Here is a 72,089-nt window from a genome sequence, read left to right as displayed (position 1 = left end):
AAATAATGATATAAAATTATATAAATTTTAGATAGTTTTACATTAAATTAGTGAGATAAGGTGTAATTATTTCAATTATGTATAATAATAAAATTTATGTTGATATCAATGTGGTTCATAAAACAGTATTAATAGAAGTTAAAAAACTCTATAGAATGTTAGACTATGAAACCACATGTAATATTATGGTATTAATAAGTTATAAAAACATAAACAATATTATACCTATAATGATATTAGAACATAACATTTGATATTAATAAGAGTGAAAAAAATTGGGATTGAGCAAAATATTCACTAAACTGAACTTTTATCTACCTTAACATGTTTGAACTACATTATTTTTTAATTGAACTATATTATTTTTAATTGAACTTCATTAAATTTGAATTGAACTATAATATTTTTGAACCATTGTTTGTGAATTGTTTTTTAATTGCTTAATTAAATTACTCAACTAACATTACATTTCAATTAAAAAACTTAAAAAAATTAGTATTTATCCATTCCATTCATAATATAGGTTTCTCAAAAACCAAAAAAGAAAAAGAGAAACATAAAACAAAAGATAAGTTGCATCATAAAATACAACTTATCAACACATCTTCAATCGTCCAAATTAATAACACTTGAAAGTCTCACTTCATCTTACCAAAAAAAAAAAAGATTCATCATTTTTAAAAATTAAAGTATAAACTAAAAAATATATAAATATTTTTACATAAACTAACCTTTATCAAGCTCTTTACGATCTTCATAAAAAAGTATAGAAAAAGTTGTTCCTTTAAGCAATCTTATGTACAACACAAGTGCTTCCTCTATTTTAGGCGTTAAGCAATTACGATATAAAGACTAACTACTCTTCCTCCTATACTGAATGCACACTCTGATTTTACATAGGGCCAATGATTCTAATGAATGAAGGCCAAAGCAACAAGTATATGAGATTTGATGTTTGGATTAAATTTTAGTTGAAGTGTATTTGTAATAAAGAAGTTCAAATATTGAAACTCATTTAAGAATGTAGGCATCAGGGACATCATTTATGCAAATGTTATGCACTGTTGCTTACAAAAGATAAAAAGAGAATGAACATTTAATACTTCATATTATGAGGCACTATGAACCAATTAGTTTTTCTTTTTTCATAGTTTCACAATGTGGGACTTGTTTATCTATTACAACACATGTATGTCTCTCCTTTGGTCCTGACTGCTATCTCATACCCATGCTTCAAAAATAATTTGAGTAACCAAATTAATCCATATCCTTTTATTTATATATACTAATAGCTTAAGCACTTAGGGCCAACACAAATCATTCACGTCCCAAAGCATTTTAAATTCAAAAACTTATTCTCAATATTCTTTTCTCACACTGTTTTGTTCACATATAAATACAACAATTGGTTTTTGTTTATCAATGTTGATAGGGGGAGCTATCTTACCCTTAATATCTATGTTTTTTTATGATGAACAAAATAATGGTTTTATAGTTTCATGCACAACAAATTGCATAAATATTGTTTTATCTTCATTGTGTTTGTGCTTGATATATGAATTCATTAATTGTAAATGAATCATGCTTTAAACAGATTGAACATATAATTTCTAGTTGTATAATCTGTTAAATTTCTCCAGATATCATTGTATGCTTAACAGGGACAAACAACTCTGTAGTAATCGATTACATAAGTTGTATAATCGATTAAAACACAAAGCTATGCTAATATATGTTTAATAAGTGAGTTGATCTTTTTAAAATGGAAATTGGATTGAAAATTTGCTTAAGTACAAGATTAATCCATTAAGTCAATTTACTTTGTTCAAATCCATTTCATTTGATAGCCTGAATTATTTTAACGGTCATATGAATTTATTGTTGGCTTATAAGAATTATATAATCGATTGGATGCGTTGTATAATTTGTTAAAATCAAAATAGAAGCAAATCTGTTAAAGTAGAAGGAAAAATTTAACAAATTACATAAATTTCTTAATCGATTAAAATGCGTCGGGATTCAGAAACAATTAAATTGCAATCAATTTCATAACTAACTATTTCATTGAGTTTTGATTACAGGAGCGTCCAAGTTGTGCCTTGAAGAATCAATGATCAATTTGGGTTTCTTACACATCTATCAAGAAAGTGGGCTAGAACAGTTCTGATTCAATCTCTGTATTCTTGTAAACTCTATCATTATAGTGGAATCCCTTCAACTAAGGTTGTTGAAGGAATAATGATGTAGGCTTCATCGAACCAGTATAAATTGCGTGTGTTAATATTTCTCTTTTATTGTTGATTCATTATTGTTGTTTATTGATTTCAAGAAAACCAAAGATTTTGCAAAGCTTTTGAAAAGATCAATTTTTGAAGAAAAATCCAATTCACCCCCCCTTCTTGGATGAGATATAAGACATCTTTTTTCTAACAATTGGTAACATAGTTAGGAATTCGAAAATTACTCGAATTTTAATCGATTACCTTTTTTGTTTAATCGAAAATGTTCTTGATGGCCAATATATCTCAAACATTTGGAGAATGTGCATCCACAAATAGGTCACCACTATTTGCGGATGAAAATTATCCCTTTTGGAAAATTAGGATAAAAATTTTCTTGGAATCAATGGACAAGGGTGGATGGGATGCTATCATCAATGGACCCTTTGAACCAACGAAAATTGAGAATGGAAAGACAAAGATCAAAGACTTCTCTAAGTGAACTACAGATGAAAATAAAAGAGCTCACTACGGTGTAAGAGCCAAGAACATCATCTCCTCAACACTCAGTATTGATGAATTCTATAGGATCTTTATATGTTCAACACCAAAAGAAATGTAAGCTGTTATAGAAGTCACCCATGAAGGAACATATCAGGTTAAGAGAGCAAGTAAGAACTCTCTCATCATAGAATAAAAAATGTTGTTAACCACCTTCTTGCCCTGGGAAAGACTTTTGACAAAAAGGAAATCAATATCAAGATCTTGAAGAGTTTAAACAAAAGTAGGCAGGCAAAGGTAATTGCTATATCAAAATCAAGAGATTTGACAACCATGAACATGGCAACACTCTTTGGAAAATTGAGGGAACATGAGCTTGAGCTTGGCAGATTGAAAGAAGAAGAAGAGAAGGAACAAAAACACACCATTTCCTTCAAGACTTGAAGCAAAACAACTTCAAGAAGACACATTGAAGAGGCTGATTCAGAATCAAAAAATCCAGAGTTGGACGCAATGAACTTAATGGTAAAAAGGTTTTCAAAATTTATGAAATCAAGAAATAAATCTAGTTCTGATTTTGCAAGAAACTCTAAAGAAAACAGGAAGAAAGGAAAATCTGATGCACCCCCAACTTGGTATGAATGTGGCAAAGTTGGCCATACCAAACCTGAGTGTCTTGTCATGAAGATGAAGCAAAAGCTGGATGATAGGACCATTCAAGACATAGAAAGCACAAGGAGAAGAAGGCCTATATAGCATGGGAAGATAGTAATTCAAGTTGTCCTTCAAGCGACTCTGATGATAGCATTAAAGAGGAGAATAATTTGGGTTTGATGGTTGGCTATGTATGCTAAAAAAGAAGCGAAAGCAGCTTTGAAAATGAGTCTACAGAAGATAGGTATTATTAGTTACTTGATGCTTTTTAAGAGCTACACGGTGAGGCAATAAAAATGCAGTATCAAGTTAATAGATTGAAAAGTGAAAAGAGAGACTTAGAGAAAAAAAATTGATAATCTTGTTAATGAAAATGAATGCCTGAAAACTGATTTGGAAGTGTAATAAAATCATCTAGGCAGGCTGAAAATGAAAGTAAAACAAAGACTCAAGAATGCATAAATTGTGTCGATCACTTATGTTTATAGGGGGAGCTATACCCACCTCATATATCTATGTTTTTTATGATGAACAAAAGAATGTTTTATGGTTTCTTGCACAAAAAATGACATAACAATTGATTTATCCTTATTGTGTTTGTGCTTCAGATGCCTTGTATATGCATTCATTATTTGTAAATGAATCATAAGTTTAAACATATTTCACATTACATTTCTAGTGTTGGGATTGCTTTCAAGGTGTTTGGAGAGATGGTATTGTTCTTTGTTTTGGTAAGATTTTGAGGTTGTTCACATCTTTTTACTATAAGTGATTTTGAGTGGTGTGATAAGTATATCGACAGGGTATATCTCTGTATTCTTGTAACTCAATTATTATAGTAGAATTCCTTCAACTAAGGTTGTTGAAGGAAGACTAAATGTAGGCTTAGCCGAACTAGTATATATCATTATAATGATCTTTTTATCCTTTCTCTTTTATTGTTGATTCATCATACTTGTTTTTATTGATTTCAAGAGATAAATATAATTGAGCCTTTAAACATATTTCTCCCCCTTTTTTATCATTATAAAAAAGAGTTATGTATATAAATACTTCCCCTTAATTAAAGAACTCCCCCATAATACAAGCCATAAATAAATTAAACAACATAAGTAATACATAAAATTTATTTTGCTATAGAATAAAACATAATAAGAGAGATACAAAATGTAAATGAAAAGCATGCTGGGTAACTAAGACTCATCATTATAATTAACATCTAGAGGTTTAACTAACCCCTCTAGAGCATGGACCCTATCATCTAATCCCCTAATAAGAAAACAAATTTCATCATGCCGAGAACACATTTCCTCATGCCTCGAGGCTTGAAGAACTAACATATCAGATAACTGCATAGATAGACTCTCTAGGGAATAAGAGTAACTGACCGATGCAGAAGGTCCTGCTTCATCCTTAATATCGTCCATCTCCTGATAGTCATCTTCAACTTCTAGATTCCCCAAACCGTCACGATGGATGTAGATATTACCTTGCAACACGAATCCCCATTTGACAGAGGGTAGAATTATGAAGCTATTTGGACGACCATTGCTGGCTTCACGCCAAATGGTCACAAATTCCACTTAAGTGTACTTGGGATTAACAAAATGGCTATAGACAAGGACTGCCTGAGGAACCCTAATAAACTTAGAGACTTTACTTTGTTCAAATTTGGAGGTATGAGGAGAGATGAAAGACTATGTTCATTTGTAATTGCATTTATCTCACTGATGAAGTCACCTTGGGCTGCAGTAAGAAGAACTTAATTAAGAAACTTGATCTTCATCATATGGGCTTAAGGAAGAATGAAGATGGATGGTCATTTAAAGATGAGCATGTGCCTGTGGTTGATGAAGTTGAACCTTTGAAGGTTGACAAACCAGAATCCAAGTTTACCTTTTAACCAAAAACAGATTTTGAAAGGTATATCGTTAATCAGATGAAGAATCATTCTGCCAAACATTCTAAAATTGAAAAGTCTACTAGAATTCACAGGAAGCTAGATGAAGGGTTTGACAATGCATAAGTATTTAGGAGCACTTCAAAAGATGAAGGCATGGATGAGGATAACCAAGTAGATGAAGAATTCATTGATATCTTTGACTAGATTAAGGATTAAGATTTAAATTTGAGTATTGCTTTAGTTTTAAATGTTTTGTAATCAATTCATAAGGCTTTATCCTCTGAACAATTTACTGCTTTGTGTTTTGGATGTTTATTTGAAATTATAATATTTTGTTTTGAACAATATCCAATGCTTGATATATTAAATGCAATCTGAATGGTTGAGTTGAAATCTATATCTGCAATATTTTAGTGAATGATTGGATTACTAAAATCAAGTTTATGATTGATTGCACACATTGTATGAGTCAATGAAACTGTTCTGAATGAATGCAATATGGAATTTTACACTGTTATATGATCAATTTCTCATTTTCATTCATGAATCATGCATTGATACACAACTATTGTTCTTATCATGTTTGTTATGTTACTAGCATGTTACAATGTTGAGAAAGTTCTGTTTGCAGGTTTCAAGATGATCATAAAGGTTGAATGATCAAAATTATTGAACTGATCATATTCACAAAATTTAACAGGTTAAACAATTTCATAATCTGTTAAATAATTCAAAATGGAGTTTTCTTAATCTGTTACATAACTAATGTAATCAATTAAGTATTCGAACTTGGTTTGACACGGTTATAACTATTGTTTTAAGTTGTTAAACTAGTTTTAACTGTTCTTATATACATGTTTAGCATGTCATACAAATCATTTGTTGTATATTGCTTAAAATCATTTTGAAATTCATCATATATGCATCATTTTGAGAAGGTAATTATGTTGCAGATGTGCTGCCAAATTTATCATATATTCTGCTACATCATAAACTTATATCATACATTTAAACTACAATAATACTTTGTGTTTTATCTAAACTATATACATTATCTTGAGTATTAGGAATTGCACATGATATCATATAATATACTTATTTGAATTCAGTATAAATGCTCTAATATGTATTTGGTATATACATCAGGTATATTGTTTCAAGTTGATGAACTGAGCTTTGATATACACTCTGAGGATCAAACATATTCTGCTCACATTCTAGTATAGTGCTACATCACTTAATGATACGGGGAGCATCATAATCTTAAATGGTTTGTAAGGATTACTTTATTGATGTTTCCTTTAGCACTTTTTCCATGTTACTTGTTTTGAAATTTTTTGTTAATGCCCAAAGGGAGAGAGTAACTAGAAAACATGATTCTTGTTATGCATCATCAAAAAAGGGGGGAAATTGTTGATAGGGGGAGCTATACCCACCTCATATATCTATGTTTTTTATGATAAACAAAAAGAATGTTTTATGGTGTCTTATAACACAAATGGCATAACAATTTATTTATCCTTATTGTGTTTGTGCTTGAGATGCTTGGTATATGCATTCATTATTTATAAATGAATAATAAGTTTAAACAAATTGCACATTACATTTCTAGTAGAAATAATCGATTAGACATTGTATATAATCTGTTATATTTCTTCAGATATCATGATTTGCTTAACCAAAGCAAACAATTGTGTAGTAATCAATTACATAAGTTGTATAATCGATTAAAACACATTGTTATGCCAATATGTTTGGAATGGAAATTGATTTGAAAATTTTCTTAAGTGTTGAACATAACCGATTACATAAGTTTCCTAATCGGTTAAATATGTTTCATATGTGAAAATCAATTTCATTTAAAGCCTTAACTGTTTCTAATGGTCAAATGAATTTGTTGTTGGCTTGTACGAATTATTTAATCGATTGCATGTGCTATATAATCTATTAAATCTAAAACCGATGTAAAACTATTAAAGCAGAAGGAAAAACTTAACATATTACATTAATTGCGTAATCGATTAAAGTGTGTCAAGATTCAAAAATCCTATAAATAAATGTCTTGCGCGCTGTTTCAAAACAATCTTTTGCATATTCAATTTCATAACTAACATTTTGATTGAGTATTGATTACAGGAGCGTCTAAGAACAATCTTGAATAATCAAAGATCAAATTTCGGTTTATTCATCAAGATTCTTTCAACAAATCTAAGCTGAAGCATTCTGATAAGTTTTGCACTACTGGTGTACTGTTCTAAAGATCATATTCAACATTTTCAATCTGTGGATTGTGTTCTTGTGCAGGTTTGCTAGGAAAAGAGAACTGTGGTGTTTTTCTTGAGAGTTAGGGTTGCTTTCAAGGTGTTTGGAGAGCTGGTATTGTTCTCTATTTTGGTAAGATTGTAAGGGTGTTCATATCTTGTTACTATTAGTGATTTTGATTGGGGTGAGAAGTACATTGGGAGGGTATATCTTTGTATTCTTGTAACTCAATCATTATAGGGGAATCCCTTCAACTAAGGTTTTTAAAGGAAGACTGGATGTAGGCTTGGTTGAACGAGTATATATAGTTGTGTTGATCTTTCTCTCCTTTCTCTTTTATTGGTGATTCATCATACTTGTTTTTATTGATTTCAAGAAAAACAAAAAATTTTGCAAGCTTTTGAGAAGAACAAATTTTTAAGGCAAAATCTAATTCACCCCCTCTTGGCTTCAAATATAAGTCATCACCTTTCTAACAACCTAGAAAGAATTGAATACTTGATGAGTACACTATCAAAATTCACTCTACTTAGTTCAAACCTTGAAACTTGTTAGGTTCCCAAAGAAGAGTAATCAATAAGCAAGGAATAGGATATATTGGCAAGTAATAAAACTAATGCTATCAGGTTTTTTGATCTTATCAAACCTTCTTTTATATCCTGCTTCTATTGTAATAACATTGGTCTGATGGACGAGCGCCCGAGAAGATGATGATAGAAGCTGTGCGAGCACGATTCGGACTCCTCGAGGCTTCCTCCGACGAGTAATACGCATCGGAATGTTGAAAATGATGACGAGAACATGAAATCGAAGATTGACTCGAAGGAAAACTAAACTATGAACAGACTCCAGAAAATCCTAAGATCTAAGGTTTAAACGGTGGAAAACCTAGATTGTTCGGTGGAAAGTGGATTAAACGGTACAAAGGGGAAAACAATCGGTGAAATCGAAAGGCAAAGTCAGAATGATGAAGGAACCCTAAGTTTGGATGAAGATGTTTGGTAGAAAGGTTTGTAATGGCTGAGACGAAGCAAAGAATTGAAGGAAGAAGGAGATTCTAGGAAGAAAACTGGCTTACTATGAAGAACCCTCGAGAGGAAGAATGAGATATGGTTCTGCGAGATGGAGAAACGAGAGAGAGAATGTGGATGTGCGTGTCTGATGCGCGAGAGGTGAAATGAGAAATGAAGTGGCGTTTCTGTGCGTGAGAGGAAAAGCCAATGACGTGGAATGGAGGAGCTGACGCGTGGTTGAAGAAGGAAATGGAGAGCGCTGACGCATGCGCTAACGAGGTGGCAGCGAAGGAGAGGTAGCGTGGAGGAGAGAAGCACCGTGAAATTTGGAAAAATGAAAGTGAGAGAGGTGCTTGGAAGGTGGCTAGAGGGAGTCTTTGGACTCTCTAGCCTATGACTTTCAAGAGAGAATAGTTTCTGATTCAGAAAACTCAATTCTCATTAATCTCAAAAGTGCCAATACAAGAGAGGAGTTGGGTATTTATAGTAACCCATGCTCCTTACAAGCTAAAATATGTGCACAATAAAATGTGAAAACTACAAAAAGAGGACACTGAGAAAACACATCAGGCAGGATTCCATCATGGTCACTTATCCAAATCTTACTACTATAGGAAGGTTGGTGTTCCTAAAGGGAAATTCAAATGGATCCCAAACGAAAGACAACAGGCAACTAACAGTAAAGGCCCCAAAATGAATTAGAAACATATTGGCTGAAGTAAAGCACAAAAATGAGTCATATACTCCTTGAGATCATCAAGTGTGGTAACTAGCTTTAATTTTTGGTAAAACACGCATAATTTATATTTTGTACAATCATTTGGGTATGTGTGATGAATGTTGGTTAATTGGAATGAAAGCATTATGTGAAAATCCATGTTTGTGTTTTTTAATCGATTATGTAAATAATATAATCGATAAGACTTTTCTCAATGCTTTCTCTCTTTACCTGAATCTAGGTTCTATTATGATTTAAGTTGTGAAAATAATGTAATCGGTTAGATTTTTTTATTGTTTCCTCTCTTGTTGAAACTGTGATATGCAATGAACTTAGGTTAATCAATTATATCTGGTTATGTTTGGGCTTTTTAATTTTTCAAATGGGCTTCTCTCTAAGCTTAATCAAATAGGTTAACTCTTCAAATCAATTAATTTGTTCTTGTGTCGTTATGTATCTATAACTTGAATCCAATCCACTTTCTAAAAGGAAATCATCTTGAAAATGAAATCTCCATGGCATCCTCATCCAAACGTTGCAAGAAGTCCACCCAAAGAGTCAAGTCTGCGAGCCCTTCATGCTGGATCAATGATGAAGATGCTCAGACCAACTTTGTATATTTCTAGCGTATCAGGAAAGTCATTTCACACAAGCTTCTAGGTATATTGTTCTTTAGGAGAGAAGGGTTTGTTTTCCAAGACTAGCTGAAGTACCAAGGCTTTGCTAGGTTCGTTGAAATGTCAGGTGATTGGTACCCTGACTTGGTGAAGGTTTTCTATGCGAACCTTAAAGTTTAAAATGGTATTATTTGTTCAACAATTAAGGGGGTTGACATCAAGTTGGATGAAGCAATCTGGTCAACCATTGTTGGCTTCAGGCCAAATGGTCATAAGTCTTACTTAGGTGTACTTGAGAGAAACAAGATGGCAATATATAAGGCTTGCCTGAGAAACCTTGATGAACCCAAGGACTTCACATTGTTTAAACATGGTGGAATGAAAAGGGATGAAAGATTGTGTGCATTTGTGATTGCTTGGATTCTATTACCCAAAGGAGGTAATGATGTATAACTAACCACATAAGATGTATACCTTATTCATGCTCTAAAAGGAAGGTTACAAACTAACTAGACTACTGTTATTTGTGACCATATGGTCAAGATCTCCAAGGAGAATATGGTCAGTCTTTCATATGTTTTATTTTTTAGCAGGGTCATGTGTCATCACTTTGTTGATCTTACTGATGAAGTCACAATTGGCTGTAACAAGAAAAATCTTATTGAGAAACTTGTACTGCATTACATGGGTAAAAGGAAGACTAAGATAGGGTGGACATTTAAGGATGAGCAAGTACCTATGGCTGAAGAACAGGTTGTGCCTTTGAAGGTAGATGAGTCAGAATCCAAATTTTCTTTTCAACCAAAGACAAACTTTGAAAGATTCATGGTCAATTACATGAAGAATCATTCTGCCAGACTCAACAAGATTGAGAAATATCTTGTCAATGTCCACAGAAAGTTGGATGATGGATTTAACAATGCAGAGATATTTCGAAGTACTTCTGAAGATGAGGATATGGATGAGGATGACAAGGTAGATGAAGAATTCATAGATATTTCTTATTAAAATAGGGATTTGATTTAATATTATTTTGATTTGAAAGTTTTGTAATTAAGAAATAAGGCTTTCTCTTTGAAAAATTTGTTTATGTTTTCTTGCTGTTTAGATGCTTACTTGGTTTTGATTTGTTCTGCCATTTTTTTTCTAATGTCGAAAGAGGTAGAGTAACTAGAAAACATGTTTCTTCTTGGTCATCATAAAAAAAAGGGGCGATTGTTTATAGGGGAGTAATCCTACCCTTAATATCTATGTTTTTTATGATGAACAAAAGAATGGTCTTATAGTTTCATGCACAACAAATGACATAACAATTGCTTTATCTTTATCGTGTTTGTGCTTGATATATGAATTCATTAATTGTAAATGAATCATGCTTTAAACAGATTCAACATATCATTTCTGGTAGAAATAAACGATTTAACAAAGTCTATAATCTGTTAGATTTCTCCAGATATCATTGTATGCTTAAGAAGGGCAAACAACTCTATAGTAATCGATTACATAAGTTGTATAATCTATTAAAACACGAAGTTATGCCAATATATGTTTAATAAGTGAGTTGATCTATTTAAAATGAAAATTGGATTGAAAATTTTCTTAAGGAAAAGATTAATCGATTACATAAGTTGTACAATCGGTTAAGTTAATTTACTTTATTCAAATCCATTTCATTTGATAACCTGAACTGTTTTAACGGTCATATGAATTTATTGTTGGCTTATGAGAATTATATAATTGATTGGATGCGTTGTATATTCTGTTAAAATATAAATAGAAGCAAATATGTTAAAGCAGAAGCAAAAGCTTAACAAATTACATAAATTTTTTAATCAATTAAAATGCGTTAGGATTCAGAAAATCTTATATTTACGTAGCTTGTGCTCTATTTCAAAACAATTCAAGTGCAATTAATTTCATAACTAACTGTTTCATTAAGTTTTGATTACAAGGGTGTCCAAGAAGTGTCTTAAAGAATCAAGGATCAATTTGGGTTTCTTAGACATCAAGATTCTATCAAGAAAGTGGGCTAGAACAATTCTGATTCAATCTATATTCCCAGAGTGTGCTTAGAAGATCATATTCATCCTATACAATCTGGGTATTGTGTTCCTATGCAGGTGTGTCAGGGGAGAGAGTCGTGCGTGTTCTTTGTGAGAGCATTGATTGTTCTTAGTGTGGTAAGAGTGTGAGGGTGTTCAGCCTTGTTTTGCTATAGTGATTTTGAGTGTGGGGAGAAGTACATTGAGAGGGGATATCTCTGTATTCTTGTAAACTCTATCATTATAATGGAATCCCTTCAACTAAGGATGTTGAAGGAAGACTAGATGTAGGCTTGGCCGAACCAGTATAAATTGCTTGTGTTAATCTTTCTCTATCCTTTCTCTTTTATTGTTGATTCATCATTCTTGTTTATTGATTTCAAGAAAACCAAAGATTTTGCAAAGCTTTTTAAACGATCAATTTTTTAAATTAAAATCTAATTCACCCCCCTCTTGGTTGAGATATAAGGCATCCTTTTTCTAAAAACCAGGAATCAGATAGACAATATCTATAGTAAATCAAGCATCTTCTAAAGCAGTTGATGCACAAAAGGACTATCTTTTCATTAGTATCAAATGAAAAATAAATTCAATAGGCAAGTTTAGGTTAATAATAAGCATAAGTGAAAAGCAAAATTTTAAGAAGTTAGGGCCTCAACAAAAGACATTGATTTTTTGTGTTGATAGGGGGATCAATGTGATAGCTGAAACCAATTGATAATGGCATATTTTACCATGATTTCAGTGTCGAATTGAGAGAAAATATCAACTCTTTTTTAGCTTTTTGCCTTATAAATCCTAGTTTTCTTTTAGTTGCTTAAGTGGTTGCATCTTAAACATTAATGATTCAATTTCATCACTAATCCCCATTGTTGAGTATGTTTTGGTCATTTACATCCAAGCTTGTATGCCAAATTGAAGAACTGAAGAACCATATAAGAAAGAATGAAGGTAAAAGAGGAAGTTTTGAGAACAAAGATAAATGCTGAAGCTGGGGTGTGGCTGGCGTGTGGCTGGCGTGTAGCTGGCGTGTAGCTGGCGTGCAGCTGAGCCTAATTCGTCCAGACTTGTTGTAGTTGAGGTGCAGCTGGCGTTCAGCTGAGCGCTAGGTCTCTGGAATGTTGCTGGTAGGGTGCAGCTGACGTGCAGTTGAGCGCCAACTCTCTGGAATGCTGCCGATGGGGTGCAGATGGCGTGCAGCTGAGCGGTGGGGACGTTGATGTGCAAAATTTGGTCTATTTAGCGCTGAAACGCAAGGGGATCTACGTCTTTGGGCACCCAAACACGATTCCTCTCTATTGGAGCACTTGGTGGCAAGCTAAGAGTTGCGGGAACAACCCTTCTTCATCCTTGGGTCTTCTCCCTTCTTCCATTTCCACCATTGTTGTAAGCTCCAGCTCTCCATTCATGGAGAGCTAGTTTCATTCTTGTTGGGGGATTGATGTAGCCACTGAATTCTTATGTAATTGCAATTGTTTTGAATATATTTGATGCTTCTTTCATTGATTGCTAATATTCTTATTTCCAATCTTAAAGCTTGCATGTAATAGGAATGTTCATGACATGATTTTGGGGTTTCATGGGTTATGGGGACGTAAGATGAAACCTAGAACTGAAACAAGAGTCCTTGTGGTTCATTGATTCTAGGGATGAAAGATGATTCACATGTTGTCTTAAAATCCTTACTCTTTAATGCGGGTTTGCTTGTTAGATTGTCCAAGGGATTGGAATTTAATAGGGAAAACTTAGGCTCTTTAACCTAAGGGGTTAGGGCTAGAGTAAATTAGAAGATTGACATTAGGAAGTTAATGAAGAAGGTGTAATTTTCCATGCATAAGAGTGAAGTAAGTGAAATCATACCCCCAACAATATTATTCCATATCATTTGTAGTCTTTTCCATTTCCAAGTGTTTCAGTTACCAAAGTTCACTTTTATCATTCTTGTCTTACATTTACTTTAATTGCATAAAAATCCAAATTATGGAATCATTCTTTAGTCTAAGTTAGTTAGAAATTATACGATTGTTTGGTGACACGAGTCTCTTGAGAAACGATATCCGGTCTTACCAATTTTATTACTTGAAACGATTTGGTACACTTGCCAAAGTCTCAACACCAATCCCTATTATGTTGTTTTTTGATGATGACAACACATTAATAGCAACAACACATGAATGTTGTCATGTCAAAACAGAAAAGTGTTTCTGTGTTGTGTTAAACATATGTGGAATATGTACATGCTTACAGTGTTATATGCACATATTGTGATAAATGCATATATTGTGATAAAGGCATATGTTGGACATACTATGTTGTTTATGCATACTATTGTGATAATGATTTGATTATATCTGTGTATGCACACTATATGTTTCTGTGTATTGAAAACCACAAGCACAAAAGCATATTTGCATGACATAATCGATTACAGTGTTGTAGTAATCAATTAAGGTCATCAGACAACTTATGTTTTGAGCTATGGCAAAAAGGGTAGTTTGAATCGATTACATTAGTTGTTAAATCGATTAAAACTCGTGTATTTGCATATATCTTTTTCAAATGTGTTGTGATGAGTTTTTGAGAAGAAAAGTTTTCAAAATCTGTTTAAGTGTTAAGGTTAATCGATTACATATGTTGTGTATTCAATTAAGTATGTTATGTTTTGAAAACTGATTTCATGCTAGTCATAACTGCTTTAACGGTCATATTTTTAAATATGTTAGACCAGCATTAATTGCAAATCGATTACATTAATTTAGTATTCAATTTAGAGTTGAGGTTGTTGTAATGTTGTTACATCTGTTTTAATGTCACTAATTACATAAGTAACGTAATCGACTATTTTACGTCTGAATTGATAAAAACTATATATTGTTGCATTGCTTGCAATACAAGGACTTTTGATCAATTGTAAATTGTCATATCTGGTATTCTCGTGAGAAAAGATTTTATTGGTTGCACATACGCTCCAAGAATCAAGAACGTGAAGAATTTGAAGAATCTTGAGCCATTCTTGAGAAACATTTTCGTGGACTACATTGGTTGATCACATTATCACTATTGTAGGTGTATCTGGTTTGATCGAAAGAAGTTTCTACAATCTTTGATTTGTTGTTTCCCTGGACGTGCACGTTAGGAAGAAGAGTGAGGAGCTCTTGAACTTTGAGAGGGGATAAGTGTGAAAAAGAGTTGTTTTTACACTTATAAATGATCTCAATCTTATAATTATTCATGTCATTACTCAGTGAAAAGTTGTAATAGGTAGTAGATTGTTATGTAAAATATTGGACAAGAAAGGGTGTGTTATTTGGACTCTGTCAGCCAATTTTCGCAAAGCGAAAGCCAAAGTTCACACTGCCAGAAGAAGGAAATTCGCATAGCGCACCAGTACCTATGCGTTGAGCGAATAACATCAGTTAAAGTGCAGCAGTTAAGAAAAATCGCATAGCGCACCAGTACATGTGCGCTGAGCGAATTAATGAAGTTAAGTGGCTGTTAAACTGATTTTTGTCGCTTAAAATCAGAACAAAGTCTGGTCCCCACTAATGTAGTATAGGACAACCAGAGAATCAATCCAAAGACTCGGCTAGAATTAAATTTATAGTGTAGAATTAAATCTTGCATTTATTTAACACCTAATTAACTACTAATGCAAGGTGGGGAAATGAAATATGAACAATGAAATTAAAGAGAAAAGAATGAAGGAATCAAATCTGTATAAAAGAAAAAAAAATGAAGAAAGAAAATGTAATTTGAAATAAAAGAAAAGAAATGAGAATAAAACTCTAAACTTACCTAAACAGAAATAGAAATGAAACTACTACGAGAACTTAAATGCAACTAAAATGATCCTAAACTAATGAGCATTACTACTGCCTAATAACAGAATCTAAAGATTATCACTGCAATAGGTAAATGATGTAATAAAATAAGAAAATAAACCTAACTAAGAATGCTAAGAACAGTGGAACATATAACAAAACTTAAATGGAAGGAAAATAAAATCAATCAAAACCAAGACTATTCTAATATAAAGTCAACAGAAATACTGAAAATGAAGAAACAAACTAAAGATATTGGATAGAAAGCAAACAACAGAGGCAAATGTGCAATACACTGAATGAAAGAGTCTCAATTCCTCTTCAGAAACACATTTCGAGAAAGTTAAGCCCTCCTTGGGGTCTTTTGAGTTCGTATTTCAGAACTTCAAATGGAAATTCTCACTCAATTATTCAATCAATACACACTTCCACAAGAACAGGATTACAACACTGAGATTGCAGCATTAAAATCACACAAATCAGAATTAATAAAAGAAAACGAATAGAAACACAAAACTGATTTGAATCATCTCTGACTCGAGAAGACAACCCGAAAATGTATGCTCACTGTGGAGTCATTCAATTCCAAAAGGAACCATAGAATTGCAGAGTTATAGAATCCAAATCATTTTCTCAACACATAACAAGTACAGAAATCAAAAACAAAGAACAAAATCGAGACATAAACAAGAACAAAACAAAAACACAAAACTCAACTTTATTAACATGAAAAGGAAACTTTACACACTACCGGAAGTCACCAAGACTCTCGCGGCCTGTCACCCTCGCGATCGTCTCAACGAAATCCAAAAGTCGAGAACTCTACTTCTACGAAAGCGGAAATGAACCCTAACCTAAAGAGTGTAAAACTATAACGAAAAGTAAAGTGCATCTCAAAAGTGTATGAAGTAGTATCTCGTGTACATGGTGAAAGCCCTTTATATAGGGTCGAAGAAAGAAAACAATAGAAAAGGAAAGGGGAAACAAAAAAAATGGGAGAGGGGAACCTTGCTGTGACGCTTTGAGCTCTCTGATCAGACGACCAATCCTTCATTTCGGTTCACAGCCCTCCGATCACCTTCTTCGGTTAGGTCCGGTCAGCTCTTCTTCTCCGGTCAGCTATGGTCAGAGTGTCGCACTTCTCTTTTCACTTCGCTCTCTGCCCTAGCTCGAAGGTTCTACTCTCTTCTAAATGAATGTGCTCGAGAGAATGTTATTTTCTCAAATGAGCTGCTCTGCAATGACCCCCAAAAGCTGCCTCCATTGAAACTCACCGTTTCACTTAAGCCCATACTAGCATTGGCAGCCCAATTATCCAATCAGCAGTAGTCTTCCAATTGCAGCACCATTGTAGCAGGCCAGCGTTGCCTTCAATTTCACTTGCAGCAGCTTGATGTTAAAACAGTGGCCCAAAACAGCGGTCCAATCTTCCAATGCAATGGTTCAGTCAGTGCAGCAGCAACAACAATGGCTTAGCAGCACAATTCAACACTCTACAACAGCAACCCAATTCCTGAAATCAGATTCACCAAGCAACAAAGAAAAATTAATCAGAAATTAAAGAAAGAAAAGAAAAATTAACAAACGAAAGAAAAGAATTTTTTATCAAAAGATTTTCTAAAAAAACATATTAATTTTCTAATTATTAACAGAAACTAAAAATTATATCTAAAAACCTAATTTTAACTAAAATTTTACAATTCTAAAGAATTAAGAGAAAAACATAAAACTAGCCTAATTCTAAGAAATTAAAAACTAAAGAAATCTAAGAAATGATTTTTAACAGAGAAAAATATGTAAATCTAGAGTGTTATCACACCCCACACTTAAAGAACTGCCCTCCAGGGCAGGGACAAACTAAAAAGACAAAGGAAAAGAAAGACTCATTCTAAAAGGAAAGACTAAAGACACACAACAAGAAACTGCTAAATCCTATTTCAGCTTATTCAAACCTGCAAAATCAAACCAATTCTAGCTATTTCATCAAATCATAACTGCACCAAAAGAATTCTCAACTTAAGATTCAAACTTCAGCAATTCCAGCAAGCCTTATAACAGCTTAATCCAATCAAAATCAGCAAAGCAAACATATGGAAAAGTAGCAGCCAGTCTCAACCTCACAGGATGTAGTGTATGCACTCAAATCACTCAAGTGTTTAGGGACAATCCTGTTTCGCTCAATCATGTCATGCCAACTACCATTCACAACTTTGAAAAGACTCTAAATGACAGTGCTTGACTCAAGGCTTCTCTAAATCAATAGGTCTTTAATTGGTTTGTAATGTTCATGGAATGAAATGGAAAAACAGAAAAGAATGGGAACTGAAATGAGTAGAGAAATGTGATGAAAAAGGGATAAAACTAGAACTCAAGACATACTCTTTTTTTTCTCAAACTTTGGCCAGATGATTTTTTCTTTCTTTTCTCTGGTTCTCTTTCTATTTCATTCATTTCAGGTCTCTTTTTCAATTTCTTTTTCTGATTTTTCTCATTTCCAGACCTGTTTCTTTCTTTTTCAACCAAACCAGATTTTTTTTTTCAACACATTATTTTTTCTTTTTTTTCTTTTTCACTTCTGGCCTCACTCTTTTTCATGCACTCACCAAGTTCTAGACTTCTCCCTACATCTCACAAGTCTCTGAGGAATGATTGGTTGAGGGAAATGGCTTGAAATGGATGGAAAGCAAAGAAAAGAGGCTAAGGCTCAATATAAGGTGCAATGGTAAGGAATGAAATGGATAAGCTAAACTGGAAAAATGAAGGATGCCTAGATCATATTTAAAGTTACCAAGAGCAAGCACATCACAAAGAATCAATGCAAAATCAGAGTGACAATTAAACATGCATGTTATCACACAAGAAAGACAAAAACTGGCCCAAAATCTCTCAAGGGTTTAAAATTTGTTAAAACTGACTTGCTACTCATCCTATGCAAAAATTACTGAATTGAAATGAACTAAAGCTGCAAAAATTACTGCGAGAGCTACCTCTGCTTAAATCTAAAGCTAAGTCTACTTTTGAAAACTCTAATCTAAGGAAATAAAGCTAAAAATTGATTGAAATCAACAAAGAATGAATATAAGCATAAAACAACACCTAAATGCACCTAACAGAATTACCTAAGCTATAAACAACCTAAACAACTACAACAAAACAGTTTGCAACCTAAACAGCTCCTAATTAAAGCTTCTACGAAGGAAAGAAACAAAGACAGATAATCCTACTCTATTCCTATAACTTCCTAATCAAAGACAGATTAACCAAAGTAAGACAGATTCAGAACAAAATAAAACAAAAACTAGACCCTAATGATGAAAAGAATCCTAATTAAAGACTAAAAACAAAGCATGAAACTAAAATAGAAACTAATAAAAAAAACTAAAACAGGGCAAGAAACTAACATACGGAAGACAAAATAGAAATTAGGAAAAGAACGGGACCTAGAAGAAGTTCTAAAACATACTTGAAAGTAAAAGAAACAAAACTAAAACAACAAAACTAAAAACTGAACAAATTCCTATTTACAAACTAAAACAGATCATAAAAGGTATTTACAGATTAGAACAAGGTATAAATCAAAACAAAGCTAGACTAAAGGAAGAACAGTTCAGAAAAAAAAAATTTCCCCTATTTATTGCTAAAACTAATACTAACAGGGTTATTTACCTCAAAACAAGCATTGAATCTATACCTTCCCACCCCCACACTTAAGAGGCACATTCCCCTCAATGTGTGAATGGGTAAGGTTCCTAAACAGCAGAAACATAACAGATATGCACAAAACAGATACTAATGGATATATGCAAAAATTAAAGGCACAACTGGAATAAAGAATGTATATAGCAGAACCAAAAGAAACATATTATTCAATGTACGTGACAATAATAGAAACTGAAAATGAAAAAACAAGAAAAGAAAGCTTATTTGTTGAAGCTCTATGTGTTGCTTGGTGCTTCCTTTGGGTTCACCACTGGCTGAGCAGGAATGCCTCCAGCCTTCTGATTCACCAGTTCATTTACAGCATGAGCCAGCTGCCCAATCTGCATCTTCATATCCTGAATGGTTGCCTCCAGAGTAGGGTCCATCCTAGGCTGCATTTGTGACTGGTTCTGCCTATACTGCTGGTTCTGCCCTCCATAAAATGATGCATTCTACCTATTCTGCTGTGCATACTGATTCATGCTCTGCATCAGCCCATTTGACTGCTGTCCACTCTGCTGATTGTATGGAGGAGCTTCGTATCTTGGGTTCATCATATTCCTCCATCCTGAGTTTTGTGAGTTGGAAGCTTGGTTGTAATATTGTGGCTGATTCTGGGTTTACCATTGCTGTTGATTCTGCCTGAAGTTTCCTTGCTGATATTGGAATGCAGCTGCCACTGATTCAGCTCCAGGGGTGCCTTGAAGTTGATAACACTGGTCTGTGAAGTGTTGATCTGATGCACACAGACCACAGTGCTTTCTCACTGCATTCACTTTTGGCCTCCTAAAGCTATTTGCCTCATCAACTCAATTAGCTCCAAAATTTTGTTCCCTAGCAGCAGGTTGTTCTCAGTAAACATGTTGGTCCTTACTGAATCTGAGATTGCATTCAGTTGCATCTCATGAACTCCTTTACTACTGCCACCTCTGGTGTAGGTCTGCTGGTAATTCTCAGCCATGTTTGCAATGAGGTTTCTTGCTACAGATGGTGTCTTGTCCATGAGAGTGCCTCCACTTGCTGCATCTATCATGTTCCTTTCTTGAGGCAGCAACCCTTCATAAAAGTATTGCAGCAACAGCTGTTCATTGATCTGATGGTTGGGACAAGTGGAGCATAACCTCTTGAAGCGTTCCCAATATTCAAACAGATTCTCCCCAGGCAATTGTCTAATCCCACTTATTTCTTTTCTCACAGCTGTTGTCCTGGGGGCAGGGAAGAACCTTTCCAGAAATTTTCTCTTCATTTCTCCCCAGCTAACTATGGGTACATTCTGAGAAAACAACCACTCCTTAGCAGCATCTTGCAGTGAAAAGGGAAAGGCTTTCATCTTGACAATCTCCTCAGGCACATCCAGTGGTTTCATAGTTGAACAGACCACTGTGAACTCCATAATATGCTTGTGAGGGTCCTCCCCTGCCGACCCATGGAACCTTGGCAGAAGCTGAATGAAGCCAAACCTAAGATCAAAGTTGGGAGCCCCCTGCACATACGGCACTTGGATGCATAGGGGCTGGAATACAATTTCCTGATTAGCCAGCTCCTTTAATGTTCTCTCTCTCTGCTCAACAGTCATGTCTTCAGTCTCAGATGTATCTGATAAACACTCAAATGAAGTCGGAAATGATCCAGTAGCCTCAGATTCACGCTGGTTCCTCTCCTTTTTGATTCCTTTTCTATTCCTACGAATTTCTGGATCCAGGGTAAGCAAAGGGCTGTGATTAGCCCTGGTCATACACTTTCAACTCTCACAGCTAGATGAACACCTGTTAGTTTGCAGATTCAGAAATAAAATATTTTTCATTATACGCACTTCTAATTCAACTTAAACCTCCTCAACAGATGTATTGACTAAGCATCCAGCAACACAAACACAGTAATCACCAACAACTTTTCGAATAAAAGACCAAAACATCACAGAATCAGGATAGATGTACAAAACAGATAGCACATGAATATGTACAAGTCAGAACTACTAAAGAGCACAAAAAGTAAAAAAATAAAAATAAAAAAAATAAAAATAAAAATCATTACAAAAACAGAATATAAAATCTACAGTAGGAAAATCAACACAGTACTTAACTAAAATCAAAACAAGAGTAGAAAAGGAGAAGATAAAGTTTATTCAAGGTAGATTTTCTAGAACTGGATCATTGAATTGCAATGTACTTTTCTCATTTTCTAAAGGCTGCTTCTCCTGGAAGATTTTTAACTGATGACCATTGACCATTGATAACAGTTGAAAAACTGTTATTTTCATGCTTAAAATTCATACTAAAAGCAACCTTTACACTTAAAAACTAGCTTGAAATCATGCCTTTTATTGATATTTTCAGAAATAAGAGAGCTGGACAGGTTTATGCTTGATTTCAGTGTTTTTGTGCAGGTTTTAAGGTGAATTTGGTGAAAGAAGTGAAGAAGGAGAGAAGTGAAATCAGAAAAGACAGCAAAAAGTGCAAAAAGGAGAAGCCGAAGTCACCGCTCAGCGGCAGTTTACCGCTGAGCGGCACTCAGGTGCTTGCGGGAGGTCCGCTGAGGGGCAAAATGGCCGCTGAGGGGAGAAAACCAGTCACGCACTCACCGCTGAGCGGTATTTTACCGCTGAGCGGCACTTTAATGGGCTTGGACTTGACTTTTTGTAATTTACGAATGATATATAAGCTTTAGGATTTTCTAGGGTTAGGCATCTTTGGCAGAAACGAGGCAAACACTCTCTCTTTCACCCCTTTGAAGGAGGATCTTGGATGCTGAGGCTTCCTCTTCACCTGTTTAGGGTTTATTCTTTCATTCTTTCATTGTTATTCATCTAGATTCACCATGACTATGGTGAACTAAATCTTGTATGTTTGTTGGGGAATCAATGTAATCTTTTGAAACTCTCATATATGGAATCTGTTGTTTACATCTTTCAATTAAGACATATGCTTTCTTTCATCATTAGTTAGGGTTTTTCTTCTTTGATTAATGCTTGCATTGTTTAACTCATTCAATGCATGATCATTGGTTTTGTCGATACGGGCACGTACGGGGAAGTCTAGATCTGGGGAATTTCTCCCAATAGTATATTGGTTGCCTTAAGCTCCTGCGCAAAATAAACTAATCATTAGGAATGCTAGGAATTGTATGAACTATTTGATTAGGGAGAAGCCATCTAGAATGGTACTTTAGAGAGTGGCATTAACAATGATGATTTGAATGTTGAATTCCTAAAATGTATGAGAGTGGATGAGATGAAATTGACCCCCAACAACATATTCATTCATATATTCCATTGAAAGTGTTTATCTTTTGTCTTTGCCATTGATCAAAATTCATGCATACATGTTTATTTTCTGTCATGCATTTTAAACCCAAATATTTCGTTTGTAAGTCTTAGTTAATCAAGAAACCACATAACTAAACTAGGCCGTGAGTCCTTTGGGAAGAACGAAACTTGGTCTTACCAAGTTTTATTACTTGAACGATTCGGTCATACTTGCCGATTGTGAAACAAGTTTGTGACATCATAATTTGGTGTTCATAAATTTGTCCATCAACCATGAATGACTTATCAGCCTCTGGTTTCCTAATCTCCACTGCCCTATTTGGGAATACTTTGACTATTACATATGGACCTTCCCATTTTGATCTAAGCTTGACAGCTATCAACTTCATCTTGGAGTTGTACAAGAGCACTTTCTGCCCAATACTGAACTCTTTCCTTGATATATTCATATCATGAAACCTCTTCACTTTCTCTTTATAAAACCTTGAGTTCTCATAAGCCTCCAGCCTGATTTCATCCAGCTCTTGTAGCTGCAATTTCCTCTGCTTCCCAGCTTCATTATACTCCAAGTTGCACATCTTAACAGCCCAGAATGCCTTGTGTTCAATCTCTACTGGTAAATGGCATGATTTGCCAAATACTATCCTGAAAGGTGACATCCCAAGAGGTGTACAATATGCTGTCCTTTGTGCCCACAGTGCTTCATCTAGCAACTCACTCCAATTCTTCCTATTTGGCTGGACCAGTTTTTGGAGCAGCTTCTTCACTTCTCTGTTAAACACCTCTGCCTGCCCATTTGTTTGTGGGTGGTAAGGTGTAGACACCTTATGTTTCACTCCATATCTACTCAGAAGTGTTGTTATAAGCTGATTGCAGAAGTGTGTGCCTTGATCACTAATTATTGCCTTTGGAACCCCAAACCTGCAGAAAATGTTAGTCTTCAAGAATTTTGAGAATGTTCTAGCATCATTAGACTTGGTTGCTTTTGCCTCTACCCACCTAGACACATAATCTACAGCCAACAGAATGTAAGAATACCCAGATGAGCTTGGCAGGGGTCGCATAAAATCAATGCCCCAAACATCAAAGATTTCACAAAATAATATATTCTGCAGAGGCATCTCATTTCTCCTAGTTATATTCCCCCCAGCCTTTTGACAAATCTCACAACTCTTCACAAAATTATAGGCATCTTTGAAAAGAGTGGGCCAAAAGAACCCACTATCTAACACTCTTCTAGCTGTCCTGGTTGGGCCAGAGTGACCTCCTACCAATGTATCATGACAGCCATGCAGGACTCCATTTATTTCACTATCAGGCACACACTTCCTAATGATTTTATCACTACAAAACCTCCACAAATAAGGGTCATCCCACACATAATACTTTGCATCAGATTTCAATTTATTTATATAATGCCTAGATGCATGAACAGGTAAAACAGCAGCAGCTAAATAATTAACCAATTCAGCATACCAAGGAGGTTGAGTCATAGCAGAGAATACAAACTCATCTAGAAACTTTTCATTCAGTGGAATTTCTTCCTCCTTCCCTGCTATTCTGCTCAAGTGATCAGCCACTTGATTTAAGGCTCCACTTCTGTCTTTAATTTCTATATCAAATTCCTGCATCAGAAGCAGCCACCTCATAAGCCTGGGTTTTGAATCAGTTTTCTTCATTAAAAATCTCAAGGCTGAGTGGTCTGTGTGAACCACAGTTTTTGATACCAGCAAATATGGCCTATACTTCTCCAATGCAAAAATGACTGTCAGCAACTCCTTTTCTGTGGTGGAATAATTTTTCTGGGCAGCATCAAGGGTCCTAGACGCATATGCAATGACATGAGGGATCTTTTCTTTTTTCTGGGACAGCATAGCTCCCAATGCAAAGTCTGAAGCATCGTACATCAATTCAAAAGGTAATTCCCAGTTTGGAGGTTGAAGAATTGGTGCAGTGGTGAGTTTCCTTTTCAGCTCATCAAAGGCTCCCTTGCAAGCCTCATCAAATTCAAAAATTGCGTCCTTTTGAAGGAGTCTAGACAGTGGCAAGGCTATGTTGCTAAAATTCTGAATGAATCGCCTATAGAAGCCTACATGTCCTAGGAAAGAACGCACTTCCTTCACAGTGGAGGGGTAAGGTAGGGCAGAAATCACATCTATCTTAGATTTATCTACTTGGAAGCCCTTTTTAGAAATAACATGTCCTAGCACTACCCCTTCATTGACCATAAAGTGGCATTTTTCAAAGTTTAAGACCAAATCAGTTTCAATGCACTTTTTCAAAACTTTTCCTAAATTGCCTAGGCATTCCTCAAATGAAGCTCCAAACACCGTGAAGTCATCCATAAAAACCTCCATGCAACTTTCTATTAATTCTGAAAAAATACTTAACATGCATCTTTGGAAAGTTGCAGGAGCATTACATAGTCCAAATGGCATCCTAGTGTAAGCATAAGTGCCAAATGGACATGTAAATATGGTTTTATGTTGATCTTCAGGGTGTATATGAATCTGCATGTACCCAGAAAAGCCATCTAGAAAATAGTAAAAAGGTTTACCTGCCAACCTCTCAATGACTTGGTCTATGAAGGGGAGAGGGAAGTGATCTTTCCTTATGGCTTGATTCAGCTTTCTGTAATCAATGCAAACCCTCCACTTATTTGCAACTCTGGTAGGCACAAATTCTCCCTCTTGATTCTTTACAATTGTCATTCCAAATTTCTTTGGCACCACTTGAACTGGTGATACCCAAGTACTGTCTGAAATGGGGAAAATCATCCCTGCTTTTAAGAGCTTGCTCACTTCCTCCTTCACCACATCTTGAATAGTTGGATTCAACCTCCTTTGAGGCTGCCTAACAGGAACTGCATCACTGTCCAGCAATATTCTACGCATGCAGAGGGCAGGACTGATCCCTGGTATATCTTCCAAAGTCCACCCAAGAGCCTTCTTGTGCTGTTTCAAGACTTGTAGCAACTGCTCTTCCTGTTCAGGGTTCAAACTTGCTGAAATGATCACTGGAAATTTATTTCCAGCTTCAAGATAAGCATATTTTAAGTGCAGAGGCAGCAGCTTTAATTTAGATTTTTGCTGCTGCTCTGGAGTTTCTTGTGCAGATACTTCACCAAGTTCAAAAACGCCCTCTTCTAGTGCTTGCAAGTCCATATTTTCAAAGAATTTGTCTTCACACCCGATACAGAATTCAGAATGTAATTCCCCCTCTGCCATGTTCAAATCAGATTGCACTTGAAGCTCCAAATTATTACAACAAATTTCTGAATAACTGAACACATCTGAATGGTTTTCCAGGGGATGACTCATGGCTTCAAAAATGTTGAATCTGACCTGGGTGTCTCCAAACTCCATGGTTAAATTTCCTTCATGCACATTAATAATGGTTTTTGCTGTCATCAAAAATGGTCTTCCTAAAATCAATGTAGGTCTCTGCCTTGAATTCTCACCCTCCATTTCTAAAACATAGAAATCTGCTAGGAACATTAACTGGTTTACCCTCACTAACACATCTTCCACAATGCCCAAAGGTTTTGCAGTGCTTCTATTGGCTAGTTGGATAATAACAGATGTAGGCTTTAAATTCCTTAACTGCAGAGCCTTGTAAACAGAACTGGGCATGACATTTATGGATGCTCCCAAGTCCACTAAAGCATTTGCAATGGAAATTTCTCCAATGGTGCATGGGATGGTAAAATGCCCTGGATCACTATGTTTAGGAGGCAGCTCCAATTTGGAAACAGTAGAAATATTTTTGATTTGTGGCCTCCTCAGTCCTCTTTTATAGGTGCACACCTCTTTAAGGAACTTGGCATATTTAGGCACCTGTTTAATTGCTTCCAGCAGAGGCATATTAATTTTTATCTTCTGAAAAATCTTCAATAACTCAGCATCAGTTTCCAATTTCTTTTCTGCAGGTTCAGATTTGACAGGGAAAGGCGGTTCAAGTATGATTTCTGGTTGCTGCTCATTCTCAACAATTTTTTCTTTCTCCACTGAAGCATGCAACTCCTTTCCACTTCTTAACATGACTTCATTGGTACTGGTAGTGCTGTTTACTTGCACCTTTGGTTGATCAGCTGGCTGCATCTTCCCAAGTTCAGATGTTCCTCTTAAATGGGGAGGAATATACTTGGTGGTCTCTTTTTCCTCTACCGGTGTAATTTCCACTGATACACTGCTCTCTTCAACATCTTCCATACAACCAGCTATCTTTTCATTCTCCCAAGAATTTTGTTGAGATCCCTTCAGATTCACTGTGCCCCAGTTCTCTTTCAAATTATTGGTTGTTGAGTCACAGGTTGAATTTAAAGTGTTCTCAGACCAGCCCAAGAGCCTTGATGTTGTCATCTTATTCTCTGAAGGTTTCTGATTTAGCAACTTCACTTTTTCCACCAGCTGGGACATTACTTGAGTCAATTCCCTTAAGTCTTTGGATTCTGCCCCAATTACTGGTACAGTAACAGCAGCTTTATTGTACAAATATCCTTGATAAGAGCACTCAGCCATTTTACTCAACAGCTGTCTTGCTTTAGTTGGAGTTTTATTCATTAAGGACCCTCCAGCAGCCACATCAACAAACATTCTCTCTCTTTGCAGCAGACCTTCATAGAAGTATGTTAGGAGTAGAGAATCCTGCAGCTAATGATTTGGGCACATGAGGCATAATTTACTGAATCTGTCCCAGAAATCAGCCAAACTTTCATTCTGCCCTTGCTCAATGGTGCAGATTTTCCTCCTAAAGTATGTTACTCTTGATGCTAGAAAAAATCTATTCAAGAATCTACACTACATCTCTTGCCAACTTACAAAAGGCTGCTGCTGGTAAATTATCCAATACCTAGCAGCGTCTTGCAGGGATAAGGGAAAAGCCTTCATCATAACCAGTTCTTCAGCAGCTCCCGAAGGCTTCATAGAAGAACACACCAAAATAAATTCTATGATATGTTGATGAGGGTCCTCATGCTCCCATCCATGGAAGGTGGGCAGCAACCTTATGAACCCAGGTTTAAGTTCAATTCTAGATGCCTTCTGTCCAAGGGTAAATGGGTGCACACCGGCTGGTGACCCATTTCTTGGTTGGCCAGTTCTCTCATGGACTTCTCCAGAGGAAAAGTCATACTAAACAGCTCAGTTACAACACTCTCAGACTATTAAAACTACCCCAAGCTAATCTCACTAATTCCCCAAAGTTTGGCAGAACACACTCAGCCTAAACCTTCTCAACAAAGGTGCCAATCAAGCACACAGAAACAACCAAATATAATCACCAAGATAACTATCAAAAATCAAAGACCAAAACAGCTAAAAGAGTCAAAAATCAAAATTCACACTACTGCAGTTTTAAAAATAGATGCTAAACATACGAAAAATAATTTGCAAAACAGAAGAAATAGATCCTAAGCTAGAAAGGACAAATATGAACACAAGGAAGAATTGCAAGGAAACAATTAAACCTACACAAGACTAACCTAACACTCTAAGACTTAATTCGCCGAGTCCCCAGCAACGGCGCCATTTGTTAAACTGATTTTTGTCGCTTAAAATCAGAACAAAGTCTGGTCCCCACTAATGTAGAATTAAAGTGTAGAATTAAATCTTGCATTTATTTAACACCTAATTAACTACTAATGCAAGGTGGGGAAACGAAATATGAACAATGAAATTAAAGAGAAAAGAATGAAGGAATCAAATCTGTATAAAAGAAAAAAAAATGAAGAAAGAAAATGTAATTTGAAATAAAAGAAAAGAAATGAGAATAGAACTCTAAACTTACCTAAACAGAAACAGAAATGAAACTACTACGAGAACTTAAATGCAACTAAAATGATCCTAAACTAATGAGCATTACTATTGCCTAATAACAGAATCTAAAGATTATCACTGCAATAGGTAAATGATGCAAGAAAACAAGAAAATAAACCTAACTAAGAATGCTAAGAACAGTGGAACATATAACAAAACTTAAATGGAAGGAAAATAAAATCATAATCAAAACCAAGACTATTCTAATATAAAGTCAACAGAAATACTGAAAATGAAGAAACAAACTAAAGATATTGGATAGAAAGCAAACAACAGAGCCAAATGTGCAATACACTGAATGAAAGAGTCTCAATTCCTCTTCAGAAAGACATTCCGAGAAAGTTAAGCCCTCCTTGGGGTCTTTTGAGTTCGTATTTCAGAACTTCAAATGGAAATTCTCACTCAATTATTCAATCAATACACACTTCCACAAGAACAGGATTACAACACTGAGATTGCAGCATTAAAATCACACAAATCAGAATTAATAAAAGAAAAAGAATAGAAACACAACCGATTTGAATCATCTCTGACTCGAGAAGACATCCCGAAAATGTATGCTCACTGTGGAGTCATTCAATTCCAAAAGGAACCATAGAATTGCAGAGTTACAGAATCCAAATCATTTTCTCAACACATAACAAGTACAGAAATCAAAAACAAAGAACAAAATCAAGACATAAACAAGAACAAAACAAAAACACAAAACTCAACTTTATTAACATGAAAAGGAAATTTTACACACTACCAGAAGTCACCAAGACTCTCGCGGCCTGTCACCCTCGCGATCGTCTCAACGAAATCCAAAAGTCGAGAACTCTACTTCTACGAAAGCGGAAAAGAACCCTAACCTAAAGAGTGTAAAACTATAGCGAAAAGTAAAGTGCATCTCAAAAGTGTATGAAGTAGTATCTCGTGTACATGGTGAAAGCCCTTTATATAGGGTCGAAGAAAGAAAACAATAGAAAAGGAAAGGGGAAACGAAAAAATTGGGAGAGGGGAACCTTGCTGTGACGCTTTGAGCTCTCTGATCAGATGACCAATCCTTCATTTCGCTTCACAGCCCTCTGATCACCTTCTTCGGTTAGGTCCGGTCAGCTCTTCTTCTCCGGTTAGCTATGGTCAGAGTGCCGCACTCCTTTTTTCACTTCGCTCTCTGCCCTAGCTCGAAGGTTCTACTCTCTTCTAAATGAATGTGCTCGAGAGAATGTTATTTTCTCAAATGAGCTGCTCTGCAATGACCCCCAAAAGTTGCCTCCATTGAAACTCACTGTTTCACTTAAGCCCATACTAGCATTGGCAGCCCAATTATCCAATCAGCAGTAGTCTTCCAATTGCAGCACCATTGTAGCAGGCCAGCGCTGCCTTCAATTTCACTTGCAGCAGCTTGATGTTTAAACAGTGGCCCAAAACAGCAGCCCAATCTTCCAATGCAATGGTTCAGTCAGTGCAGCAGCAACAACAATGGCTTAGCAGCATAATTCAACACTCTGCAACAGCAACCCAATTCCTGAAATCAGATTCACCAAGCAACAAAGAAAAATTAATCAGAAATTAAAGAAAGAAAAGAAAAATTAACAAACGAAAGAAAAGAATTTTTTATCAAAAGATTTTCTAAAAAAAATATTAATTTTCTAATTATTAACAGAAACTAAAAATTATATCTAAAAACCTAATTTTAACTAAAATTTTACAATTCTAAAGAATTAAGAGAAAAACATAAAACTAGCCTAATTCTAAGAAATTAAAAACTAAAGAAATCTAAGAAATGATTTTTAACAGAGAAAAATATGTAGATCTAGAGTGTTATCAGTGGCTTTAAAAGACGTGACAGAAAGAGAGATTTTATCTTCTGACACACGAACAAAGCGAGAAAAATACTGGAGAACTCAAGAGACAATCAGGAGACCTTTCAAGACATCAAGAATTCACTTTATTCAAGGAATTCTTGTAAAGAGTACGTTTGAGATGTCTAGGATAGACTAATTTTTTTTTCATTGGAATTGGTTGTATAACAACACATTAATGTAAATTTCATGTGCAATATATGTTTCTGTTCTGCTTCTTTTCTTGACTTGCTTTTGATTATATGGAAGTATAATTCTCTTTAAAAGTTCTTTTGTACTGGGAAGTATTTTTAGAACCAGAAACGTAAGAAAAGAAACTAAAAGTAATTATGCTAGGAATAACTTCTATGCTTTTGGTCATTCTCAACATCTGAATCTAATGCAAAATTATCTACTGAATTAATTAAGGAATTAATAATTCAATAGATAATTTTAGAACTTGTTTTAAGGAATTAAACCAAGATACTCTTATGTGAATGCTTGAACAGAAAATGTATGTTGTCTAGGATTTTACTGTAATGTTAGTCAAAGACCAATTCCAGTGATCTTTTATCGTATTTTTCAATCTTAATTTTTTACGTTGTTAATTTCATGCTAATTTCCAAATTGAAATCACAAATGTTATCATCAGTAATTGATCTTGATAAATAATTTTAATTGAATAACATAACTCAAATTCCCTTGGAAGAACGATACTCTTGACTTAATTCACTGTATTACTTGAACGATTTAGTATACTTGCCAAAATATTATCAAGTTTTTGGCGCCGTTGCCGGGAAATTTGGTTTTATTGTTATTTCAATTATTCATTGTTTATCAATTTCAATTCTATTCCATTATTTGTAAATCCATTGTTTTAAATTTTTGTATATCTATATATATACGTTGTGTTTTGTTTTGTTGTTATTTCTTTGGGTTGATCACTTGAGATTGTTGTTCTGTATGAGAAGGAGAACAACATCTGAGAATTTATTGTTTGATTCTGAGATTGATAGGACAGCTCGTAGGAATAATAATAGGCGTAGGAGAGAAAATAAAAAAAAAGAAGCTACAGAAGCTAGCTTGTCTGCTACTTACAACACTTTTTATTCATCTGATCAAGAGGATAAGGATATGGAGGGAAATAATGATGAACAACCAAGAGTTAGGCGTATGTTGGAAGATTATGCTTATGTGTTTGTACCTTCATCTTTCAACAGTATAGCCCGACCTGTGGTGAATGCTATTCATATGGAAATGAAGTCAGCATTGATTCACCTTGTTTAGCAATCAGTTTACTGAACTGTCACACGAAAATCCCTACGATCATCTGACAACTTTTAATGAGATTTGTAACACTGTAAAAATTTTACATGTGCTAGATGAAGCAATCAGACTGAGTCTTTTTTCCTTCTCATTGGCTGGAAATACCAAGCTTTGGCTAAATTCTTTTCATGAGGGAAGTCTAACTGTTTGGTATGATGTTGTATCAAAGATTTTGCATAAATATTTCCCCCAATCCAAGATAAGTAAAGGCAAACAGGAAATATCCTCCTTTCAACAAGAGCGTGAAGATTCGTTGAGTCAAACATGGGATAAGTTCAAGGGGTTGATGAGAAAAACTCCTATTCATGGGTTTGACGTTCCTACTCAATTAAACCTTTTCTTAGGAGGTTTAAAATCTCACACAAAGCTTACGCTAGATGCCTCAGCTGGAGGTAACATTAGCTGGAAGACACCTGATGAGGCACATGAAATAATTCGAAATATGGCATCTAGTGAAAACGATGTCCAAAGTGAGAGAGTGCAAACCCAAAAGAAAGGCATGTTTGAAATTGCAATCCCAAGATGTCTTATTAGCCCAAAATAAAATTATGACTCAACAACTTGAGTCTCTGATGAAAAATTTGTCACAACTACCAAAGGAACTCCAAAATGTATCACAGGCACAACATCATCAAATTGTGCAAGGTTGTGAACTGTGTGGTGGAGAGCACCAAAATGGACAATGTGTTATTGATGACAAATTTAAAATTTATGAACACCGAAAAACGGCGCCAAAAACTTGTTTAACCCTCGGCAAGTGTGACCGAATCGTATCAAGTAATAAACTCGGTAAGATCAAGTATCGTTCTCCCAAAAGACTCACGGCCTAGTTAGTTATATGATTTCTTGATTATTTAAGACTTGAGAACAAAATGTTATAAGTTTCAAATGCAAAAGACAAAAAGTAAACATGTATGCATGTGATGATCAATGGGAAAGAAGAAACAAAACACGTGAATTGAAATATGTGGATGAGTATGTTGTTGCGGCAATCAATTTCATCTTATCCACTCTCATATATTTTAGGAATTCATCATTCTTTTCATCAATGTTAATGCCACTCTCTAAATTACCTTAAACCCTATGTCTCAACGAAGAAAGCCTAATCATAATCACTAGTTTACAATGTCTTGTCTCCCTAGCAATTAATCATGCATTATAGTGAACGGAAGCTTAACGGCAACCAACCATCATATTCCTATGTCTAGGTTTATACTACTGTTGGGAGAGTTTCCCCAGATCTAGATTTTACCATATGTGTCCATATAAATAAAACCAATAATCATGACATCAAATGAGTAAAACAATGCATGCTTTGAGCAAAGAGGAAAAACCCTAACTAATGATGAAAGAAAGCATGTATGATAAATATGATATTTAAACACAAAATTCGATATATGAGAGCTTCAAAAGATTACATTGATTCCCCAACAACAAGAAGAGTTTAGTTCACCATATTCATGATGAAACTAGATGAAATACAATGAAAGAGTGAAAGATAGAACCCTAGAAAGTTGAGTAGGTAGCCTTAGCATCCAAGATCTTCCTCCAAGGGGTGGAAAGGTGTGTTTTTGCTTCGTACTCTGCCCAAGATACAAACCCTAGGACGTCCTAAAGCTTATATACTATTCTAAAAATTACGGAGAAGTAGGCCTAAGCCCAAAATAATGGCTCTCAGCGGTAAAAAACCGCTCAGCAGTAAGTGTGTGTTGAATTCTTCCCCTCAGCTTCACTTTCACCCCTCAGCTTCATCTTTTATTATCACTTCTTCACACACCATTTCCAAACCACATATTGAGTTAATGTTTTCTTTTTTACACTTAACTCAAGACAAATATAAAACTTTTTCTAAAGAAGGATTTTTAGTTTCCACTAAGAAAATAAATCCAATTTCAAAGACCCATTCTTTCACAATTCCTTTTCTATATACATTGTTTGGTCAACATCAATTCATTCACAAAATATTTGATGTTTTTTGCAGGTTAACATTTGATCTAGGAGGAGTTTCTTTGGATTATAAAAACAAATAAGTCATTCATCTCTCTTTCTTGCAGGTTTTTCAAGATTCAAGGTCAAATCCTCTTCAACCTGGGGGGATGATATGATCATAAATGGGGCAACAATGAAGAGTTTCAAAGTGACAAAAACACAAAAAGAGTAGAATAGGTTTCAAAGGCTTGTATTTGCCTCTTTGTTTTCTTTTCATTATTTCTAGTAGAATAAAAGCTTATAAACCCTTCTTTTCCTTTAAGCACAAGCAATGTGGGACTCTCACGGTTATGTCTTAAAAGAAAAGAAGAGGAAGAAAGGCGTCTTAGATGGAAGTGCAAGGTAGCATAGCTTTCTTCTTTGAGTTGAATTGCAAATTTGCATTCCTCTTGAGATAGTTTTCTGTCTCTAGTCCATTTTGGGCAGACCTTATCTTGCGCAAAGCGAGTGGTAGTCCTTCTTCGACACTTATCTTGGAGTCCTCTCTCAAGTGGCGTGTCTACGAGTCATAAGTTTCCTCCTCCTTTCTCTTTTTCGCTTTTATTTTCCATTCATTCTTTTAAATGTCATTAGTATACTTCTCTCTAGGCATGAACTTCTCCATCATGTGGTATCTAGAGCCATGAGCTTGATCCTTATTAGAAATTGCATGTTAGAGTAGACAAGCATTTTTCAATTCTCGAGAGCTGGCGCATGTTGCATGCTTGTCCAACTTGTTTGTTTTCGTTTGAGTTCATTTCTTATCCATTTTCTGTCTACTTTAAAAGTTTTGTCTAGATGTCTACTTTAATTTCTAGCTTTTACTTCGTTTCACTTCTCTCATTTACTATTTCGCATTTAATTTTTTTCGTTCAGTACTCATTTTGCGCGTCCAGAAAAAAACGTTGTTTCTACTTCCATTTTGTTTGGTCCAGTTTAGCTTCATTTCTTATCCGTTTTGCATGAAATATTTTTTAAAGTTTCGTTTGCATGTCTACTTCAATGTCTAGCTTTTATGTTGTTTCAATTCGTTCATTTTCTATACGAAATTAATTATGTTTCAACCTGTGTTCATCTAGTATCTGTTGTTGTTGTACTTCTTAACTGTTTTGCATTGTGCTTGTTGTTTGATGTATTTGGCTGGCTGGAATTCTTCTCTGGAACGTGATACAACATCCACAAAATCTTAAGGATGGTCCAGAAGCTTGAAGTCAGTGCTTGGAGGTGTTAAACTGTGGTTGTTCCAGTGGCTGGCACAAACAACTTACTGCACAAGCAAAACAATGCTATTAGAGGTCTTCAACAAGTAGGTGTCCTTATTCCATTTTGTGTGCTTGTTCCAGCTTTTATTCTTGTCTTGGCTGGATTGTATATGTCTTTTATTTCTTGTTAGCTTTTCTTTGAGTCATATGTTTGTTCCTCTTTAGGAGTTTTCTAGCACAACATTTCTGAAATTGCATAGCTAAGAATAAATTTTTGCATTTTCATGCTTGTATATTGAATTGAGTTTGATCACCATAGTATTTAAGTGCGTGAACTTTGCTTATATGTTCTGTATCAATAGAGGCATTCAACAATTCCAAATTTCATTTTAATCAAACACACTTTCCAATTTGAATGTGCTTGGCCGAGACACAAAATTTCCACTGCTGCTTGCTGTAAAAAAAAATTTCAAGCAATTTCAATACTGTTTGCAATTGTATGATTCTGGTCGAGCTTTGCTGGATGTTTCTAGTGTGTTGATCATTCATTTAAAGCCTCTTTTATCATCAAAACATACAGAATATATAGGTTTGAAGTTTGCCAAAATTATTTCCATCATTACTAGATCTTACTCTTCATATATGCATAGTATGCTGATGTGCTTTGCCTCTTAGTTGTGTCAATTTGTTTGCTGTTGTCTTGCTCAATTTGTGCCACTGTTTTGACTCCATTTTCTTGTTGTTTTGTCTTTCATAAATCTTTAGAATACTGCCCTTTGTTTTGTGCCAAGTTTCTTGATTTTTTAGGTTCAATTTTCACCATTTGTCTTGTTGTTGTCATCCATTTTTTTTGGCTTCTACCGTGTGCTGTATTGGTTTGGACTTCTTTTGGTGTTGATGTTGGATTGTACATCTTTCCACTTGCTTTAGCCTTGAGCTGGTACTCTTAAATCTGGACTTATGAGATATATTACTATCTTGAAAAAAAAGTGCAAGTGAGGGAGTGATCTTGTTCTTTCTTTCACCATAAAACTGTGAGCCTTGAGCCATCATTTCTTGGTGTTTTGGAGTGAACCTTGGCTGCTGTTTACGCCACTTTTAGCTGTTGTTTTCACACTAATTCTAACGTGGTTGTTGTGTTAGATTGTTGTTGTTTGTGCCTTTTTGAAATGTCTACAGGTTCAAGCCATTCCTCTTCTAATAGAGCTAGTCATCATGGAGGTACATCTAGCAAGTTTGATATGATGAAGGCATTTCAACAAATGCAACACCAACTTGATTCCATTAGTAAGCGGCTAGACACGGAGGTAAAGGGAAATGGAAGCAAACACATGATCATGAGCATGGTTCATCGAAGAAGAAGCAAGAAGATCACACCTTGGACCAAAGCAATGCAATGTCAAAGTTGACTTTGCCACCTTTCAAAGGAGAAGCCGAACCTACTGTATTTTTAGATTGGATAGCTAAAGTAGATCATATTTTTTATTTGTATAGTGTAGAGGGACATTTGCGTGTAAAGTTAGCTATTTTAGCTTTAGAGGGATACGCCATGCAATGGCTACTTAGGATGAACAAAAACACCACCAAGAGCTCACGCGCGAGCTCTTAGGAACATTTTCGGGACTTGTTGTATCAGCGATTCGTACCTCCATACTACCTTAGGGACCTCCTGATTAAGCTCCAACGACTTATTCAAGGTAGACGAAGTGTGGAAGAGTATGCGCGCAAGCTCGAAGTGCTCTTATATCATACTAACAATACAAATGAAACTGAATACTAAAAAATAGCAAGATTTATCAGCGGTCTCAACAGAAACATCCAAGACATTGTGGAGCTCCATGATGATGAGAACTTGGATGTTGTGGTGCATAGGGCTATGAAGGTTGAAAGACAAATTTTGCGAGAAGAGTCCTACCGTAACAAGCTTTCAAGCTTTCTATCATGAAACTCTCTATATTTGTGTTTTTGAAGTTTAAGTATATTTGATTAGGTGTGAATTGATATATGATTCAAGCTTTGAGGATTAGAAGTTAGCCAAAGTGTTTAGAAATGGTCATGTTGGGTGTTGTTCATAATTCTGTAGAAGTTCTGCATAATTATGTAGAACGCTGAAATGGTTAGTGTTGACCATTCAGCCTTGTTCTGCTTTCGATCATAATTAGGTCAGTCTCTTTAGAGACTCTCCAGTTCATAACCGTTTGGATTCTTAAAGAGTGTTCGGTCTTAGACTGGTACTCGATTTCTTAAAGAGTGTTCGGTCTGTACTGACACTCCATCTCTCGAAGAGTGTTCGGTTGGTACTGGCACTCGGCTTCTTGAAGAGTGTTTGGTTTATACTGGCACTCGGACTTTTCAAGAGAACTCAGTCTTGTACGTAGCATTCGGTATAAATTGTAAGGGTTCTGTTTAAGGCGATAGGTCTTAGCCAGTAGCATTCGACGTAAGCCAATAGTGTTCGGTGTAAGTTAAAAAGGGTTCAGGGGTTTAATGTTCGGTTATGTTCATAGGTTAAAGCAGTACTTCCATTCGGTCACCAACGTTCACAGGGTCGTTCGGTCTTATGAGTGAAAATATAATATGTGTATGAAAATGCTTTAAAGTAATGTGGAAGAGAATTCCAAGGCGGAATGTCTCATGAATGGTTTGGAATGGTAAAGTATGAATGTGGTCATGCTAAGTGTCGTTTATCCTGATGTTCTATGATTACTCATTCTCAAGTAGAGAGGAGTAACTCATGTGTGAGAACGACAGGAGGTCCTAGAGTCCATAGGGTGAGATGGGCGACAACATAACGGACTTACCTCGGGTGGCAACTGTTGAGAGCATCCCAACTACTACACCACCTGGGTGCAAAAACGTCTAGCTACACAGTTCATACAATCCGGATGGTCAAGTTTACGTGGTCGGTCTTTGCTTGTTATGTGTCTCAGTTATTGCCTGAAACATGTACATGATGGTTGTATGGTTGATATGTTGTTTTCTTTGCTAGCTTTTATCTTTGTTAAATAATGTGTTGTATGGATTAATTAAATTACTCTAGCTTACCCTACTTTTCTGTCTTGTCCTTCCCTGTCCGTTCGGTCGTTCTCTTCACTACAATGATCATCCTTTGGATGTGAGCAGAAGGCGATGAAGACTCCCTAGAGCAAGTGCTGAGCGAGGAGCCCCCATCTTCTTAATTTAGGGTCGTTCGGTTTGTACATAGTACTGTATGACCATTCGGTTTGTGTATATATCTTTTTGTACACCGTTCGGTTGTAGTTAGCTTGAAGAACCGTTCGGTTTAGTCTTTCATTTTATAAAGTTTAAATTCTGTAGTATTTTTGTAAGGCCGATCGGCCATAAACATATCCCCTTTTCTCTCATAACTTAACTGTAATATTATTAATCGTGAGTATTCTATAATATGACTTTATCCTATATTTTTTTGGATGTTATGGTTGCCAATATGAGTCTTAATTTTGAAAGAATGTTGAAGTTGAAATCATTACTCATTTTTATTTTTATATTGTTAAAAGTTTAAAAAAAATTATAATTTTCAATTTTTAATAATACACTTGTCTATATTAAATATTCGATGCAAATTGACATGCTGAAACCCAAGTTTTTGAGGAATGCAAACAGATATCCAATTTGAATATCATACGTTAGGATACATATATTTTTGAAAAACTTATTCTCAATCTGGAATAAAGGAAAAGGTAAAAAATAAACATAAACCTAATTAGAATGACTCTACAAACAGAACAATATTACATTTTCTACCAAAAAGAAATATAAAGAAACCATTGATGAAAGATTAAGGTCTATGAAAACAAAGTTTTTAACAAAAAATAAAACTAAACAAAAATTGCAACTATAAAATATTCACGTATGCAATTAGATGTCTTTATTAAACTTTTTTCTGAATTAATGAAAGAATGCCATGTATAAAAATTTGTTATTTACGCGTCCTCAATTATTATTATTATTATTATTATTATTATTATTATTATTATTATTATTATATATATATATATATATTACAATTTATTATATTATTAATTGAAATTATGTAATTATTAATTCTTTGCTATATTATTACTTATTTTTTAATGGAAATTTTTATTTACATTATAGTGTCATCACGTCAAATCAAATAATTTAAATATGTATCAGGAAATGAGTAATTTCGACAAAATATATAAAATTAAAATAATTACTATACATTTTTAATTCAGGTTTTAAACTTTAAATTAGTTTTTTAGTCAGCTATCCTATTTTAACTATATTTACTATTTTTATATTATTTCCTTGTAAAAACAATATTAACAAAAAATATATATTAATATTTAAGTATTCTTTAAATTCAGATAATTTCATGAAATATTATTATTAAATTAGTTACTAGTTTTCATTAAAATAAAATTAAAGTTATTATTACAATTTATTATATTATTTCCAATTAATTATATTATTAATTGAAATTAAGTAATTATTAAATTTTTGCTTAAACTATTAATTATTAATTGAATTATTATTATTATTATTATTATTATTATTATTATTATTAATATATAAGTTAATAATGTATAAAATTTATAAAATATTTATATACATAATTAATATCTCATGTAATCTAGTGTAGTGTAATATCTAGTATAATAATAATGTAGTATCTTTTGTGATATAGAAAGTGTTTTCTTATGTAACACTAATAAAAATAGATGTTCAGGTGTTGAAATTGTAAACTGTCACTAGTGAGATAAGTTTTATTCTTTTACTTAAGTTAGATTTTTTTTTTCTTTTTTGGATTTTTTGTATGAATTAATAAGAAAACTCTCATGTATAAAAAATGTATTATGTGTGAATCTTAATATTTTATGTAATATCTTGTGTAATGTAGAAAGAATTTTCTCTTGTGTCACTGTAATAAAAGTAGATGTTTAAGTATTAAATTTGGAGAGAAATAAAATTATTTAATTTTAAAAAAATTAAAATTAAATTGAGATAAAATAAAAATACAATATGAACTTGATATATGATATTTTTTTAAAATTTAAAAAATAAAAAATAATTAAATAAATATTTATAAAACACGAATTGATATGTAGCGCTATTTTTAATGGTGTTAAACTAACGATATAAAATTAATTATTTTAATTTTAAAAAATAAAAATTTAGTTAAAATAAAAAAGTGAAGAATTTATTTGAGAAAAAATCACTAAAAATAAGAATTATCCAGTTGAGAGAATTTATTTTTTGAACTTTTTATGTGAATTAAGGAGAGAATATCATGTATAAAATATGTGTTATTCTTAACATCGTAGTAATTTACTTTAATGTAATATTATGTGATGTAGAAAGGATTTTCTCTTGTGCCAGTGTAATAAAAGTATAGTATTGAAATTGTTATTTATATTTTTTAATTTATATATATATTTGAATTGGAACTTGCAGTATTTATAGGTGAACCTACCACTCTTGCAGTATTTATATATATTTATTGAAACTTGCAGTATTTATAGGGTGAACCTAGCGAGGCCTTGAAAATTAAAAGGAGGAACATGCCCTGCCTGCACATCATCACCAATCTTAACTTAGATGGAGTTGACACTAACCCTGTCTTTTCTCAACTCACCACTGCTGTCTCTACTATCATCGGAAAACCTGAAAAGGTAATTCTATACCTTAATTTCCCTCCTTTTCTATAACCTACTCATTTCTCTCAACAATTCCTCTTCAATCTGAATTTATGTTCATCTTTATAATGAATCTGAATCTGAATCACTTAAAATTATGGTTACCTCTAAATTCAATAGAATTTGAGGGGTTGAAAAAGATTTTCATGTAGCTAATTAAGCAATAGTCTCCTTCTCTTACGATGACGCAGATTTTCTTCTGGTGTCATTAAAACTTTTCATTGAAAAAAAAATGCTATTATCATATCACACTTATCATATTGATGCTTGTTTTTAGTGAAAACATTCGTAAACAATCTATAATAAGATCACTCTTTTAGTTATCATGGGACCAAAAACTTGGCTGACCGGGGAATTAATAAACTGTTGGATCTTGATTTGTAATTGTCAACCAGTTCATATAAACAATAATGAGAAGGGCAATTAAAACATTAATGTTATTTTCCACAAATGGCCTGAAGAACAATTAAAAATCATTAATTTCTGTAAACTCTGAAGTAATAGAATGTCAGCAAAAAGTGTTTGTTTAACGATGAGTTAAATTAACTTCAAAACATAACATATATACTCAAATTTATTTAAATGATAATTTTTATAGTAAGACAGATGTGTCGTTACAAAAAAAAAAAAAAGATAAAACGCACTATAAGATTCTTGGAATTTGTTCTGTCTGTATCACGTGTGAAAAGGGAATTGATAATGGAAAAAGTGGTTTGTGGGACACCCACCAACATGCCACCACCATTGACATTTAGAAACCTAGCCATTATGTCAATATAGACACACACACTCCATTAAATATCTATCTTCCTCACGTACCACAAACTCCCATTACTACATTTCACTCTCTTATCATAAAATCATTAATTTTCATTTTTAAAACTAATTTTATGAATACGAATTAGATATAAATTTTCATTTTAATATTTTAATATGTATTAAAGTTTATTTTAAGGACTGCCTTATGGTTAAATCTGATAAAATCCTTGTTTTATATCAGAAAAAAAAAAGTCTTTCAAATTTTTATTTAGTCCTAATCTACCTCATGTTGTCTAATTATATTAGTCTTTTTATTTTTTATTTTCGATTAGTATGTTTTTATTAATTTGTATTGTTATTTTTATTTCGTTAGTTAAATTTGTATTAGGATTAAAAATATGTTTTTTTTGTCTGATTTTGTTTCTTAATACTTTTCTATTTATAAGTTTTGAAAATTTCACGTGATTTTGTGGATTTCAATTGTTGAATTCTTTTTAATTGCTTGTTGGAAGTTTTATGTTAATCAAGATAACACTAAATTATAATATATAAACGAGGTAAAAATCTTATTATATAAATATTGAATTATGTTTAAAATAAGTTTATTGTTTTCATGATTAAATGTCTGTAAAGGTTATTAATTGGGTTTAGATTAGAAGTTTTTTACTTATTTCCTTTCCTTCAACTTCGAATTTTGCATAATTGTTTTGATAATCTTTTTACACTAAACATGCTCTTAGGTCCTAGGTTTGTATTAAGCTTTCCAAATTCTTGAATCTCCTTACTAATAAAATTTATCATATTTATTATATCATTATTATCATGGGATCATTCATAAATATTTAATTTTACATAAAGTATTTATAACTTGATATAAGAATATGTCAAAAATTATATATCAATCAAAATTTATAATAAATTAATACAACAATCCTACATTACAAAGCTAGTTTTGAACAGTAAATTAAACTTAAATTCTCTTTGTGATACTTTAAAAAGATTCCATCTTTAAATAGTCAAATAAAGTTAGAGTGAAAGTAATATAAAAGAAGTTTGAGGAATACTTTTTTCTAGTTCATATTTATGTGAATATTCTCTGGTATTTAATGTGACTTGCTTATACATAATTGTGCAGTTTGTGATGGTGATACTGAAATCTTCAGTGCCAATATTATTTGAGGGTAACAAGGAAGCAGCAGCATATGCTGAGATAGTTTCAATGGGTGGCATAGATTCAGAAGTGAAGAGGAAGCTGATTGCTACCATTGGAACCATTTTGCAGTCCAAGCTTTCTATCCCAAGAACACGATTTTTCCTCAAAGTCTTTGATACCACTGCAGTTTCTACCAAATCCAAAATGTAATGCTATCTTTCACATTCTCACAAGCTTCCTGTATTAATTTTCTCATGTTGTGCTTTTAATTTGAATAACTATGTAATGTTATTCCCCAAATTCTCCTACATTCTACTCTTCTTTATTGAAAAATCAAACAAAGACAAGTTTTATTCAATGAGTAAAGTATACAATCCACGCAACTTTTAGATTTAAAACAATATGCTTTTATACACAATTTTTCTATATTAATGTGATATTATCCTTTTTAGGTTTTATTCTTTTATTAAAATAAATATAGAAATTTAATTTTTTATAATAATTTTATTTTATAGGATATTAAATAAATATAAATGTGTCATTTCATCATTATTTTTAAAATTTTCTCAAAATAAAATTATAACCTATTTTAAATTTGATTCAAGAAAAGATAGATTGTGTCCGTTGTTACTTTTTATCGACTAATAACTCCTAGGTTTAATCATTTTGGAAGTTCTTATTTGTGCAAATTTGTTTCAATTAGGTCCTTGACACTAGTGGAAAAATAACATTTTATAACGTACAAAAATGATCTTTAATAACGTAGTTACTGGAGACATAGTTCTGGACGATATAGTAAGTTTGCGCATTTTATAACGTAGTAGAAATTTACGTAGTTTCTGAAGTAGGTCATACTATGTGATCAACGTATCATAGTTTAGTACGTTATAATATGTGTTGTTTTTAAAAAAATTGATTATTACATTTGACATCCAATCAAATTATAATAATATTCCTGTATTATCATCTCATCCAATCAATTTATAATCAATATAGATTCAAATAAACAAATGTAATTAAACTAACAAAATAAAATTCATTTCAAACATTAAATAGTCAATAATATTTAATACATCATTTATACATGAAACTATATATTAAATCCAACTATTACATTAATGTAGATACATTATTGAATTGTAGCCAAGTTTTTACTAACACTTAAAATAAAAGAAGCTCAGTTCCTTCTAATGTCTTCAATGTCTGCAACTTCTATGGGAGATGAATCATTAAAGATCTACAAATAAAATAATAGAGTTAAAACAATATTGTAATGAATAATTGGATAAGTATTACGTTAGTATTTTAATACCTTATTCCATGATTCAGTAATGTTTGTACAAATAATGGTATGCATGTGTTTCATTACATAATACCCACATTTATAGCTGCCCAATTGACGTCGACACTACAAATTAAATACAAATAATCAAGACTCATTCAAACCAAAGACACAAAATATCAGATTATACTCTAGCTAGCCTTTGCATCATGTAGCTTTGTATATTTTGCTAAACCAAATTTCACAAAACAAACAACACAGCCAATTCCTCGTAAAAATAGCAATCACAAAACACAAAACAAAGGAAGGTCAACTTCTCTTACATGAGGTGTGATTATTTGCATCTTCTTCCTAGAAACAGATGAAACACCTCGCAACCTTGAATGAGCTTCCAAAGACCTATACAAAAGTTAGACATCAATTACATCATAATAATAATATAAGAGGGAATCAAAATGGAAAGGAAAACTTACGCCTCTAATATATTTTTGATGGACAATGTGTTAGCTTTCTTATGCAAGGAACATAAGAGAACTACAAGAGAACGATCAGGAACAATAACTAGCAATTTCCAATCCCTACAAGTTAGAATAACATTAATTAAAAGAAACTTTTAAACTAGTCATGAAAAATTCAAAAATTATGTACTTACTTATGCAAGTAAGGTGCTAAATAGACCTCTTTACCAGCCTTTTCAAACATTTCTATCAAGTACTTTTGCACCTCCTCTGATTTATTTCCTACACTTTGAATTATAACAAGATCAAGAAATCCATGGATAGTAGCATTCCTTCTATCGATGCAGAGGTGATACAAATACCTTCAATATGAACAAATAATGTTAAAATAAATACACGAATGCAGTATGATAGTATTTTCATGGTTTGTGAAGGTTTACTTACAAATTCCGAAGTTGTAGAACTGTTGTAGAGAGGAGATCATTACCAATGACAATTTCACAAATAGCGGTCAAGTTCCTCCTAGGGGTCCTACAAGCAATAATACACGCAATGCTTCCAACAAGAAGTGTGTATACTGCCACCACACCAGCCATATTGTTGAAACCTGTTATGGCAAGCATGGGTACCCACTGGGTCATCCACGATATCCGAGTCGTCCTCGCTTTAATCAACGTGATGGTGTTGCTTCTGCCAACAGTGCCACTCAAGAAATCAGCAACAACCACAACCCTTCTGTTAAGGGATCCTCCTCTAATGGATCCGGATTTCACTTGACCCAGGCCCAATATCAAACTTTAATCAACCTTCTCCAGCCACAACCTTCTGATACTGATGGTACAAGTTATGTCCAACACTCTCGGGCTAACATCACTCAAGTGTCTTCACCAATTGGTCCATTACATGTTTCTAACCCTAAGCTTGGTATTTCATTTGTTTTTTGCACCACATCCTTTACACAATCACGTATTCATCATTGTTTATCCAATACACACATTATCCCTGTCACACACTCACAAAACAACAATCCTTGGATTATTGATTCTGGGGCAACAGATCATATTACCTCCTCTTTAGATTCTTTTTTTGATTATTCTAAAATTAAACCTGTCCAAATCAATTTACCCAATGGTATTGTTGTCTTTGCACATTTTTCGGACTCTGTTCAATTCTCCCCAAATTTTATAATCCATAATGTTCTTTTTGTTCCCAATTTCAATTTTAATTTGCTCTCTATTTTTAAACTCATTCTTTCTCAAAAATATTCTCTCACCTTTTTCTAGTGTCCACTGTAATTTATAGGAAATGGGGTCATTGAAGATGATTGGTTTGGGTAAATTGAAACAAGGTCTTTATCACTTGGACATCAACCAGCATGCGAGTTTAACAACACCTAAAGCCTCCTTCATCAGTAATTTCACTACCCCTCCCATCAGGCTAGGACACCTTTCCAAGAAACGTCTCAATGTTTTACACATGAATTTTCCTTTTATTTCTAAACATGTTGATGACAATTGTGACATTTGCCATCTAGCTAAACAAAAATGTTTGTCATATTCCCCAAGTATTAGTAAATCTTCCAATTTCTTTGATTTAGTTCATATGGATATTTGGGACCTTTTTCTAAACCATCTTTTCATGGTCATAAATATTTCCTAACTATTGTTGAGGATTTTAGTCATTTTACATGGGTTGTCTTATTAAAATCAAAAGGGGAAGTCCAAAAGCATGTTCGAAAATTTATTGCCTTAATTGAAAATCAATTTCATACCACCATTAAGTGTATCCGTTCGGACAATGGACCTGAATTTTTTCAAAGAGATTATTTTTCATCAAAGGGCATTTTACATCAAACAAGTTGTGTTTATACCCCCAACAAAATGGACGTGTGGAACGAAAACATCAACACATTCGTAATGTGGCTAGGGCCCTCATGTTTCAATCTAACCTTCCCACACCTTTTTGGTCTTATGCTATTAAACATGTAGTTTTCCTAATAAACCGTGTTCCTTCACCTGTTATTCAACATAAAACTCCCTTTGAATTATTGTACAAAGAACCTCCTGATTTTTCTATGATTAAAATTTTTGGTTGTCTTTGCTATGCATCAACAAATCCTTCTCGTCAAAAATTTGACGCCCGCTCTAGACATGGGATTTTTTTAGGCTTCCAAACAAGAACCAAAGGCTATGTCATTTTTGACATCAACAACAAAGAAATTTTTGTATCACGTAATGTTACATTTAATGAGACGTTTTTTCCTTTTTCACTACCCTGTCCAGCTTCACAATCTACTACCAATGCACTCCCAGACAATGACACCAGCTCAATTCATATTCAAACCCTTCCAAAACTTGAAATATACTATTCCAACCACCATTCCTTTGAATCACCCACTTACCATGAGCCTATAGACTCCCCAGATCTCACTCTTTATCCTAACTTACCTTCTTCATAGTGACCCTCCTTCACCGCACCATCAACCCTCTCCCTCATCACTACCACCAAATTCCCCTCTAACTCCGCGACATTCAACCCGGATCACCACTCGCCTAAGCTATCTTGATGATTATTATTGCAACATTTCTTCCAGTGATTTGACCATTGTTCCAAAGGATTCTAACCAATCCCCTTCAAAGATCTTGTATCCTCTCCAGTCCGTCGTCACTCATTCTCACTTGTCTTCTCCTTATTCTCACTTTCTGATGTGTCTCAATCGAGAGGAAGAACCAAAGATGTATCAAGAGGCTGTTACCCAACATTGCTGGCAGGAGGCCATGCAAGCCGAAATTTTGGCCTTGAAGCAGAACAAAACTTGGGACATTGTTCCGACACCTCCCTATGTCAAACCCATTGGATACAAATGGGTTTTCAAAATTAAGCGAAGGCCTGGTGGATCTGTGGAACGCTAGAAAGCTCGCCTTGTTGCGAGAGGGTACTCACAAATTGAAGGGGTCGATTATCTGGAAACTTTTTCCCCTGTCATAAAAATGGCTACTGTTAGGGTTCTTCTAGCTTTGACATCAATCCACAATTGGGACTTACAACAACTCGACATCAGCAATGCTTTTCTCCATGGGGACCTTTCAGAAGACGAGTATATGGTAATTCCTCTTGGACTGTCTGGTCATCCTACTAATCATTGTTGCAAGCTTAAAAAGTCTCTCTATGGCTTGAAACAAGCAAGTCGCAAATGGTATGAAAAATTATCTCTTCTATTGCTATCTTCTGGGTATGTTCAAGCACATGCTGATCATAGTTTATTTGTCAAAGTTATTGGTTCTGCTTTCACTGCTCTCATTGTTTATGTTGATGATATCGTGCTTACGAGAAATTGTGCTTATGAAATTACTAAAATTAAGACCGTCCTTAACTCTCATTTTCAGATAAAGGATCTTGGTCAATTGAAATACCTTTTAGGAATAGAAGTGGCTCATTCTAGCAAAGGAATTTCTATATGTCAACGCAAATATTGTCTGGATTTGATTAAAGATTCTGGCCTCATGGGTTGCAAACCCTCTTCCACTCCAATGGATGATTATTTGTGTCTTCATCAAGACTCTAGTGGTCTTTTAGCTGATCCTTTGTCATACAGACAATTGGTAGGACGTCTCATCTATTTAGCCAGCACAAGAGCTGATATAGTCTTTGCCACCCAACAACTCAATCAATTCATGGTAGCACCAAATCAAACTCATTTTCAAGCTGCCTTGAGAGTGGTTCGATACCTAAAAGGATGCCTTGGAAAAGGTTTATTTGTTAGTCGCAAGTCCTCAACACAACTTCATGGATTTAGTGATGTTGATTGGGCTACGTGTGTTGATACACGACGTTCCATCACTTGTTGTTATTTTTTCATTGGCAACTCTTTAGTGTCTTGGAAAACCAAGAAGCAATCTACAGTTTCTCAATCTTCTGTAGAAGCAAAGTATAGGGCACTTGCCTCTGCTACTTGTGAGCATCAATGGCTTTCTTTCCTCCTTGGTGATTTGAGAATTCTTATTACTAAGCGTTATGTCCTCTATTGTGACAGCCAAAGTGCATTATATATTGCAGCCAATCCGGTCTTTCATGAAAGGACGAAGCATTTAGAGATTGATTGTCACATCGTCCGTGGAAAATTACTTTTTGGTCTCATGCACCTCTTACAAGTTTCATCATCCCATCAATTAAAAAAAATTTTCACTAAAGCGCTCCCTCCACGATTATTTTACTCCAATTTATCCAAGTTGGAGCTTCTTGACATCTTCAAACCTTTAGCTTGTGAGGGGCTAAAAGAAGAAGAAAGAAAGGTTCCACAACAACTCAATCAAACCAGCAAACCCAATCCAATTGAATAGAAATATATAAGTTCATTTTGTTTCATTTTTTGTCTTTTTTTCTGATACAACTTTATATTCTGTTAGGAGGTACAGGCGCTACACACACCTCACTCATGGTTGTATTTGTTTGTCATTTATTTTGTTCACTTATACTTATTCAAATCTTTGTTGCTAGAAAACCACCTCCTTTCTCGACTACCTTAAAACTGTCTCATGTCATCACTAGTCTCGCAGGGCGTCCCGGAGAACGATGACGAAGTTAAAGGGGGAGCGGTTGCCAGCAACATCACGACGGCGGCGACGAAATCCCTATCGGCGGAGCGAAAGATGGTCGTCATGGAAAGGGTTGAGACGGTGGCCCGACGAGGAGTCGGCGCGGATCTCTTCGACAAAGCCACTAAGGCAGTGGAGGCAGGCGATGGTGGCCTGCGATGAGAGGTGAACAAACGACATTACGTGTTAAATTCATGTTTTTGATGAAAATAAATTAATTCCACACCCCCACGTGGATATGGATATTAATGGCTAGCTCAGCATGGCACCTGACACTAAATTTAACGCGTCCACAATAATTAATGGCAAGGTTATAATTGATTCAATTTTATAGAAAAAGGACTCAATTGAGCTCTTTCAAAATACGAAGACTTAATTAACACAAATATGTACAAATAGGGACCTCCAAAATGATTAAACCTAATTACTATAACAACTTATTGTTTTCTTATAATAAATACTTCTATATATGTTATGAATTTTTCGTCATACCATTGTAAGATAGTGTATTTAAATATAAGTAAAATATTTTAAATATATAAGGTAAAAAGAACACTAGCAAATAATTAATTTAAGGGTTAAATATGTTTTTAGTCCCTAAACTATCAAACAAAATTGTTTTTAGTCCCTCTTTCAAACTAAGCTACATTTTGGACCTTCTCCTTAAAGAAATTTTTTGTCCTCAACAATCAATGGCATTAAAAATAAACTAAGGTGGCTAACGGTGGTGTGACACATCATTGTTTTTGCTGACACTAGTCACACTTTCCCAGCTCCCCTCCCTCTCCCTCCGACTCTACCACATCCACCTATGATGCCACCTCCAATGCCACCTCCGGTACCACCTCCGACGTCACCTCCGGTGCCACCTCCGACGCCACCTCCGATGCCACCTTGAACATTTTTGTCGTGATCGTGAGCCGCCCATTCCTTCCCATTGTCGTCCCCTAGAGCCTTGGTCCTTTCGATCAAGTTATTTACCAAGGCTTCAAACTTAGATCTAGTCAATGTTATGTTCAGATGCTTAGCACCAGAAGCATCAGCAGTAATGAAAGGCAGGTTGATCTCAGTTTGAGATGTTGAAGATAGCTCTATCTTGGCTTTCTCAGCAGCTTCACGAAGCCTCTATAGTGCAAGTTTGTCCTTTGAAAGGTCAATACTCTCAATTCTTTTAAATTCGTTCACCAGAAAATCCAACAAGGCATTGTCAAAATCCTCTCCTCCCAAGAAAGTATCACCATTTGTTGCTTTCACCTTAATACGAAGATGATGTCAGTACAATCTCGTCCTATTATTAATTTTGAGAAGTTAAGAAGGAATGAAAGACGTAGAAGAGACAAATCAGCATACCTCAAACACGCCATTCGAAATTTCTAAGATGGATACATCAAATGTTCCACCTCCAAGGTCAAAAACAGCAATGAGACCCTCCTTGTTGCTCATTCCGTATGAAAGTGCAGCAGTAGTGGGTTCATTGATAATTCTCTGCACATCAAGACCTGTAATTCTACCAGCATCTTTTGTTGATTTCCTTTGAGCATCATTGAAATAAGCCGGTACAATAATTACCTCCTTCGTAACTGACTTTACAAGATAAGCTTATGTTATTTCCTTCATCTTGGTGAGAACAAAAGCATCAATTTGGCTAGGAGAATATTGTTGTCCATTAGCCTCAACCCACGCATCACCATTTGGAGCCTTAACAATCTTGAATGGAACCATTTTCATCTCCTTTTGTGTTTGAGGATCATCAAATCGTCTACCGATCAAACGCTTGGTACCAAAGACAGTGTTTGTCGGGTTAGTTACAGCTTGACGTTTGGCTGGGTACCAACAAGCAGCTCCCCTTTCTGGTTAAAAGCAACCACAGAGTGTTGTTCTAGCACCCTCAGAATTCTCAATAACTTTGGGGTTCTAAAAAGATATATCTTGAGTCAGCACAAATAGCATACATACACGAACAAACAATCCAAAAGTGAATACACATACTGTTACCTTTCCTTCCATGACGGAAACACATGAATTAGTTGTACCTAAGTCAATACAAATGACATCATTTCCAGCAGGTCTTGAACTGTAGTGAAGATGAAAAACCACAGTGAATAATTTTGATCGAAACACCTGATGAGGAGGATTATTACAAAACCATAACAACTAACCGCACCTGAATGGTCGAGCCAAACAAGATCTGAGCTGCATATGCAGGCTTAGTGCTTCCCGTCAACTGCACAATCAATGTTCCATTAAAAAAAACAAAATTTCACGAGTCTGCATAATTAAATTATTGCTTAAATAAATGCAAATAATAGGACTACACCAGCAACTATTTCCAAATTAATCCCATTTAGGTACTATGCCGGGTTTATAAATAAACCATCAAACTTTTAGAACATCTTTCTGCATAATTATAGCATTGAGATTACTTTTGTTCACAGAGAATTTACTCTGCCTATTAGCGTACTAAATATTATTTCCTCAGCACACAGTTACTTATATAGAAGATGTTAGAAACAAAATATAAAATATGTTCATTCCTACACACTTTAGTATAATCCTAATGCAATGAAGCTTTGTTAAGAAAAGTAGGAAAGCAATGAAACATTGACAGAGTCACAGGGGACGGCCGTGGGAAGGAAGGGGCGGCTTGCGATCACAATGGAGGTGGCGTCGAAGGTGGCGTCGGAGGTGGCTCCGGAGGTGACTGTGATAGAGTCGGAGGCATAGGGGGGAGAGGAGCTGGAAAAAATTCACCACTGTAAAAAAAAAATGACCTGACATACCACCGTTAGCCACCTCAGCTTATTTTTAACACCGTTAATTTTGGAGGACCAAAAATTATGGTTTCCTTAAGGAGAAGGACAAAAATGTAACTTAGTTTGAAAGAGTGACTAAAAACAAATTTGCTTGATAATTTAGGGATTAAAAACATATTTAACCCTTAATTTAATGACAAGAAAATTTATTCTTTAAACTACGTATAGTTTTATTTAAAAAACCTTTTCTTAATTAATTGTTATTATAACTTTGTTTCTTAAGCAAAAGCACAGTCCAATTTTATATGTGTAGTGTAATATATTAATATATTTATCCTGGTACGTGTGTTATAGATATGCAGTAAAAGTTTTGTTCTTTTATTGGTAATTTACTCAATTTTAAATATATTATACTACTATTTTTATGATTTAAATATATTTAATTAATTTATACTTTTGAATCTTTATTTTTTTATTTAAAATTTGGTTCTTATTGAATATTTTTTATTTATATTTAAAATTATATAACCAAAAAAGAAATATTTTTTTTGCAAATCACCAAATTCTTAGTAATTATACTAACAAAACTCAAAGTAGCTTGTGAAAATATATTTTAGAAATTCTATTTTTGTGTTATATATATATATATATATATATATATATATATATATATATATATATATATATATATATATAATATGTGAGATAACGTTCACTTTTTTTTCTCAGAAAGATCTTTCTCAATTATCTTCTTCCCCTAATATCATTATCTTTTCCACCCACAATTTACAGGTCTAGTTTCTTCTTTCTTATTAAGAGAACACAACAAAAAGAAAGTCCCAACTTTCCCAACGCCAATTAGCTATAGGTGAGACCCAATCACTATTTATGTCTTCACTAGTATCTATCACTCTAGTTGATTTGGGATTCTTATATGTATATTGTTGAGTTGTTATTGTATTATTGTCCATGTACATTAGCAATGATGAGAATAAAAAAGGAAAAAAACACCCTTTTAATGATATGTCAAATTATATTATATATTATATATTAACGATTTTTATTATTAAGATAAAATCGTCAACTTTATTTTGAAGTTTAATATAATTATTTAATGAAATAGTGTTGTCAATACCAAATTTCGTCCGGATTGACCTTTTGGACTTTACTATAGTCTATTATACTATTTACTTATTTTATTTCTATTTCATATTTTCGTTTTTATCTTTTATTTATTTATTGTTATTTATTTATTTATTTCTTTTCTTATTATTATTATTATTATTTTTGTGTTATCCTAGTTTTATTTACATATATTATCTTATTTTTCTCCATATACATGTATATATATTTTTCTTACATTTTTATTATTTTATTTTCTATTGTTATTTTATCTTATTTTTTTTTTAACTTATTTTGCTTAATATAATATGATAAAAAAAAAGAATTAGGAAAAGGGGACGTTTTGTCTTTAGCAAAAGATACGAGAAAAGAGAGAATGTTTTGGGTTTGGGGGACAAGAAAAAAGAGCAGGGTATGTGCTGGAGGGGGGAGGCAGAAACGGTTTTCTGCAGAGTGGCGGGGGTGGCAGAAGCGTTTTGGTTTTTACGTACGAAATCAGTACGGGATTCGGACACACAGAGAATTGGCACAAAAAACACTCAGAGAAAGCAGAGAGACCTGAGGAGTGGACAACGAAAAGGAGGAGGATTTGGGGAATTGAAGAGGATATCACCCATGATTCGATCGTGAGAAAAAGGATATAGAAAGAGGAAGGGACCGAAGTGGGAAAGGGGGACCCGAAACGAGTAACTGGGAGTGTTGCGAAGAAGCTGCAAACGGAGAGAAAAAAAGAAAGGAAGATTACAGAGAGGGCAAAGAGGAAGCTACTGGAAAGAGCAAGGGCACTTGAAGGAGGCTACGGAGAGCGGAAGAAACTAAAGGAAGCTTCAAGAGGTATGTGTTTAAATGGTGATTGTATTCATTGTTGAAATCCACCCCTGAAGTACGTAAAACTATTTAGCTATGATATTGGAATGCACGTCAAAGATTATATGTGTGTTGTTACTGTGAATTAATGTTGCACTAAGTTCATGTTATCTTTCCCATGCCCATTATTCAATCTGAATTTCGAGGATTCATGCATAATCCACCAATTCGCTGTTGCATCTTTCTATCATTAAACCACATCCATATCCATGCATCCGGCAATCCTTAACACAAAACCAAACCATCCTTACACCTCACGACCATCATCATTCATACACATCCAATATACCCCAACCTTGGACCTCTCTCTCCGGAAACCACCTCGTCTTCGTCCATTTCCTATAACCAACACACACGACCAAACACCCATATCCAGCCCACCATCTTCATCCTCACCTCCAGCAACAATCTTCATCCATTCCAACCATAAAAAAAAAACACCCAACAACCCAAGCACAGAAATAGAAAATAGAAGAGTAGAATAGGAGAGCCCATCGGTGGCGGCCTCCAAGGCTGACGGCGCCGCGGTTGGAAACGGTCCCGGTGCGTTTGGGTTTGCCGCCATGTCAAGATCGGAGGAGGTGGTGGCGTGGTGACTGGGTCGCGGTGGTAAGCGGCGGCCAGTTAGGCAGGCGCGGCGCAGAGACGCCAGAGAGGAACCCCTCCCTGGGTGGCTGGATCGAGGCGCGGCGTGACGCGGTGGCTGGTCCAGAGGGGGCGGTGACGCGGTGCCCATCTTCGTCGCGGTGGCGGGTTTGGTTCGGAGGTGGCGGTGGCCGTTCCACCCGGTGGCGGCGGCGTGCCTCCCAGCCCTAGGCTTTCCTGGTCAAGAGAAAGAGACCTGGGTCTCGATGGAGGAGGCAGGTGTAGAGTGAGAGAACCCCTAAGGAATTCTAGGTTAGAAAACAGCCGGGTGGGCCAAGCCCAAAAATAACGCACGTTAGCCTTTTTAGAACGTTCGTCCCCTACCTCCTCACGAACGTCTGTCCGTCCACTTCTTGGACGGACCATTTGGTGACCAACTCCCAACCGAACGCTCGCCAACAACGAACGCTCGCTCACTAGCGAACCGCTCGTCATTCACGACAACAACGAACGCTCGTCCCAGCGAGCGCTCGTCATTCAACGCCACGAACGCTCGTCCCAGCGAGCGCTCGTCATTCAACTCCCAACGACGCTCGTCCCCAACGAACCTCGTCCCAACGAGCGCTCGTCAACCCAACAACGACGCTCGTCCCAACGAGCGCTCGTCATTCAACTCCAACCGAACGCTCGTCCCCAACGAGCGCTCGTCATTCAACCCTTTCCCAACGAACGTTCGTCCCCAACGAACGCTCGTCAACTCCAACGCGCTCGTCCCAACGAGCGCTCGTCATTCACTCCAACGACCGTCCCAACGCTCGTCCCAACGAGCGCTCGTCATTCAGAACGCTCGTCCCCAACGAGCGCTCGTCATTCAGCCCTTTCCCCGCTCATGATCCCCCAACGCTCGTTATTTTTATTTGTTTGTTTTCCTTATTTTTTTATTCTATTTCATTTATTTTTGTCTATCTTATCTCATTTGTTTTATTTATTTCTTTTATTTTTATTTTTATTTTGTTCTATCTACTTATTCTAGATATTACTATCCTAAAATATTTAATAATGCAATATTTACAATTTAAATAAAGGAATTTATCAAAATACGTTTTAAGGTTTAGGCACATGTGTGATCGCACGCATCGTCCTTGTGCTGAAAACCTTTTCTCTTTCTTAATTAAAATTACAAAAAATATGTTTTAAGGTTTAGGCACATGTGTGATCGCACGCATCGTCCTTGTGCTGAAAACCTTTTCTCTTTCTTAATTAAATTACAAAAAATATGTTTTAAGGTTTAGGCACATGTGTGATCGCACGCATCGTCCTTGTGCTAAAACCTTTTCTTTCTTAATTAAAATTACAAAAAATATGTTTTAAAGGTTTAGGCACATGTGTGATCGCACGCATCGTCCTTGTGCTAAAAACCTTTTCTTTTCCTTAAGTAAAATTAACAAAAAATATGTTTTAAAGGTTTATGCACATGTGTGGTCGCACGCATCGTCCTTGTGCTAACAACCTTTTCTCTTTCTTAAACAAAATACAAAAAAAAGGTATAAAATCTTCAAAAAACCCGAAAACATCAACAATTTTAAACAACAAATAGTCTTGCTACCCAGAACTACGTGATCCTTGATTCTCCATCAAAAGTGGAGATACGTAGGAGCAAGGCTAGCCCTTGTCAGGTTCACTTTCCCAAAAATCCAAATTTATCCATAATCATTTTCCAAACAAAATTTTCTAAACAATTTTCAAACAAAATTTTCAAGCAGTTTTCTAAAAGAACTACGTAACCCTGATTTCTCATTTTGAATGAGAATACGTAGGAGCAAGGTCAATCCTTGTCGGGCCCAAAAAACTAAAAAATATGTTTTGTTTATTTTAGAATTTTATTTTAGGGGATAGTTAAACATTTTGAAAATCACATCATATTCGTGCATTTAGTTAAAGGTACTGCCTTAGGGCAGGCGTTGTGGGGTGCTAACACCTTCCCCACGCGTAACCGACTCCCGAACCCAATCTTTGGTTTTCGTGGACCGTGCTTTATCGTTTTATGGTTTTTCCGTAGTTTTCCAGAATAAACTATGGTGGCGACTCCAAAATCTCTTTTCAAAACCCGTTTTTCTTTTTGGATCGTCGTCCCGTCGCGATTCCGGTTGCGACAGATGGCGACTCCACTGGGGACTCGAGAGTCAGGCCATTTAATTAGATGCGTGAATTTGACATGATTTTTCTTTGTGTTTTTCTTCCCCTGTTTTTTTTCTTTTTTTGTGTTTGATAGTTGGAATAACTACATGTGAATTGTTGAATATGGAACCCTAGGGTAGAAAACATGTTTAGATCTGCCTGGGAATTTTTTCTGGTTGTTTTGCAGGTGAGGGTTTGGGTATGCATTGCATTCTCCCTTCACACACACACTTTGTGCATATCATGAGTGGGGCCCTATACCCGGGTCTGAGCGTAACTTAGAATTAGAGGAGTTGTGTAGCGGTGTCATTCTGGGATGTACTTCCTGTCTGGCTATCGTGAGAACTCCAGCTAGAGTTTGTTCTCTTCACTTGTGTCTCCTCATCTAGTTGATTACTCGACTGTTGTGGAGATGCTATGAAGGGGGCCATAGCTCTAGTGACCATTGACCTCTAGGTTCAGGAGACCATCCTTGTGAGATTGCATATACTTGACATCGAATCCAAGCCATTGAACCTTTATTAGGGCACAAAGGGAGAAACGTGTATTCTTGTAATCCTCACGCTGTTCGTTCTCTTTCGAAAATTATGTTATTGCATTTTCATACCATGCATGCATTTGATTCATCGTGTTGTTTTATTATCATGCATCATATTCATGCATCATTTAGTAACATGTTGGTTTTAGGGGAAATCACAGGTATACACTTGACTTCACACGAGATGGATGTTGACACCAGATCTGATGCTACACTGCATACCAACTCCGCCATTTTAAGAAAGAAGTCTAGCCTAAGGACACATGTTGGAAATTTGACCGGGTTGATAAATTTAGGCCGAAGACTCAAGACCATACAGAGAGAAGCCTTCGGGAGGAAATATGGGAATTTGTTGAGTTTAATGGAGGTGAAAGTACAGTTGCCCGCTATTACAGCTCTAGCTCAGTATTATGATTCTCCCCTGAGATGTTTTACCTTCCAGGACTTCCAGCTGGCGCCAACTGTAGAAGAATTTGAGCATATTCTGGGCTTGCCATTAGAGGGTACCAAGCCATATCAGCACTTGGAGCATCATGCCTCTGTTTCTACCCTTGCTGTTATAATGAAATTACAGCCCAATGAATTGGAGAACCGGTTGATAACGAGACATCAAATTCGGGGGCTGACACAAGGTTACCTTGAACAATATTTGCACGACCTGGGCGATAGGGAAGAATGGGAGACCTTCATGGATGTACTAGCCCTCACTGTGTTTGGCATTGTCCTGTTTCCCAAGCTGGAAGACTTTGTAGATTACACTGCTATTGATGTCTTCGTGGCAAAAAAGACGAGATCAGAAAACCCCGTAACAGCAGTCCTCGCAGATGTGTATGGGACTATGAGTTTTTGCCAGGAGAGAAAAGGGAAGAGGATTCTTTGTTGTTTGCCGGCGTTATATGCGTGGATGACGGCACGAGTATTTAAGGGGGTAGTCGATGTTAGAAGTTCACCTGAGAATCTGTCGCATCAAGGAGGTAATGGGTGGGCTCTTTTCTTTGCCGGTTTGAGAGAGGGAAACGTAAAATGGCGCCTTCCTTGGCTTGAGACTAAACCATCTATCCAACATTGTGGCAACTTCCCTAACATACCTCTCATAGGCGCTAGGTATTGTATTAACTACAACCCTATTTTGGTCCAAAGACAGTTCGGATATCCTATGAAGGGAGCGCCTTCACCAGATTATCTCACAGCCTTCTTCATCTACTATGAGGACGGACATTGTACTGAAATGTTGAGGAGAGTCAGAAGTGCCTGGGAAAATGTGGTGCGAGCAGAGAAGGACCTGAGGAGTGGAGTGATGGATAGCAGGGTTAGTTATCATACCTGGATTCTGGAGAGGGTAAGAGAAGTCAAGTTGCCTTTCAAGCCCATCAATGATCAATCGGCGAGTGAAGAACATCCCAAGCCCCAGAAAGTGAAGAGGTGAAACAGCTGAAGGTTGAGGTGGAGAAATTGAGGGTGAGGAATGCTAGGTTGGAAAATGAATTACAGAAAGCTCGCAATGATTTTGTGGATATGAGGAATGATAACGAAGAAAAGTCACGGGCTTATGAAAACATTGTCAAAAGCCAGAAGGCAGAGAGAGATTATACATTCCGAGTAAAACAGGATCTTGCGGCCGCAAGTAAGGAGTTATCCATGAGGGTGAATGAGAAGAATGTGGCTCTAGAAGAGGGCAGACAGTGGAAACAACTCTATGAAGAAGCCAAGAGGGATAAGGGAAGCCCTAAAAAGACTAAGGGAAGCGCAAGTCCAAGTACAAGAATCGGGGCATCAAATGAAGGAAATGGCTACATCATTTGAAGCGGAGTTGAATCAGGAGCGCTGGAAGCTGGCAGAGGCTGAAGGGGAATATCGAGCCATGTTAAAGCAGATGGAGGATTACATCGAGGAGCAGGAGGAGCGATGGAGGTCGATGGAATTTGAAGAAAGGCATCAGGCCTTGATAAAGCGAATGAAAGAGCACATCGCAGAGCAAGAAACGGCCGTAAAGCATTGGAAGGAAAGCTTCTCTCAGTTGGCTGCTTTGGCAAATGGGGCAATTGAAGACATCCCCAGAATGGTGTCGGAAGCTGAAGCGAGTACCCACTTTTATAGCCCACCAGTAGAGATAGAGCTTTTTATTAATCACTGTAAACGTTGATAGACGAGATGAAATCCCTCATCACTCGGGATAGGAATTGATGTATTTAGATCTTTATGATTTGTTTCCTGTAAGAAATGTAATGAACTTGTTTCCCTTTAAATGAAAGGTGTGGGATGTTGTTTAGCATCTGCTTGTGTTAATTTCCATCAGTGATGTCATTACAATCTTGTGATTTCCCCTATTACTAGCATGCATCATCTTTTCTTTTGTTCAGCATGTTTCATTTCCATCTAATTAATTAAAATAATAAAGCAGTACGCGTGAGAAAAAACGACGACCAAATTTCCACGACATCCCTACCGGACCCGGGCAAACTCAAAAGCCATGGCAAGCTGGGAGGAGTCACAAGAGTCTCTCAAAACGGATGTTGGCCAGTTGAAGGACCAGATCGGCCAGATCTTGGCGACGCTTGAATCCATGAAGACTGCTGGAGAGTCTTCATCTACGCATGTTGGGGGGAATGCTCACCCTTATCCCCAATGTTCAACGCTGCGAGCCAATCTGTTCCTTTCCCACTGTATGGTTTACCTCCGGGTTACACCCTCCTGTAGGAGAGTACTCAGAAGCTGAGCACGCTTCATTCTCGTTTCCCGCGACTGTCAATATACCACCAATCGGCACTCAGGGACCTGTCTTAGTGTCGGCTCCCATGGTGGGCACGGGAATGAATGAGACCAACACCACTGATGGAATTCGGGTGACCCCAGTACCGCCTGTGGTTGCTAGGGAGGATTTTTCAGCCGAAGCTGCACCACACGCCACGGTGGTTGGGGGATTCGGTAGCCTCGTTGGAGCTACGGGTAGGTTGGAAAGTCTGGAGGCGAGGTTGAGAGCTGTTGAGGAGTTGAGAGCTACGGGTTTGGAGATGCGGCCAGATTAAGTTTGGTTCCGGGCTTGAAAATCCCGCCTAAGTTCAAGGCGCCGGAGTTTGAAAAATATAGGGGTAACACTTGCCCTAAAAGCCATGTGACCATGTACTGCAGAAAGATGGCTGCGTATGCTCATGATGAGCAGCTACTCATCCACGTTTTCCAGGAAAGTTTGGCTGGGGTGGCATTGAACTGGTACACCCACCTGGAGCCATACCGAATTCGTTGTTGGGCGGATCTAGCTGACGCCTTCGTAAAACAATATGTATACAATACTCATGTTGCTCCGGACCGTCTGCAGCTGCAGAATATGACAAAAAAGGACAATGAAACTTTCAAAGAGTACGCCCAGCGATGGAGAGAGTTGGCTGCGCAAGTTGAGCCGCCGTTGTTTGATAAGGAGATGGTGTCGATGTTCGTAAACACACTCCAGCCGCCATTTTATGAGCATATGGTTGGGAATGTATCTGTCAATTTTGCTGACACCATCATCATTGGTGAGAGGATAGAAATTGGATTGAAAAACGGGAAGATAGCATATGGCCCACCTGCAGCTACAAACTACAAAAAGCCCAGTTTCAATCAGGGGAAGAAAAAAGAGGGGGAGGTACATGCTGCGTCGGTAATGCCTGCGTGGAGAGGACGAGCTCCCAATCCTAATTATCGACCATACTTAAACCCACCTCCTTATGCTGCTAACACCACGTTTGTTCACCAAGCTAGGCCTCAACAACAACAAGCGTATTATCCACCGCAGCGTATCCCAACCGAAGCTGCAAGACCGGTCGCAAACATGGGCCCAAATCTGAATGTGGGTCACAACAACAACCCAAGGGGAAATCAATTTGTTAGGTTCACCCCAATCCCTATGACCTACACTGAATTGTTACCTAACCTAGTCAAAAAGGGTCTGGTCGCCATTTGTCCGATGAAGCCTGTACAGCCGCCGTATCCTAGGGGTTATGACGCGAATGCCAGGTGTAGTTATCATGCAGGAGGCGTTGGCCACTCGACCGAAGGATGTATGGCTCTCAAATACAAAGTTCAGGCTCTGATAGATTCGGGTTGGTTAAAGTTTCAAGAGGACCAGCCCAACGTCAATACTAATCCATTGTCCGGGCACGGGAGTTCCTCGACGAACGCCGTCGAGGTTGGAAACCATGATCTGATAAGAGATGTGGGCGAAATCCGAAGTTCTAGGAGGTTTATCTTTGAAGCTTTGTTGAAGAAGGGCCTAGTGAAGGGCGATTATGATCTGGGTATAGCGTGCGCACTCCATCCGGAGGCCGGGCACTCTATTGAGGAATGTATGGAATTCGAGATTTTTCTACAAGACTTACTTGATAGAAATCTGATGCAAGTGTGCCGCAAGGTCAGAGAGGAGGAAGTATTTGCACAAATTGGTGGAGAATCTGATGTGACTCTACCCGAACCTTTGGTGATCCATTTTACTAGGACCACCCCTGCACTGGTAACTGAAGGAAATCCGTCTGTGGTCATCCGAGTGCCAACTCCTTTCCCTTATAAGAACGAGAAAGCCGTCCCATGGAGATATGGGGCAACTGCATTAGACGAGGGAGAATATGCAAATCCGACTGTGGAAAACATATCAGGCATTGGTGGAATGACCAGAAGTGGTCGAATCTTTACACCACCAGAATTGGCGAGAGAAAGAACCAATGATAGGGAAGCATCAATGGCTGCAAAAGCAAAGGAGTTCTTGAGGGGGAAGAACGTGGAGGCCGAGGAGACCCCGACACAGAGGAGAAGAGGGAAATATCTGAAGAAGAAGTTGGTGAATTCCTAAAGTTCATACAACAGAGTGAGTACAAAGTGGTGGAACAGTTGAATCGCATGCCTGCCCGGATCTCCTTGCTAGAATTACTCATGCACTCTGCCTCGCACCGAAAGTTGTTGATGAAGATACTCAGTGAGGCTCATGTAGAACAAGGTATTTCTCTGAACAAGTTCGAGGGCATTGTTGGCAACATCGTTGCTAATAATTACCTCACCTTCACTGATGAGAGATACCTGTTGAGGGGAGAGGTCATAACAAAGCCCTTCATGTCTCTGTGAAATGCCTGGATCACGTTATAGCGCGTGTCTTGGTGGACAATGGCTCCTCTCTGAACGTCATGCCAAAATCGACATTGGAGAAGCTCCCCTGTGATGGAATGCATATGAAGCCGAGCTCTATGATTGTGAGGGCATTTGACGGCAGTAAAAGGGTAGTGATGGGAGAAATTGAATTGCCCGTTCAAGTCGGTCCTTGTGTCTTTCAAGTGACCTTTCAAGTTATGGATATCCTCCCGGCTTATAGCTGTTTGTTGGGTCGCCCGTGGATCCATTCTGCAGGAGTTGTGCCTTCCACACTACACCAAAAGCTGAAATATGTTATGGGAGATAAGCTGGTGATAGTATCAGGAGAGGAGGACCTCCTTGTGAGCGGACCATCATCCTCCCGTTATATTGAAGTAGCCGAGGAAGCTCTCGAGGCAACTTTCCAATCTCTGGAGATCGTGGGAAACACCTACGTGGAGCCATTCGCGATCAGTCCACATCTGTCGCGTGCTTCTATCATGATGGCCAAAGTCATGTTAAAAGAAGGTTACATGCATGGGAAAGGTTTGGGTAGGTATGGACAGGGGCGAGCATTCCCTCTGGAGGTCGTCGAGAACAAGAATAGGTATGGCCTGGGATACAAGCCCACCAAGGAGGATAGGAGAAGGCTGATAGAAGAAAGGAGGGAGCGCAGTCTGGCTCGGATGGAAAGACGGGAGCCCAAAGTGGGAAGAATTCGTATCTGTGACCTCAAGGAGAGCTTTCGCAGTGCTGGTTGGGTTAACACTGGCCACATAGCAGCTGTGGGAGATGAAGATGGATCGGAAGGTTCCAGTTTCGTGTGGGCCTGCTCCCCGGATGCACGACTCGACAACTGGGAGATGCTGGATTTGCCCGTGATGCTTAATTTGAATAAGATGTAATAACTTTAATTAATCCTATAGCTTTACCCGGGGCTTTAGGATTCATGACTTACGGGTTGACGCTTTTAGTTTGTTATGCTCAGCGCGATAATCAAAGTGTGTTTGTTTGTGTTTTATCATCATTTTGCATTCCTCGTCGTTTTTCGTTTATTTATTTCCTTTTCATAAACTCAAATAATGCAGATATGACAATGAATGTTTTGAAAGTAATTATGTTGATATTCCTGATTTTGGGCGCCCCGTCAATAATACGGAAGATGATTGTGATGATGACCCGGAACCCCCTCCTGAACTGTTGAGACTAGTGGAACAAGAGTGTAAGGAGATGAAACCTCACCAGGAAGATGTTGAAGTACTCAATTTAGGGAATGGGGATGAGGTAAAGGAGGTGAAGATCGGTACAGCCATGAAAGCAGAAGTGAAAGAAAAATTGTGTGACTTATTGAGGGAGTTCAGGGATGTGTTTGCTTGGTCTTACAATGACATGCCAGGCCTCGATACAGATATTGTACAACACAAGCTCCCACTCAAGCCGGAATGCCCACCGGTAAAGCAAAAGCTAAGAAGGATGAAACCGGAAATGTCCTTGAAGATCAAGGAGGAGGTACAGAAGCAATTCGATGCAGGGTTTCTAGCTGTGGCGAGATACCCAGAATGGGTAGCAAACATTGTACCGGTGCCTAAGAAGGATGGTAAAGTTCGGATGTGTGTCGATTATCGAGATTTGAATCGCGCAAGCCCAAAGGACAATTTCCCATTACCACACATCGACACCCTGGTTGATAATACAGCCAAGTATTCACTGTTTTCGTTCATGGATGGTTTTTCGGGGTATAACCAGATCAAGATGGCGCCAGAAGATATGGAAAAGACTACTTTTATTACATTGTGGGGCACATTTTGTTATAAAGTGATGTCTTTTGGACTCAAGAATGCTGGGGCAACATATCAAAGGGCGATGGTGGCACTTTTCCATGATATGATGCACAAGGAGATTGAAGTTTATGTGGACGACATGATCGCGAAGTCCGAATCAGAAGAAGAACACGTCCTCAACTTGAGAAAGTTATTCGAGAGATTGAGGAAGTATAAGCTTAGGCTGAATCCCGCCAAATGTACATTTGGAGTGAAATCCGGGAAATTGTTGGGCTTTATTGTCAGCCAGAGGGGGATAGAGGTGGATCCAGACAAAGTGCGAGCGATAATGGAAATGCCTGCGCCTAAAACGGAAAAAGAAGTTCGAGGGTTTTTGGGTAGATTGAATTACATTGCTAGATTCATCTCCCACTTAACTGCTACTTGTGAACCACTGTTCAAGTTGTTACGAAAGAATCAGGCTGTGGTGTGGAATGAGGATTGTCAGGCCGCTTTTGAGAGAGTCAAACAATACTTACAAAACCCTCCTGTATTACGTCCACCAGAACCAGGAAGGCCACTCATTTTGTATTTGACTGTATTGGACAAGTCAATGGGTTGTGTGTTGGGTCAGCATGATGAGGATGGCAAAAGAGAGCACGCTATATATTACTTGAGCAAGAAGTTCACAGACTGCGAACAACGATATTCATCGTTAGAGCGGACTTGCTGCGCATTGGCGTGGGCCGCTCATCGTTTAAGGCAATACATGTTGAGTCATTCCACATGGTTGATATCCAAGATGGATCCTATCAAGTATATTTTTGAAAAGCCTGCTCTTACTGGAAGGATAGCTCGATGGCAGATGCTATTGTCAGAGTACGACATCGTATATGTCACTCAAAAATCTGTCAAGGGTAGCGCACTAGCAGAATACCTGGCTCATCAACCCCTTTGTGATTATCAACCAATGCAACCTGAATTTCCTGATGAGGATATCATGGCTCTATTCGAAGAGAACAAAGAAGACCGAAACGAAAAAGCGTGGACGGTGTTATTCGACGGAGCCTCGAATGTGATGGGACATGGAATAGGGGCAGTGCTTATCTCCCCAGAGCGTCAGTATATACCAATGACGGCAAGGTTGTGTTTTAGCTGCACAAATAACATCGCTGAATATGAAGCCTGTGCCATGGGTATTCGAGCAGCAATTGAGTCTAAGGCAAAAATTCTAGATGTATATGGAGATTCGGCTTTGGTCATCCATCAATTGAAAGGAGAATGGGAAACTAGGGATACAAAATTAATTCCCTACCAAGCTTACATCAGGGGATTAATGGAGTATTTCGATTCCATCACATTTAACCATATACCTCGAGAAGATAATCAATTAGCAGACTCACTGGCCACCTTGTCGTCAATGTTTGAGGTTGATCAAGATGCAGAATTACCAAAAATCAAAATGAAAAGCCATGCAGAGCCCGCATATTGCCACTTCATCGAGGAGGAGTTAGACGGTAAGCCTTGGTACTTTGATATCAAGCGTTATCTTAAAACCCGAGAATACCCTGAGGATGCGTCTGAAAACGATAAAAGAGCACTAAGAAGGTTGGCCGGCAGTTTCATCTTAAGTGGGGATGTTTTATACAAGAGAAACCATGACATGGTTCTCCTCAGATGTGTGGATGCAAAGGAAGCCGAGTTGATATTGAAAGAAGTGCACGAAGGTACATTTGGTACACACATGAATGGACATTCGATGGCTAGGAAGATCTTAAGAGCTGGTTACTTCTGGTTGACCATGGAAAACGATTGTTGCATACACGTGAGAAAGTGTGAGAAATGTCAGATATATGCAGATAATATCAATGTGCCACCCACTACTCTGAACGTGTTGTCTGCACCATGGCCATTTTCGATGTGGGGAATAGATGTCATCGGAGCTATAGAACCAAAAGCGTCAAATGGACATCGCTTCATACTAGTCGCAATCGACTATTTCACTAAGTGGGTTGAGGCTGCTTCGTATGCCAACGTGACTAGAAAGGTTGTGGTTAGATTCATAAGGAAGGAGTTGATCTGTAGGTATGGGCTACCTAACAAGATCATCACTGATAACGCTACCAACCTGAACAATCAGATGATGGCGGAGTTATGTGAGGAATTCAAAATTCACCACCATAATTCCTCTCCTTATCGTCCAAAGATGAATGGGGCAGTAGAGGCTGCTAACAAGAACATCAAGAAGATTGTGCAGAAGATGGTGGTCACCTACAAGGACTGGCACGAAATGCTTCCTTTCGCTTTGCACGGATACCGCACATCAGTACGAACATCAACTGGGGCCACGCCGTTCTCGCTAGTGTATGGGATGGAAGCGGTACTTCCATTTGAGGTCGAAATTCCCTCCTTACGCGTGTTAATGGAAACTAAGTTAGAGGAAGCTGAGTGGGTTCAAACCCGATTCGACCAACTCAACCTTATCGAAGAGAAAAGGTTAACAGCAGTGTGTCATGGACAGCTGTATCAAAGGAGAATGAAAAAGGCGTTTGACAAAAGGGTGCACCCAAGAGAGTTTCATGAGGGCGAACTGGTGTTGAAGAGGATTTTGCCCATCCAAAAAGATCATCGAGGCAAGTGGACCCCAAACTATGAAGGGCCGTTTGTGGTGAAGAAAGCATTCTCTGGTGGGGCACTAATTCTCACAAGGATGGATGGGGAGGAATTACCGTTACCGGTTAATTCTGATGCGGTCAAAAAGTTCTACGTATGATGATTCTGTGATAGGGGTTGTCGTTAGCGAATATTAACATTGTCTTTTAAATTGTTGTAATCTGTGTTATTTCGTTCAATAAATACCGCATATTAAATTTTTGTTCATACTTTCTGAAATTATTGCATGTCGCGCTGAGCTGTTTAGGTAAATAAAGAGGAATGAAAACGAAAATAATTGAACGAATGTCAATAAAAGCATCACGGGTATTCAGTCGGCTTAGCTCGGTCCTGGTGGGTGTCGTAAAAATTAAAAAAAAAATAATAATAAAAAAAAATAAAAATAAAAAAAGGAAAGCAAAAGAAAGGACACATGTTGAATTCGTTGTCAATGAGGTTGTCAAGGGCGTAGTGTTTTCGAAAAGCAAAAGCAAAATAAATTTTGAAAATACCAAAGTTGGGTCTTCTCCTGATGCAAGGTTTCGGGGGTAACCATCGTTCTTTTCCGGCTAGAGCATCTGCATTCATACTACTTGAACCCTCAACCTTTTCATTTCCCATTAAAATAAAGGGTTGTCATGAATACCATACTGGGGCAGTGTTCATCATGGTACACATCCCCAACGATCTGTTGATTGGGAGATAAAAAAAAAATAATAAAAAAAAAAAAAAAAAAAAAAAGGGTGTAAAAAAGAGAAAGCGAGAGCGAAAGAAGGGAACGAAACCAATGGCTCATATGCATTCATGCACCATCATAACATAACATCATTTCATAGAAAGCAAAAAAAAAATTTCAAAAATCCGTAAGGGGAAATTGAAGTGATGAAAAAGGTTGGCAGACCTTTATATCTAAATCTCTCTAATGTTTTGCTCAGTATTTACCAATGTTTCTTCAAAAAAAATCTGAATCCCAGAGTTGTTTCTTCGATAGCACACCTCAAGGCCTTTGTCGAGCCTATTGATCCTCATTTCATTCATCCACAGGGTTTGTACACCCTCCACGAGGTTAGTACACCTCACATCATTCATCCATAGGGTTTGTACACCCTCCAAGAGGTTAGTACACCTCACATCATTCATCCACAGGGTTTGTACACCCTCCAAGAGGTTAGTACACCTCACCTCATTCATCCACAGGGTTTGCACACCCTCCAAGAGGTTAGTACACCTCGCATCCTTTGTTCAGGGTTTGTACACCCTCCACGAGGTTAGTACACCTCATATCATTCGTTCAGGGTTTGTACACCCTCCACGAGGTTAGTACACCTCATATCATTCGTTCAGGGTTTGTACACCCTCCACGAGGTTAGTACACCTCATAGCATTCATCCATAGGGTTTGTACACCCTCCACGAGGTTAGTACACCTCATATCATTCATCCACAGGGTTTGTACACCCTCCACGAGGTTGGCACACCTCACATCATTCGTTCAGGGTTTGTACACCCTCCACGAGGTTTGTACACCTCGTTCCCCTCAAGCACGGTTTTGGTTCAGCGTTTCGAGCCCAGTCTTGTCTGGCGCCTCTAGTTTTTCTGTGATTTTAGGCCCTCTGCTCGGCAATGGTCGAACCCTCTGTGTTGCATCAAGACACTTTTCTTTGAATTCAATTATCGTATATACTCGGATAAGTTTTTTATTCTTCCTTCATTTCGCCTCCTTTGAAATCCAGACGAAATTAGTATTTCTATCTTTACTTATCTTTTACAATATAATATGAAAACATCACTTTGTCATATTATCTAGTAAAATTTAAGTAAAGAGGGGCAGCTGTCAATACCAAATTTCGTCCGGATTGACCTTTTGGACTTTACTGTAGTCTATTATACTATTTACTTATTTTATTTCTATTTCATATTTTCGTTTTTATCTTTTATTTATTTATTGTTATTTATTTATTTATTTCTTTTCTTATTATTATTATTATTATTTTTGTGTTATCCTAGTTTTATTTACATATATTATCTTATTTTTCTCCATATACATGTATATATATTTTTCTTACATTTTTATTATTTTATTTTCTATTGTTATTTTATCTTATTTTTTTTTTAACTTATTTTGCTTAATATAATATGATAAAAAAAAAGAATTAGGAAAAGGGGACGTTTTGTCTTTAGCAAAAGATACGAGAAAAGAGAGAATGTTTTGGGTTTGGGGGACAAGAAAAAAGAGCAGGGTATGTGCTGGAGGGGGGAGGCAGAAACGGTTTTCTGCAGAGTGGCGGGGGTGGCAGAAGCGTTTTGGTTTTTACGTACGAAATCAGTACGGGATTCGGACACACAGAGAATTGGCACAAAAAACACTCAGAGAAAGCAGAGAGACCTGAGGAGTGGACAACGAAAAGGAGGAGGATTTGGGGAATTGAAGAGGATATCACCCATGATTCGATCGTGAGAAAAAGGATATAGAAAGAGGAAGGGACCGAAGTGGGAAAGGGGGACCCGAAACGAGTAACTGGGAGTGTTGCGAAGAAGCTGCAAACGGAGAGAAAAAAAGAAAGGAAGATTACAGAGAGGGCAAAGAGGAAGCTACTGGAAAGAGCAAGGGCACTTGAAGGAGGCTACGGAGAGCGGAAGAAACTAAAGGAAGCTTCAAGAGGTATGTGTTTAAATGGTGATTGTATTCATTGTTGAAATCCACCCCTGAAGTACGTAAAACTATTTAGCTATGATATTGGAATGCACGTCAAAGATTATATGTGTGTTGTTACTGTGAATTAATGTTGCACTAAGTTCATGTTATCTTTCCCATGCCCATTATTCAATCTGAATTTCGAGGATTCATGCATAATCCACCAATTCGCTGTTGCATCTTTCTATCATTAAACCACATTCATATCCATGCATCCGGCAATCCTTAACACAAAACCAAACCATCCTTACACCTCACGACCATCATCATTCATACACATCCAATATACCCCAACCTTGGACCTCTCTCTCCGGAAACCACCTCGTCTTCGTCCATTTCCTATAACCAACACACACGACCAAACACCCATATCCAGCCCACCATCTTCATCCTCACCTCCAGCAACAATCTTCATCCATTCCAACCATCAAAAAAAAACACCCAACAACCCAAGCACAGAAATAGAAAATAGAAGAGTAGAATAGGAGAGCCCATCGGTGGCGGCCTCCAAGGCTGACGGCGCCGCGGTTGGAAACGGTCCCGGTGGCGTTTGGGTTTGCCGCCAATGTCAAGATCGGAGGAGGTGGTGGCGTGGTGACTGGGTCGCGGTGGTAAGCGGCGGCCAGTTAGGCAGGCGCGGCGCAGAGACGCCAGAGAGGAACCCCTCCCTGGGTGGCTGGATCGAGGCGCGGCGTGACGCAGTGGCTGGTCCAGAGGGGGCGGTGACGCGGTGCCCATCTTCGTCGTGGTGGCGGGTTTGGTTCGGAGGTGGCGGTGGCCGGTTCCAGCCGAGGTGGCGGCGGCGTGCCTCCCAGCCCTAGGCTTTCCTGGTCAGAGAGAAAGAGACCTGGGTCTCGATGGAGGGAGGCAGGTGTAGAGTGAGAGAACCCCTAAGGGAATTCTAGGTTAGAAAACAGCCGGGTGGGCCAAGCCCAAAAATAACGCACGTTAAGCCTTTTTAGAACGTTCGTCCCCTACCTCCTCAACGAACGTCTGTCCGTCCACTTCTTGGACGGACCATTTGGTGACCAACTCCCAACCGAACGCTCGCCAACAACGAACGCTCGCTCACAGCGAACGCTCGTCATTCAACGACAACAACGAACGCTCGATCCAACGAGCGCTCGCCATTCAACTCCTGACCGAACGCTCGTCCCCAACGAGCGCTCGTCATTCAGCCCTTTCCCAACGAACGTTCGTCCCCAACGAACGCTCGTCCCAGCGAGCGCTCGTCATTCAACGCCAACAACGAACGCTCGTCCCAGCGAGCGCTCGTCATTCAACTCCAAACCGAACGCTCGTCCCCAACGCGCGCTCGACATTCAACCCTTTCCCAACGAACGTTCGTCCCCAACGAACGCTCGTCCCAACGAGCGCTCGTCATTCAACTCCAAACCGAACGCTCGTCCCCAACGAGCGCTCGTCATTCAACCCTTTCCCAACGAACGTTCGTCCCCAACGAACGCTCGTCCCAACGAGCGCTCGTCATTCAACTCCAAACCGAACGCTCGTCCCCAACGAGCGCTCGTCATTCAGCCCTTTCCCAACGTCCGCTCATGATCCCCCAACGCTCGTTATTTTTTATTTGTTTGTTTTCCTTATTTTATTTTATTCTATTTCATTTATTTTTGTCTATCTTATCTCATTTGTTTTATTTATTTCTTTTATTTTCATTTTTATTTTGTTCTATCTACTTATTCTAGATATCTACCTATCCTAAAATATTTAATAATGCAATATTTACAATTTAAATAAAGGAATTTATCAAAATACGTTTTGAAGGTTTAGGCACATGTGTGATCGCACGCATCGTCCTTGTGCTAAAATCCTTTTCCCTTTCTTAATTAAAATTACAAAAAAATATGTTTTGAAGGTTTAGGCACATGTGTGATCGCACGCATCGTCCTTGTGCTAAAAGCCTTTTCCCTTTCTTAATTAAAATTCCAAAAAAATATGTTTTGAAGGTTTAGGCACATGTGTGATCGCACGCATCGTCCTTGTGCTAAAAACCTTTTCGCTTTCTTAATTAAAATTACAAAAAATATGTTTTAAAAGGTTTAGGCACATGTGTGATCGCACGCATCGTCCTTGTGCTAAAAACCTTTTCTTTTCCTTAAGTAAAATTAACCAAAAAATATGTTTTAAAGGTTTATGCACATGTGTGATCGCTCGCATCGTCCTTGTGCTAACAACCTTTTCTCTTTTTTAAACAAAATACAAAAAAAAAGGTATAAAATCTTCAAAAAAACCCGAAAACATCAACAATTTTAAACAACAAATAGTCTTGCTACCCAGAACTACGTGATCCTTGATTCTCCATCAAGAGTGGAGATACGTAGGAGCAAGGCTAGTCCTTGTCAGGTTCACTTTCCCAAAAATCCAAATTTATCCATAATCATTTTCCAAACAAAATTTTCTAAACAATTTTCAAACAAATTTTCAAGCAGTTTTCTAAAAGAACTACGTAACCCTGATTTCTCATTTTGAATGAGAATACGTAGGAGCAAGGTCAATCCTTGTCGGGCCCAAAAAAACTAAAAAATATGTTTTGTTTATTTTAGAATTTTATTTTAGGGGATAGTTAAACATTTTGAAAATCACATCATATTCGTGCATTTAGTTAAAGGTACTGCCTTAGGGCAGGCGTTGTGGGGTGCTAACACCTTCCCCACGCGTAACCGACTCCCGAACCCAATCTTTGGTTTTCGTGGACCGTGCTTTATCGTTTTATGGTTTTTCCGTAGTTTTCCAGAATAAACTATGGTGGCGACTCCAAAATCTCTTTTCAAAACCCGTTTCCTTTTTGGATCGTCGTCCCGTCGCGATTCCGGTTGCGACAAGTGTCAATATAAAATATTTAGTTAGGATAAACATGTTAAAGGCTATGTGTTTTTTCTTCACAATTTTATTTTGATAATGGTCAATATAAAAAAAATATTTCTATTCAAGTAAAATATATTGTTTCGGTTACGAGTTCGAGTCACCAAACACTTCCACTGCTGTTACCTTCCGCTGTTTGGTTTCGCTCCAAGATTTGATGTCCCGCTTTTTCGTCCGAAGGTGTAC

The 72,089-nt window shown here is 36.8% G+C and overlaps 2 protein-coding genes, 1 non-coding gene and 1 pseudogene across 3 annotated transcripts; 1 reads left to right on the top strand and 3 right to left on the bottom strand.

Annotated features, from left to right (window-relative positions):
• Window positions 1-31,887: 31,887 nt before the first annotated feature.
• On the bottom strand, window positions 31,888-31,994 carry LOC124830637 (small nucleolar RNA R71). Its single transcript, XR_007028202.1, has one exon. It is a non-coding gene; the product is annotated as a small nucleolar RNA R71 (small nucleolar RNA).
• Window positions 31,995-40,338: 8,344 nt separating this feature from the next.
• LOC124830636 (uncharacterized) lies at window positions 40,339-42,803 on the top strand. Its single transcript, XM_047304410.2, has 2 exons — window positions 40,339-40,509; window positions 42,428-42,803. Exons 1-2 carry the CDS (start codon window positions 40,399-40,401, stop codon window positions 42,653-42,655), a joined length of 339 nt encoding a protein of 112 aa, XP_047160366.1. The 5' UTR covers window positions 40,339-40,398; the 3' UTR covers window positions 42,656-42,803.
• An 819-nt stretch (window positions 42,804-43,622) lies between these two features.
• LOC148202190 (uncharacterized) lies at window positions 43,623-44,808 on the bottom strand. The gene is made up of 5 exons (XM_088109550.1): window positions 44,630-44,808; window positions 44,380-44,547; window positions 44,051-44,126; window positions 43,758-43,853; window positions 43,623-43,682 (listed from the first exon to the last, which is right to left on the bottom strand). The coding sequence occupies exons 1-5, from the start codon at window positions 44,806-44,808 to the stop codon at window positions 43,623-43,625; spliced, it is 579 nt and encodes a 192-aa protein (XP_087965676.1).
• Window positions 44,809-49,539: 4,731 nt separating this feature from the next.
• On the bottom strand, window positions 49,540-54,258 carry LOC124830635 (heat shock 70 kDa protein, mitochondrial-like; annotated as a pseudogene).
• Window positions 54,259-72,089: the final 17,831 nt, after the last annotated feature.

The sequence above is a fragment of the Vigna umbellata genome, chromosome 3 (genome assembly GCF_029865625.1).
Source record: "Vigna umbellata cultivar VRB3 chromosome 3, Vumbellata_1.0, whole genome shotgun sequence".
Classification (NCBI taxonomy): Eukaryota; Viridiplantae; Streptophyta; class Magnoliopsida; order Fabales; family Fabaceae; genus Vigna; species Vigna umbellata.
The sequence above is the reverse complement of the archived record's forward strand: the minus strand, read 5'-3'. Positions and strand labels throughout refer to the sequence as shown.

Excerpts from the sequence above, each read along its gene's own strand:
- LOC124830636 (XM_047304410.2), top strand. The coding sequence starts at position 40,399 with ATGCCCTGCCTGCACATCATCACCAATCTTAACTTAGATGGAGTTGAC. Across the intron at positions 40,510-42,427 it reads TCATCGGAAAACCTGAAAAG|TTTGTGATGGTGATACTGAA; the intron begins GTAATTCTATAC and ends ATAATTGTGCAG.
- LOC148202190 (XM_088109550.1), bottom strand. The coding sequence starts at position 44,808 with ATGCTTGCCATAACAGGTTTCAACAATATGGCTGGTGTGGTGGCAGTA. Across the intron at positions 44,548-44,629 it reads GTTCTACAACTTCGGAATTT|GTATTTGTATCACCTCTGCA; the intron begins GTAAGTAAACCT and ends TTCATATTGAAG. Across the intron at positions 43,683-43,757 it reads TTACTGAATCATGGAATAAG|ATCTTTAATGATTCATCTCC; the intron begins GTATTAAAATAC and ends TTTTATTTGTAG.